Raw genomic sequence first — 57,130 nt, 5'->3', positions numbered from 1 at the left:
AGATTCAATATCCCTTTAAAGGATACACCCGGTGTCATTTTGTATTTCAATTATTGTAAACATAATAATTGTAAACAAGAGTAAAAACTGCTATTCTATTCTATTACTTAATCTATGGTCCATCTATCACATCATATCAGGTATTTCTGATTCTGATTGAACACTTTAAATGTGTCTTTAATTGCTTTCAAAAGTAACTTCTGATGTTCTTTGAATTATTGAGCATCTTGACATTTTCAAAACAAAAAGTTCATCATCGTTTTCAAATTGTACAAGTATGCCCACCTTACAATTACAGAGATTGCCTTTTAATGTTTCTATACATTATTTTAGTTATTGTAGATGAAAAAACAACATATTAATAGGAAAATACTGTAGGTGTACCGGGCTGTTTCATAAAGTAACAATTCCATAAATTGAGAGAGATTAACCTGAATGGTAGTGGTTGTTAATGCTTTCTGACATATGTTTTTCCACTGTGAACATTTTTGTTAATATACTGTTATTGAATAATTATTTAATGTTAAACCTGCTCTGTATTTTTAAAGTTTATTACATGTATCCATCTGGAAACTTTACTGCCAGACTTTTAACAGTTTTCTTGTTTGTTTATTACAGTGTATACATGCGTCGCCCTTCCTGTAACATTAAGACGCAAAAGTACAGCTTTACAATAAGGTACATTGATTTACATTAGTTAAAGCAGTAATAAGCATTAGTAGATAGTGTAGCATAGGGGTTAGCGTTAGTATTAAATAATGTATAAATTAGCATGAGCACCCAATTAATACATAATAGTGAATATAGAATTAGTTAAATGTTATTGAACTTTTAGTTAATGCTTGATACCACATTAACTAATGTAAATTAATGGTTAATTCTGCAACCTTGCTGCAAAGTGTTACCAGTGCAAGACAAAATAAAATATTTCGATTATTTGGGAGGTCTCGGCACTTTTGCAAAATCCAAATATTTCTTCTTCTTAAATGTTGAAATATTGAAATATTATTCATTGTTCAATGTTATTTTTTTATCAGCCAATAGGACTGTTTGTGACGGTGTTTATTAATAATAATGAACGAAGGGCAAGAGTAAATTTTAATTTCTAGTCATCTTGTCCAATTTATATCAACACCGAATGAAATATTTTCCATCCATTTTTCATCATGCGACCCCAGGTGAAACAAAGCATGTAATTTGAATATCTTAACAAACGACGGAACAGTCAGACGGTGTCACCGTGTGACTCACGGTTTCACCGTGTGACACACGGTTTTGCCTGTTTACACACGCGCACACGCCACACATCCAATTTATCACGGCAGTTGCAAATGCATTACAAGATTCTACAGAATCTCACTCCGGCCAAAACCCAAAAGTTGCCAGCCCTGGAGCAGTGCTTTCAACGTCAGGAATTTCACCAGAGTTCATGTTCACTGAGTGCCATTGAGACACTTCCTGGAACCGTTGTGGTGGTTATCTCCGTCAATCTGCTCAGATTTAGACACTGATGCTAATCTAATCCTGTTTTCACCCGCCTGCTCGTCATATACACACACGCACGCGCACACGCGCACACACGCACACACGCACGCACACAAGGCTGGCAGTATTTTGTGTCCTATTGGAAAAACAAAGGATTAACCTCATTCACACTTATGGCTACTGGAAGAGTGTAAACACCCCTTCCACCACACACACACGCGCGCGCACACACACACACACACACACACACACACACACACACACACACACACACACACACACACACACACACACACACACACACACACACACAAATGATCCCATAGCAGGATCAGACCCACGTCAACCGGAGCTGAGGTAAACAAGCAGACGTTTCTAATGAACGAGGGGCTTCGGGCGGTCAGTGGGTCCGCCGGATGGGTTGCTGACCGGCCGGGGTCACCGGCCATTCAGGAGTTGTAGTGTCCTCAATTGCTTCCTTGGACGGTCAGGTCTGATTGGTCAATTAGGGCAATGAGCGGTTATTTCTGAAAGGGGACCGTTTCTGATCAACAGACCGTCGCCATGGACGCTGTTTCCAACCGTAGAATCCAACGGACTCTTTTTTTTTTGTGGAAGCAACACAATCACATTTGAGTCAATAAAAAGCATGCTTTGTTGTTATATTTTGTGTAAAAACCAGTGTGAACCAAGGGGGATGGGATGGTGTACAGCGAGACGATCATTATCGCGAATAAACCCCATGAGGTTGTTTACAGACCCCTCGGTTTGAGTGTCCCACTGTAGGGCTGTATCTCGCGATACTGACCGGCTCGCCGTACATCTTCCCTAACGCGCTCTCCGTCCACCATGACACCATGCTGAGACGCCACGCGAAACACTTCCTGGAAAACGCAGTTCACCAGTAGTTCATTGGTTATCTTCATTGTCCAATTATTTATTTTAATTAATAAATAAATCCAGCTCCATGTATTGAACATTTTAATGTATAAATAAAATAAATTCATTAAAATAGTAATTACTACCTCATTACCAGTGAATAAATTAATAGAGTCCTTAATTATGACAGAAAAGGCTGATGTTAAGCAGGAAGCAAGGAATAAGGGTGTGGACGGCACAATAAGATTTGTCACAGAACAACTACAACTACAAATTAGAGATGTTATCAGACAAGAACATTCATTTATTAAAATTCTGTACAGCTCTAAAATTCTGAATGCATAACATTCTCTTTTTTTCACAAATGTATTTGTTATACATTAACATTAAGACACGTTAACATGTAATTGCAGAAAATGGAGTTAAATTTAATGTTTCATTCAATGTACCGCTGTTCACATTATTTTTAGAAGACTGCAAGCAGGCGCACAGGTGGCACTCCCTGAAATATCTCCTCTCAAAACAAGACCAGCAATCCAATCAAAGAGCAGAGCTCAGCCAATAGGAACATGGGCTCGGTGGCAACAGCAGCGTCAGGCCAAGCTGCCATTGGCCGAGTGCCCCATACAGGAAAGCCTGTAATTGGCTGATTGAGAGCCGAGGCTTCATTGCCTCCATGGCAACATTGCTTCCTTATTGCTTAGGGAAGGTGAGAGGGAGAAAGGCGAGACGACTCAGACACTACCTCTGCATAATTCATCCTTTGTCCCTGAGTGCTTGTAGAATGTGCCTGTAGCTGTAATGACGTGTGTGTGAGTGTGTGTGTGTGTGTGTCCTGGTTCGGCTGGGGTTGAAAATGAATGGTTCACAGGGGAAGGGTGAATGGGTTGAACGCCGTGCAATAGTTTCACATTAGAGTGCAAGACCAGTGCTCTGCCTCTCATCATATATAAAGCAGCCAAAACGAGGCTGACCGTTCCCACATTCTGCTATTCATAGAAACTCAGCTTTAGCAAATCACCTTTGAGAATCGTTGACCTCCACGGATCGATACGGTGCGACGGCCGCAGGATGCATACGTAAAGGAGCGTCGCTTGTAGCCGGGGCTGCTGCGCTCTGCTGCCTCCGCCTGGGCCCACTCCACAGGACTGTTTACAACGCACCGAAGTCAAACATATGATCAACAACAACAACAAACAAACAAACATGCTGGATTTGTTTTATTTTTTCCCTTCCGAGAATAAGGATGATCTAAGCGGGCGGGAAGGAGGGGAAGAGGGAAGGCGGTGGGAGGGAGGGGGGGGTTAGAGGAGAGCAAAACAGTCGAGATTAGGGTCTAGCATGGATAAAGGGAGGTCTGTGTGTGTGTGAGAGAGAGGGAGATAGGAAAAGGTGGGGTGGGGGTGATGAGGATGATACGAGACTCCTCCCCTTCCCCCTCCCCTCCTCCTCTCAGGAGCCGGAGGAGAGTGAGGGAGGAGGAGGGAGGAGGAGAGTGAGGGAGGAGGGGGGGAGGGAGGAGGACTGTTGGCAGGCACGCGGTCCAGCAGGCAGGCTGGCTGTTCGTCGGGTGGTAAACACGGTGACGGGATGGCAACAGGCAACGGCGCGCAGCACGTGCTGTCAGTTTCCATAGCAACCTGCCCTTGGATACAGCAAAGCATGCTGGTTGGCCCCTTCTCACTGTTGTTTTCACCGAGGGCTGATGAAACCTCGTGGACGAGCGAGGGTGTGGTACTAGGGGGGAGAGAGAGAGAGAGAGAGAGAGAGAGAGAAAGATCCGTTCCACGTTTTCCCGCCCTGGTAGAAAGTGTTGCTAGGCACATTAGTTGGTAAACAATCACGCACACGCACGAAGACACACACACACACACACTTTCTCGGTTACTGAACACACTCCAAAAATAGTGAATCTGTCCCCTTTTCCACATTCTATGGAAACGGGGGCGGGGGGGGGGGTGCTTTGTGTCTTAAACTGATGAAGATACTTTTAGATTTGACGGAATAAACGTCACAGGATCATCCTGGATCATCTGCGAAAGCGTTGAACACAAGAGACACTGGGACACGTGAACCACAGGATTATTTTTATTTGAAACATTTGAACGAGACGTTTGCCAGAGCGCTGTCCTCCCGTCAGGAGGACAAGTTACCCTCCAAACAAACACAATGAAACAGACAGAAACAGTGCTCAGGACTCTGAGGTCCAGAGCAAGGCAAGGAACAGAACAAAGAGGTGTGTGTGTGTGTGTGTGTGTGTCTGAGTGTGCGCGCACGCGCTTGTGTGTGTGTGTGTGTGTGTGTGTGTGTGTGTGTGTGTGTGTGTGTGTGTGTGTGTGTGTGTGTGTGTGTGTGTGTGTGTGCATGACATGCGTGACCTCACACAATCAGATCAATACAGCAATGTGCTTACTCTGCACCTCGGTGAAATTCAGTACCAGTGCACCAATCAACACAGGGTCCACACTGGTGTCCATCACAGCCAACAGGAGAGGTGGGGGGGGAGGAGATAGCGCCGCCGCGAGCTAAAGCGACATCGCTGATTGATTACAGGAGCCCTGCGAGCCAGCCGGCTTTGTCTCAGCACCGAACAAAGAGGAGGCTGGAGTCACAAGTGTTGTGCGTGTGAACCTGCCTATGACGGAATGCATGTGTGTGTGTGTGTGTGTGTGTGTGTGTGTGTGTGTGTGTGTGTGTGTGTGTGTGTGTGTGTGTGTGTGTGTGTGTGTGTGTGTGTGTGTTCATGGTAGGGACTCGTCGAGGTCCGGCTGCAGCCCTTCCTCGATCTTCTCCATCCTCTGAGCCATGGACACCACCAGGGTCTTCATCTGGGGGAGACGGGGGAGAGGAACGGGGGAGAGAGGAGATGAGAAGGCGCGATTGGGGGGAAAAAGGGAGGCGGGCGAGGGAGAGATCAGACAGCAGAACATTTGGAGGAGAGTCATAAATGCGTGGAGGGTAGTGGAGACGGGGAGGGGCGGGAGGGGGCGGTGGTGGAGGAGGAGGAGGAGGAGGAGGTGGGCAGGGGTGGGACGCGGGGAGACAGTTGTTAAATGTACCCAAACAAGTGTCCCGAGACATGGAGAGACAAGAATACATTAACGCTGGCGGTCACGACTACAGCTTCCAGAACATCGGAGCTGTGGCCGGACAAAACTGGCTCGCGGCGCGGCAACCGGGATCTTCTGTACCAATAGCCGTCCAGTCGCTGAGGAATGTTACTAGGGAATATGCGTCTAATATTCCATAAACAAGAGTTTAACCCTGGCATTGTGGCCAGCTGCTCATTGGTGATGCAGCACAGGTACGAGGGGATTAATGCAGTGAAAATGATCATGCAACATCTCAGTATTTAGTTTACTGTGTTTTACTTCCAATAAAATACACGTTCAATAACAATAACATACTGTATTGGTGGCTAATATAGGTGGAAACAATAAGTCAAATCATTGATTAGCCAGTCGACAGAAAAGCAATATAAAGAAGGTTATTGACTAAAGTTATTAACATTTTCATGATTGAGTATTCATCAGTCTTTGATCAAGTAAAATATGTTCCACTCATAGTTTCTCTACTTGTGTCTACTTGCTCTGGTAACTAGTGTTGGGTGTTCAGTTCACCGTTATGACATTACACTCAACGATTCATGGAAATAAAGAGATAAGAGATTGGAAAGAAGATGAAAATCATTAGTTGCACCTAAGGCAATCTCATACATAGTATATGTATATATTAATCTCTACTCTTATAAATAATATTGTTGGCATTTGAGGAGGATTTTAGACAAAACAAATCTTAAGTATAGTACTAGCTTAGCCCAGGGCCATTCAATCACTCTGAATCCAGGAACCCCTTTGCTTGACATACACACACATGGCTTAGCTATATTAATATGGGACAAAGGCTGGTGATGTCAGCCGCTGGTGATGTCAGCCCCTGAGCCCCCATCCCCACCCCCCGACAAAATAAGAAAACCCTGAAAAGCTGTTAGATTGTAAATTTAACAACTGATGAACTGGGGTGAACAAATAAGTCCAGACATGAAGACACCAACAGCCCATAACTCATAACGCTTCTTTCTATTTTAACTCCTGCCTGAGATACCAGCCACAGAGAGATGAGGACAGGCATACTGTCATGAATGAAAACAACGCCGAAGGGTTCGTTCCAAAATAATCCTAATCTTTAATAGGCCAAAAACAAACATGCCACGTGGTGACATGTTAATCCCACAGACCTCATGATCATAACATGTTTTTCAAAAAAAAAAAAAAAAAGATTCCTCAACATGCCCCCAATAGGATCTATTGTCCTTTGTGTTGGGGTCCCTACCGCCCCGTTGACACGATCACCACCTACTGGTCAATTAATGGAATAACAGCTATTTTCAAAATACTAAACAAAGGCTTCATTGGAATGAATCACGTTGGGAGATGACCTCATGGATGGGAATTAGTCGTTTTCTTTGGAAATGGGTAATACAGTGACGTAAGAGTACCAAATAAAATATTAAAAAGGTAAATATACTTTAAAAAGAAATAACCTTGTGTGATGTCAATATTAACATTACAGCAACAGGAAAATATTAAATCAAGAATGAAACCCTTATTGAGGACATTGCAGCGTGGGAGGTTGGCGCCTGGTTCAAAGCTCTGCAGGCGCAGCACGCTAGGCTGATGTCATCGCCTACCCAAACCCACTGGGCATTGGATGCCAAACAACACGTCTACTTGGAGGATGTGGAATAACAATTGTGCCAGACTTCTGAGGTATTCTGATAAGAACACGTGTAACACTCCCTATCAGTTCATCTGCTTTTCTGGGGAAGAGCCACGAGTTGAATGAGTTTGCCTTACTTTAATTAAAAACAATTTAATTCATTTCAACTCACTCCATCCTCTATAACAAAGGGTTTGCTGATTCCCTTACCACTTCTGCATGGCCAGGCTCATACAATATATTGCTCACCTTTAGCCAGCTACCTCGGTACTATTAGGTAATAAAACAGGTTTTACATTTACTTGGAATTTGCATTCACAGCTCCTTCCATAAAGTTTGAAAGTAAAACAAAATGTGCAACAGTGATTCCTTGGTAAGCGGATGTTACGTGCCACAAATTTTTCAATATTCCATGATGCAGATAAATGCTCAGACAAGTACGGGCGGGGAAAAGAGCAAACAAAGCGGACAGACCTCCAACAGTTGTTGCTCAATGTCGCTTCTGTCCTCGACCGTGAGGGGCAGCTTCGGTTGGCTCTCTGCTGCCACCTCCTGGTTTGCCGAGCCCAGCACATAGCTGAAAGAGAAACAAACTAGGTGTATGGACTTTGAATTGGCACTGTGTTAATAATTATATACTGTAAATATATATATATTTTTTTTATATATATAATAATAATAATAATAATAATAATAATAATAATAAAAAGTATTTTGGAATTGTCAAGACACCCAAAGAGCTTTACATAGTGAGTGTATGTGTTGGTGAATATAACACCACATCCATTACCAGTGTGTAGTACCCGCCTGGGAAATGCACAGCAGCCAGTGCGCGCCATAAAGCACAACACGCACTGGATTTCTAATTAAAGACCAGGGGATGATAAGGAGGACCGTGTTGGTTAAAGAGCCTGGATGGCCAATTTGGCTTGGACTCAGGGGTTAACAGCCCTACTCGAACAACGAGTAACATGGGATGTTAAGTGACCACATGGAGTCAGGACTCCCTCGGATTAACCTCTCATCCGAAAGACGGCGCAACCCGACAGGACAGATTGCCCGTCTCCATCCTGGTGCATTGGAAATAGTAAGGCCAAAGGGCACCCCCTGCTGGCCCTCCAGCACCTCTACCATCACCATCTGGTCTGCCATTCAAGGATGGAGCAAACCCGGCGGCCCTGCTTAGCTTCCAAAGAAACCAGCAGTGTAAGGCAGGTAGCCATGGTCATCTCTATGCGTTGTGTATGGAACAGAAAGTGGACAACAGGCGTGTCCTGGTGCTCGTCAAGTTCTTTGTAAACGCTGGTCCTCTGTCCTCCCACCAGCATTAGCACCAATACTTGCAGTCAAGCAAGCGTTTTCAACTTCTTTCATTGTTTTTCTTCAATGTTACTTCTCAATAGACACATTTTAGACAATATAGACTAGTCTACTCAAGCGGAAGTTTAAAAGAGTCACTTAAGATTGATGCAATATCCATTTTGCCAAAACTCAAACTGCAAGTATTCCACATTCAAATGAGTTAATAAAAGTAGTATCTAATGATAAGATATGGCAGCCTAGATGTCTCAGGTAATCCATATTACGTTTATTATTTTAAGTAGCCCCCTTTCTATGTTCTCCGATCATTCAGATAAAAATGGCACTAGTCTGTTACTTTTCAAACTTTCAAAACAAGACGCATCACAGTGAACTACTTACCTCTCCAGTTGTTGCACCCGGAAACAGAAGGTCAACCTCTTATAATCCAGAGCTTTAGGTGTCGACAGATACACCATGCCCAGTACAGATGTGCACCCCTTACAGCAGAGGTCAAGGACCAGACTACACCAGAGGGACAACAGCATCAGAACGAACGGTGACCTTATTCTACACACAAACAAATCAATGCAAAATAATGCAAGCTGCCCTTTCTACGGTACCGTCACGTCTTACTTACCAGCGATGCTTTGGTTTTGGTTCATATAAGCGTTGTTCTTTCCCAACTATAACGTTCTCAGTCACGCCTGGAATGGAAAAGGGTAGAAATAAGTCTCGCAGCGTTGAGTCCGCATGCACGGCGTGATGCAAAGAAAAACAACAACGAATGACTCACGTTTTAAATGGATTTGACTCTCGTCATTATCACTGCCAGCCCATGACAGCGAGTCTCCGATGGGCAAATTGCAATTCCCACAGAAAAAGACAACGGGGCCATCGTCCTTATCTTCTCCTGAGTTACAGGTGTCTTCGTCGCCCTGGAAGATTCGAGTGGATTCATCAATTTGCCCGTCGAATGCGTGGTGTCGGAGCGTTGAGTCCCCTTTTCTTGAACTTTTGGAGGCCATGTTCGTGTTATGGAAAGCTATTTTTGAAATTCACGCGGGTGGACGCTAGGGTAAGGAAGTGATGTAAAAACCGTCACTACGACGAACTGAATGTATAATTAAAACGAGTAATTGCATATAATGATTAATCTATTTTCATACATGAATACACGTGTCTCTTTTGTATTTTGTTTCTCCAGGTGAGGATAATGCATTTTGTGTATGAATCTTAACACATGCCGCGGTCTGTCCTCTGATTGGCTGCTTCGACCGGAAGTTGTATAATTGTATTCGATGTCGCGCGGGATAGGGGCATAACCCTAGTAAACAAAACCACCGCAGGGTTCCTTTCGTCTTGCCATCAGCATGTGTGAAAAAATGAAGAAGGTAGTATGTTCTCTTATGTACTAATATGTTTTTGTGCTTGTCAGTGAATTCAATTCAATATTTTGCGTTTTTTTCCGCTGACAGGTTCAGACATGGCTCAGTACCGTTTTGGGTGAGCAGCCAGTTCCACAGTTTGAGGTGAATACTAGGACGGTGGATATCCTTCACCAGCTGGCAGTGGCTAGTGAGGTGCGATGCAAGGACACGAGTCTCCTTATAGATGATTTCAAACAGAAAGGCTCAGAGTATCATGCAGATAGTAAGTAACAAGCTCAAACCTTTGATTGACAAGTATTCCTTTGATTGACAAGTTGGGGTAGCCTGCTGACATTGCATTGCTCTTTTTTTTGTCGTCGAAAATAAATCACAGTTTTCCATTCTACCCTACTTGTAGGCGTTCATCTGCAAGAAGTTCTTCTGCAAGGCGTTGGCCTGTCCTGTGCGTGCTTATCAAGGCCTGCGGCGGACTATATGTCTGCTCTTGTGGATAATGCCATGGTGCTCGGAGTTAGAGACACGTCACTGGGCAGGCATGTACCGATGGAACTATTTGTGACACAGAACCTGATGTGAACCCCTCTGAATGGTGAACGTTATGTCCCCATGTAGCTTCATTCCGGCGGTGAATCACCTGACAAATGACGTATTGGAGGCTGAGAAATCCGACGAAAGACTTGACCGGGAGCTGAAGGCCCTCCGGAAGAAGTTGGGAGCCACTCTGGTTCTGCGGAAGAGCTTACAAGAGTAAGAGCGCTGTGATACAGTGATGTTGACATGGCCCGCAGTGGAACTGTTGAAGGACTATTCACTGCCACTAAGCCTCATAATAGCATAGGGCTATTCTTCTTTTTGTTGACTCCTCTAGATACTCGGTTGTGCAGCAACTATCCAGCCACTCAAAATTTGATTGCATGCGTTGACTTACTTATTTTTAAGTGGCCTTGGGAAAAATAAGCTAAATGATTATTATAAATGTAACTGCCATATCACATATCACGTAAGGCTGTCTTGAAGTGCACAAGACATTGATAACGTGCATATGGATTGTTAATGTTGGTTTGGTCTTCTCAGGGATATCAACAAAAATGTGATGGACCAGGCAGTGAGGGGCGCTCAAGCCGAGGAGAGGCTACTCAATATGGATTTTGTTAAAACAAAGTCCAGAGAGCTCAGCAACCGGAGGAAGATAGCAGAGGTCTGCTTGCACCACTTGTACTAACTTACTATGGCTAACATTGAAGATGTTTCATTTAATGTATTTATGTTTTTAAATACTATATTAAAAATCCAGCCATATGATGCCAATTTAAATATTTTATAATAATGCAATAATTAATAATTGTCAAATTAGCCAATCCCAAACTGTTAATCCCTACAGTTTACACGTGGTGGTGGTAGTTCATCCAGAAAAGCCCACCTTGTTAGTTATTTTCTTTGGTATGTTTTTGGTCCCCATAGGATCAGATTTCCTCCAGGAACATGAAGAAGAGGTTTTCTCACCAGGCATTGATGGAAATATTTGAGGTCAGTGTGCAACTGTAAATTGAAGTCAAGAAATGACGGCACGGGGAGGGGGCATTTTGAGTAGAAGGTTTGAATTTAGAATAAATGGTGGTGTTTGCTTTCTTGTTCTCTCCAGGAGGTAAACACTCTGAGACAGGAAATAATCCCTTTGACAAAGAAACTGGAGCCCTACCTGGACTTAAGCCCAGTAAGTTTTTTTCTATTTTGGCCCTTTCCTCCACCACAGCTGTTATAATTGGAAAGTGTTTTTGTGAGCACTAAAGATGAGAAAATGACTTTAAGATGTCTAGATGTCCACACACACACACACACACACACACACACACACACACACACACACACATTATATATATATATATATATATATATATATATATATATACAAATAAGTTGTTTCTCTCTTTGCCAGAGTCCATCTCTTGCTCAAGTGAAAGTGGAAGAGGCAAAAAGGGAATTGGTGAGTTTTTAATACAAAAATATAGTTGTATATTAGTGGATGTCTTTTGTTTTCAATCAAAACGGTTTCCTTAACTAAAATGTTCTCCTAATTTCAGGCTGCCATTGATGCTAAGCTTGAGGTCAACATGGACTTCATGCAAAAATAAATCTCTGACGTTATATTAACTGAAGTGTTTTATGTGATACAAATAATCCTGTTTATTATCGTGCCTTAACTTAATTGAATCGTCTTTACCAGTGAGTTAAACTAAAGACACTTATGTGACACTATGTTAAACTACTGCCAACTTATGTTTTACATAATACATATTGGGGAGAGGGATCAAAAAAGAATAGTCAAAAAAACATCTGACTTTCACTGCAGAAAGTGCCGTTTATCTCACGTGGTGTGGTTATTGGTTTGAGCTAGGTTTGTAGTTTGTCTGAATACATGCTTTGTACAAGAATCAGTTGCCTGTACAACTTTTAATTTGCTTATGAGAATGAGTCAATCGTATGCCTTTGTACCACAGCTTTCTATTTTGTGATGCCATTTAGATAGTGTACGTTTGCCATCATGATACAATCTCATAAATAAATGATGTTCAAAATTTTTGGCTCTTTCGTTTAAAAACAACAATCGTTCACCAAAGACTGCTGTCATAACAAAAACAGTTCTAAACAACTTATTTTGTTTTAATTAATATATATCGGGCTAGCGTCATCTATTAACCAAACCAAGGCCAAATTAGGACCATCGACTTACATGGGAAAGATGAGAAAACGACTAATCTGTTGAATTGACGAGGACGACCTAGACGCATACATTCACTTGCGCTGCCTTATTTTCTTCACCAGGGGGTAAGAAAACAAAATTCCAAGGGCTGTGGAGGGATAACGCACAGAAAAGAGTTCAGGAGCCACTCCCAAAGTGCCTCAAGCCGCTACAGACGATGAGGCAAACAGAGGGGCCCTCTCCTCAACTTTGTATGCAAAATATCACCTCGAACTCCTTACTCTTGCCACTCTACACAGCGGATCAGATAATGGATGTTGACTTCGCCGACAGCCTGGACCAGAGCGCTGTCCCGTAGATTGACAGGTTGGGTTGCCAAGGAGGGTAACTATGGCGAGGCTCATGGGCACTAGCATAATGGGACCGGCCTACATGATCCAAAAGGCCCCTTTTGATTCAAGAGAAGGCTTTAACTCTAAGATAGCATTTACGAAATAGACGCATGGATTCTGAGTGGTTAACTTTCTTTTGTATCAACTTCAATGTAATTCATTTGATAATGAATCAGCCTAGGCGGAAAATGAAGAGAGTATAGGATTCGAAAAGACATCAGCTGATTCCTGAACTGAATCAGTTGAACCTGTACAGTAAGTACGACTTACTGTCGAGAATCGACAGTAAGCTACGCCATCGCCTCTATCATCACTAAAAATAAAATGGACCGCAAAACTGGGCCAGCTCTGGCAAGACCAACATGTGCCTCGTCGTGGTAAACACTCCACCAATGGGTTATCAAGATGGCATTCAGCCCGGCCGTCCCCTTTCTCCCGGTTTATATTAAACTAGAGTTGACCGCCACGCCCACACCACCACTCTATGGAAGTGGAAGCGCGTCTGTTTCCGCGCGTCTCACCGTCCTGCCGTTTAAAAGCCCCTCACACGGGCTTCATCAGCAGCCGCGCGCGGTTCTGTCGTCTCGTCGCCTCCCTTTTAACCTGTCCTGACAACTTGTTGCGCAGCTTTTATTTTCAGTCCTCCACTCTGCCTTGCCTTCTCGAGTGAACTTGGACAGCAAGAGGGAAAGTGTGTGTGTGTGTGTGTGTGTTATGATTTAGACAGGACGTCTTTGTAAATCGGTGTTTTCTTTCTCATCAGAGAGGCCGATTTTTTTCCTTGATGTCGACTTGTTGACTCGTTGTTTGGCCAGCATGGTGTTTTGGCGCGGCACGGTTTGGCACTCGAAGCTGTTCTCTCTCCAGCTCGCCTCTCCTTAAGGCTGGTGTTGCCCATCGCACAGTATATCAGCCCGTGAATTGTAACATGATCTCAGAGAGTGGGAATGCAAACCATGAAGTGGATACGGATCCATGGACTCGAATGGTCTAGTCTCATCTTGCTCCTGTGGACCACACGCATGGAGGGCCTGGCCGACTTCTCAAGTAAGACAACGCGATGCATGTTCACAACAACCACAACCGTTCCGATTTAGAAAACAATGATACAATCAACAACGACGGTAATAGTAGCCTAGTCGAATGATGATGGTGCTGATTGATGCTCAGACGATGGTCCAATTATTAATATGCAAACATTCAAGCGTATAATAACGATGGGAAAAGTTGGTAACTCTTGTGTGCATATTTGAAGAGTAAGTGTGAGACCTATCTGGATCTTCAAAAGTATTTTTCTTTACCAGACTACCTGTCGAGAATCATCACCAGCCAACACGCACTCGCGTGCGACGGACAGCCGCTGCGCCTGCACTGCCCGCGTCACTCCACCATCTCCGTGCATTCCGCCTTCTATGGACGCGACGACGCGCGGCTATGCGGCAGCGCAGAAGCGCCGGGTCGAGCGGCAAACAGCAGCTGCTCCGCTTTAACTGCGCTACAGGTGCGTTGAAAACTGAGCGGTCCACTGTGCACATTCATTGTCTAATATTAGTTTGGTGCAGGTGCACTATTTTCTCCCTTTTTTCTGTCGCACGCACACACACACACACACACACACACACACACACACACACACACACACACACACACACACACACACACACACACACACACACACACACAAACCACCTGTGAAAACAAATTAAGCATCTTTATGGTTCTGCATAGGAATTCTGTGAGGAAAGGGTTTGTGGTTCCTAGAAAGTTTGACAATCGACAATCAACCACCACCACAGCGGCACCAATGAGTCAGGACTTTGTTTCCTCTGCAGAAGCTGATGTCCGCGTGTCAGAGCCAAAGGCAGTGCTCGCTCCACGTTACCCCGCCACTGTTTGGGAGGGAGCTGTGCCCTGGCACCAGAAAATACCTCACGGCGGTGTACAAGTGTAAACCCAGTGAGTCCCCCACCTGCTGCCCCTGGCCCAGCCCGCCACCACACACACTAACGGAATGTGTGGGTGTGTGGGCTAGTCTTCATGTGGTCTTACTGGGCAAATGGCATTGATCCCTTATCACATTACTGGCATTCCCCCCCCCCCCCTCCTCCCTCCCTCCCCTTTGTGTACTCTGTTCCCGCATGACCCACAAAGTTGAACTAACATTGTGTGTGTGTGTGTGTGTGTGTGTGTGTGTGTGTGTGTGTGTGTGTGTGTGTGTGTGTGTGTGTGTGTGTGTGTGTACGGTGTGTGTGTGTGTACGTGTGTGTGTGTGTGTGTGGGTGTGTGTGTGTGTGTGTACATGTGTGTGTGTGTGTGTGTGTACGGTGTGTGTGTACGGTGTGTGTGTGTGTACGTGTGTGTGTGTGTGTGTGTGTGTGTGTGTGTACGTGTGTGTGTATGGTGTGTGTGTGTGTGTACGTGTGTGTGTGTGTGTGTGTGTACGGTGTGTGTGTGTGTACGTGTGTGTGTATGGTGTGTGTGTGTGTACGTGTGTGTGTGTGTGTATGTGTACGGTGTGTGTGTGTGTACGTGTGTGTGTGTGTGTGCGTACGTGTGTGTGTGTGTACGTGTGTGTGTGTGTGTGTGTACGTGTGTGTGTGCGTACGTGTGTGTGTGTGCGTACGTGTGTGTGTGTGTGTGTACGGTGTGTGTGTGTGTGTGTGTACGGTGTGTGTGTATGGTGTGTGTGTGTGTGTGTGTGTGCGCGGTGTGTGTGTGTGTGTGTGTCCCCGACTCAGCGGAGCACAAGAGCCTGGGGGTGTGTGAGGGAGAGAGGCTGAGGCTGCGCTGCAAGGCCTCCAGGGTGCTCACCATCTACGCAGCTGTCTACGGCCGCGCTCCGGGCCGGGCCGCGGACGCCTGCCCCCCACAGCTGACCGCCAACACCAGCAGCAGCCCCCCCCCTCCTCCGTTTGGTGAGTGGGACGGACGGGGCCGTCGTAGGCGGGATTCTTGGTTTGTACGCGGCCCGGCAATCAAGTAGGAGTCGAGAGTGTTAATAGGAGATGATTCCGGGTGCTGCCTAGCTCAACCGGTAGGGAAGCGTATGGGGAGCTTGTGGTACTGTAATAATATGATTGCTTATGCTCGTGCTTATGCTCAATTGTTCGTAGTAATAATAATAGAATAATGAATACTATGTGTTGTGTTAAAGGTACTGTAGGAAGTACGATTTGAGAGTTGTAAAGTAGCGTAAAATAGCAGGAGGGACCAAGGATGATCAAGCAGTCCTGGAGAGAAGAACTCCAGGACTGACTTGATTTAGCCATGGTTATGTTATGCTTTAAACCTATTCCAAATAATTCATAAACAAAAGTGATGGCTGCATGGGGAAGTCATGTGCCGCTTTAGGTGTACCAATATAATAATGTTTTCTTTTCTCCCTGAAATTAAGACTTAGATAAAATAAAAAATCCCTCACGTATCAGCTCAGTCAATCATCCCCCAGCTGCAGTCGTTCCCTTCTCATGGACTGTGTCTCTTCTCTCTCTCTTCTCAGAGTGTTTGAACCACCAAGCTGTGCACACAGTGTCCCGGTCCTGCTACGGCAAACAGAGATGCACCGTAACCGTTGACAACCACACATTCAGGGACCCCTGTATGCCCGGAACCAGGAAGTACCTTACCGTCCTCTACGCTTGCGGTAAATAAAGTTAAAATAAACCATCCACCTTTCGTCACATAATAGAAATGAAAGGCCTGGGGATAGAAAATTGAGTAGATGAAAAAATGTATCTGTACAGCACAATCTCTTGGCGTTATCCCATTGGCACGAATATTGTGTCTCCTACGCAAGTTTCCTTTATACTGGTCAGAGCAATCAGTCGTATCACCCCCCCCCCCCCCCCCCCCACCACCACCCCCCCTCCCAAATCACACAGAGAAAACAGTAAGTGGAGAACCATCAACCCTGAGCTCAGCTTTGTTGAGGCCGGCATCCGGTGGAGCTTCCTGTAATTGGGCTGAAATGCCAGTGAGGTCATACACAGACAATGTTCGCAAAGGACTTGACTCCAGGCTGACAATACACAATTATTCAATAGAGCAGTATACATGTAACCTGGTGTGCCACAATGAGTGACTGGGGGAAGTCCACTGACCAGACTGCATAATTCTGCGTGTGAGTCTATGCTTGGTGAAGCCCAGAGGTTTCGAGGTGTATGAGAGCAGCCTAGTCTTAACGGTACCCTAACCCAGACCCTTTCTATTCCCCACATCCAGTACCAGAGACCCTGCTCAGAGCTGCAGACCCTGACTTGGCCTCCTTGCTACCTCCACTGGATCTGGAAAATGGTAAATGTGTTATGCATGTTTAATGACACGTTCAATACATACAGCCTATACAATGAATACCATGACATGAAGGTGATCATTTTCCCTTTTCACCTTGTTAGCTCTAAACTTCTCGAAACTCGAAACTTTGCAGTTTCAACTTTCCACCAAGCAATGTTGAGGATACAAATGTTTTGACATTTCAACAGAAAAACAGAAAAAACCCTGTTTCCGCTTATACAGTAAAGAGCATACAATGGACTGAATCTGTTATTTCAGTTGCTTGCTTGACCCAATTGAATCCAGAAGGAATCACATCAGATTTTACACTGATTACTTGTTGTCGCTGTTAATGCGCCATGTCAACGCTCTATATTCCAGCTTGTTATTTATGATATTTATATTACTAGTTAATCCTTCATTCTTCTCCCCTCCAAAGGTCCACCTGTGGATGTGGTAGCCCCTTTCCCAGAAGGCACCGGTCTGCCCGTGTACCCGGGAGCGATGATGAGCAACTCGCTCGTTACCTACGCCTACGTCAAAGGTAAGCGCCTGCAGGATCAGAACATGCACGATGCGCGCACACACACACACACACACACACACACACACAAGTTTGTAGTTTCTGCTTGGCTTCAACATCTGCCTCCTGCCTCCTGTCTCCAGAGCACCCCGAGATGGCGGCCCTGCTCTTCACCTGCAGCGTGTGCGTGGGCCTGCTGCTCACCCTATTGGCCGTATCCGTCCAGGTCAGCTGCAGGCCAGGGCCAATCAGATGCCTTGCCAGGGCCCGGAGCCACACCCACCACCGCAGAGTGGAGCAGGAGGAGGACAAGGCTGGTGATGTTGACGGCGTAGACGAGGAGGAGGAGGAAGACGGAACATCCAGTTCCTTGATCTCGACCAAAGACAGGAAGTCCTTCAAGGACTGGGAGGAAGTGACGTATGTGTGCGAGGCGGCAGAGCGGGCGGAGAGGATGGAGAGGAGGGAGATGGTCATGCAGGAGATCTGGATGAACGCGTACATGAACGGAGCCCCAGACCTCTAGTGGTTACCATGTTCAGCCGACGCAGCAGCAGCATCAACCTGTAGTTCGTCTCATGGTTCAGGTTTGGTTATATGGAGGATGTTTGCGTCTCATACTCGTGTTATTTCCTGGTAAATACCAGGAAAGGACTCCTGATGGTTCCTGATTCCTATCTGGAAAACACACTTCTTGGAGGCTCAACAACCGGGAGGAATCGGTCAGCCAGATGTTTCCAGAATGGTTCCACACTCACTGAGGTGGGACTGACTCGCTCACACCTTGAACTCCAGAAGAAAGCGGTGGCTGACGTGGAACACACGAGGGTGACCCTAACCTCGCTCTGTAGCGACATCCTGTCTCAGGACGGCTCGGTGGCGGTCGGACGGTTCACCGCTCGGACAAAGAGAGGAAAGGTGTTGCATCCTTCTTCCCGCGATTTGATGGGTGAAAGGTTCGTAGGACATTCTAATGCGTTGCCTAATGTAATCAGAACACCAGCAGTATGTACATATTAAACAGCGCCACACAATGCTTTTTGTTGGGTTTTTCTTGGACAAGGAAAGGAATATTTTGTGCATTTTGTTTTCATTGCAGTTCATTTATTTCAGTGAAGTTTAAATAAAACAAGTCACACATTTCTATGAAGAACAAAAACATTTCTATGAAGTAAAAAGAAAAAAAGAGAATTCACTCAGAAGGCTACAAACCCAACACAAACAGGTCTGTTTAACGTTGCAATCTGCCCTATACGTAAGTCGTCACGCCATCCAACAGAACTTGACCCACTTAACCATCAGGTCGATTCTACAGAAACGGGTTGTCCAGGTTATCCTCTGTAACAACACGATAACATTATGGCTGCACCGCTCTGTTGTTGGTGGAACTAAGCAGTGAAGACATTGATTAAAACTAGGCATACTGTAGGTAGCTCTGACGAGTGGTTAAGGCTGGTCCAGAGAAGTCTGAGGTCCCAAACTTCGGAGGTCTCGTTACTATCTCGGTCCCCATTTGATGTTGTTGAGGCCTTGAAACTGTCTCTTCAGGGCCTGTCTGTCCGACCAATCAGAGTCGAGGTAGCTGTCATCGTCTGCATCCTCCAGTTTCTGAAACACCACCAACCGAGCTGACATTTTAGAATATAACCCCCTACCGTCTTTTAAAAAAAGGGTAAATCTCCTGACCTTCTTCCCTTCCTGATGTTAATGAATATTGGCCCTACCTTCAACTCCTCCTGTCTTCTGTAGTAGTGCATCATCATCTCCTTCTGCTGGTCATCTGTGACGACAGGCTCTCTCGCTGGCGCCCCCTGGCCTCTCTGAAAGGAACAGCGACAGAATACCGTTAACGTCAAATGTATTTGACGGTCATATAAATCAAGTTTCACGCATTATAGTATTCTGTCCTAGCAGTTGTGTCCTAACAATGGCTATAGGCAGATAGCGAACGGCAAAGAATCAAGCTGGTTTGTCTTCTTAAGATGGAGATTTATTGAAGAGTCCAAGCATTTTTCTTTTATGTAAAACTATGAAATACAAACAAAAATATAATTACTAATTAGCCAAATATTCACATTTTCATATTTATATTATTTATATTATATATTTAAATTATATCTTATTAAATTATTGCCTTCATATTGAAGTGTTAATTACTATCTACTGACAACAGCCAAAGGAAACTTACGGACGTATTCCTCCAAGGATCCGATATTCAGAACAGCCTTACAGTACTTCTCCGTTTGAAACGTGGAAACTAAACTCATCCACTTAACACAATAATGTCACCAAAACACTGCCCATTTTCGCCACTAGGCGTCGCACTTGCACCACCAATGGTGCAGAGCAGAAGTCTCAGAACAATTAAATACACATTGACATTTCTCAACCAGAACACACAGTCTTAACTTAACACATACAAAATGAGTAGTTCCCACCTTTTGGATTTTGACGACAATCTTGGTCTTCTCATTTTTGCCGACGTAGTCCTGTAGCTTCTTCTCCCGGTTCAGCTCCTTGGCCGCCCACCACAGCTGGCACTCCTGCTCCGGGACCACCTGCAGAGAGGCCTGCGGGCCGCGGAGACGGACACAGGGAGGAGGAGGCAGAACGCAAACATGTTACAGCATGTTGTCGCCCCTAAAGACGTTGACACACTTATGAAAAGGAAACAAACTAAAAAGGCAGAATGAGATTTAAAAGTTATGATATTCTGTGGAAATCCCACACTAGTTCAGCTGTGATATTGGTATTTGATAAACCGCTCAGTTCTTGTCGGCCTGTTGGGTAAAGGACAAAAGCCGGACCACGTGGCACGTGGACGGACAGAAGTCCACCCCTCACCTGCGTTCCCGAGAGGTCTTCGTTGTTCTCCAGCTCCATCCTGATTGGGTCGTGAGGAGGAAGCCCCATGGGGTAGACGATCATGACCGCGCCCCGCAGCTGGTCCAGGGCTTCCTTCACCATCTCCGCGGTAACGCAAACACCGGCCTGTGCTTGTTTCTAGTGGCGACGGCAGAGTGAGGGAGACAGTGAGAACAAAGAATGTGTGTGTGTGTGTGTGTGTGTGTGTGTGTGTGTGTGTGTGTTCAGGGTGATTTACAGAAGCCAATTCCATTCCTTCCGAGGTTCATCGAACCCCGTGAGGCGAGAGAGACTATCTCATCTCATCTCATGAGGGTTAAAGAAAGAAAATGACGTTTTATTGTCATTCTTACTTTTGAGACTAACGCCCGGGCCTCTTCCACCGTTTTCTTCAGCACTTCCTTCATCCTGTCGCTTGGCGCTGCAGAAGAGGACGAGAGGGGGCGATCTCAGGTCACACAACACAGATAACGTCTAAAAGCCGAGTCTTGTTGACATTGACGGGGCCATGTTGATCTGGGTGGGGAACAACAAAGTGTTTGAGGCTGACCGTGGCCGTTCCTCCTCCCGATCTCGTCCTTCCTGAACACCGCCCCTCCGCTGGGAATGCACTTCTCTTCCCATTCATCCTTCAGCTTCAGCTCCAGCACCTGGTCCTCCGTCAGGCCCTGCATGTTGGGCGGGAGTGTGACCCCGTGCTCCGCCAGCTCCGGCATCTCTGCAAGAGCAGAAATCAACATCAAGACGTCAGACAACTCTCACCGAAAATGAAGCAGTGAGGATGCTATTATCGCGATAACTCAAGTCACTGCTAAACGTGTGGAAGGTGCGAGATCGCGGGTCGTACTACGACAGTGTCGTCCCTTGTGTTGTTGTCAGCATGTGTAGCGTTGTGTAGTGAGATGTGTGAGTGAGATGTGTAGTGAGATGTATGAGTCCTCACCGGAGCAGATCCGCTCCACTTTGAGCCTCCCGTTGTAGACGGCCGCGACCCGCCGCACGAGGCTCTCCACGGAGGCGTCCGCCGCGGCGTCCAGCACGAACTGGCTCTCGTCGCCGCGCTTCAGGTGGAGCCGCACCATCACGAGACCCCGCTCACCTGACGGTGGGGACACAGCAGGTTTTTATTGTTTCTTTCCGTTTCCAGCAGCAGCAACAACAACAACAATAATGCGACAACACCGCGTCGGTTACGGGAGGTCTGCTGGAGCTGTGGTAACATAACCTGTAACCATAGCAACGTTAAACACGGGCCGCTCGAGCCCTCCCTGAAGGGTCCTCGCGCTGGCCCTCGTCTCGGGTTGCCAGATTGTTTACATTTCCACTCACGAATATACAACCTGCACCGAAAACATAGTGTACATACTTGCACTGTGATGAAACTTCCATATAAAGGCAATAAAGTATGTAATATCCAAGTCAGCCAGGGCATATGGTCATGGTACTATCCACTGTGGTCTACTGTAAACGTTCTAGAGGTTTTCTTCGTGTACAAATGTAAGTGACTTTACTAATCTAAGCGGTAACTCTGCCCTCTACAGGGTTAGATGTAAAATGTATTTCTGATAAACTGATAATCACAAACGTATAACATATTTGAGAGACAGACTGTCTTGCTTGGAATAAACTCATATGAAACAATTACAATCTACGTTGGAAAAAAAGAGCAAAACTTGCAGGTCAACTGACATTTATTATTGCATACATACAACACAAAGTGCTTTATACATAAATGTGCCGTCAGCTTTTCACTTAAATATGGACTCTTGGATATTTGATACATAAACTGCAGCTTACTTTTTCCATTAATACATACAGAGTATGGTCAACAACACAGATTTGTAATTTACTACTTGAATCAGAAGCATAAAAAGGGGACACCAAACTAACGAAAGGACCAATTTGTTTTCTATAAAATCTCATCTGAACATGACTGGACACAATAAGCACTACTAAGCTATCATGAACGCTTCAGTCTCTACTGCAAACATGTGGTACGACTGGATTGAATAAAGGTGTTTTCGGGATAACATGTAGTCCAATATAGAGCCATGAGCAGTAGGCCCGCATCCACTTCAGCTGTTTTCAGTTCAGACAGATATTTCTTTTGCAAAGCCAATAAATATCTATTTATATTTATATCAAGAACATTGGGTTGCAATACAAAGATATACATTAGTAAAGTGTTACTCCCATCACATTCTCTGCATGACCTTTCGACTCTTGGAGCATTTATGAATGCAGGGGGTACAGCCAAATATAATATGGACATAGTGGGGACGATCTAAAACAACCACAACCGCTTGGTTATTCATGTTCATATGCACCAATACCATAGATACCAGTAAAAACTCCAGAGAGAGTGAGCGAGATTGACCACCATCAACACAAACATGACAACTTAACCTGTGGGGTCAATTGGTCGGCCAAGAGCATTTGCTGAAAATACCACGAAAACAGACTTTTAACAATCCAACGCAAGTCTTTTAAAGCAGACGACTGCACCAAACGGTTGTCCACAAGGTACCCATGGCAACACTGTGGCGTGTGTCGGCCAACACTGTTCCCTTCAGTTAAACTTTATTTAACTTATTTTTCAGTGAAGGTTTGGTCAACATCTCCACATTCCAATGGGACACATTCTCAGCAGGGTGCTTTAAAGAATAAAATAAAGTTAAAAAATAAAACTGAATGTGTTGACTGTACATTTCATATTCCCTAATGCCACGATACAAACCATTGTAGGTGACACAGTGATCCTCTATGGTTCAAGCCACTGCCAGGGGAATACAGTGACCGACTGTTTGGAGGTCAAATCTGTATGCACACACACATTCACAGACACGTCACACACACACACACACACAATGAGACATTACACACCTCAAACACAGCACGTTACTTCTCAACACATCATCAATAGATCATCTAGAGAGCTTTTTTTTTTTTTACAAACAGAAAAAATATGCATCTTTTTTTTTACAACAAAACAAATTAAAGAAAAATGCCCTTTTTGTAGCATACTGCATGGAATTGTTATGCACCTCACTTGTATCCGGTAGGATATGCCAAAAGACCCAGAGAAGGTCATCCAAGACCTCAGGGATCTCGCTTTCCCATCTACACTCAGTTATGGCTATGGAGCTTTGGATCAATTCAGAGTAATCTACGCCTAACCACTAGACAAGAGGCGGAAGCAGCTTCCGATCCCTTGCGTCAAACCCTCTACCCTTTTCAATACACAGGGCTCAAACCCTGCCGCCACCACCACCACCACCACGTTGAAAACGACCATGAGAATGTACGGAAACGGAACGTCAGTGCAAGTCAGTCACACGTTTTTGCATTCAAAATGATAACAGGTTGTCACAGATATAGAAACGCGCGTCGCGTGAGTAATATCAGCCCAGGGAGAACAAACGTACATAATAATTACCATGTATACATTTGTATTTAATATACCGTAAAAAAAATCAAATCAAAATCAAATTTAGCAAAGCGTACACAGCCCAGAGACCAACAGAGAACCGACAGCGAAAACCCTGATAGATAATATCACAGAGCATTCGTTCTGCGATAGCAAGCAGCTGCAGGAGCCAGTTCGTCGACTGTCACTAACCAGTGCAACTTAAAAGTACATTCATGTTTAAAAAAAAAAGAATAAAATGTTGCAAGTATCGCTACTGCACTGATGCAGTTTCTGGCCGCTCTGCTCAACACGTTGAATATACCGGAGCTGCGTTACCTCTGATCAGTGACACTATACACGCTTAGCCATTTGGAGACACACGCAGCTACTTGCCAATGCAAAGCCATTTACGTCATTTTTTTAACTGAGTGAGCTAGCGAAAAACACAAGCGTTCTACTTTAAAGGGCACTTCCATGAGGTCCGATATGACACAGCCGTGACCCTTGCCGGAGCTCTTGGGGTGGTGGATATGAACCAGTGTGTTTGTGACTATTTAGATAATTCTATATATTTGCGTGACGACCTCACAATAAGCTGGTTGTGGGACCCATATTGCACCGCAAATTACATAACACACAAATATCTGACAAATACGCACATTTAGTACCTTATACAACTATATAGACCCGGGAACGTATTCAATGCCCTAAATAAAAATAGACCGTCTTATGAGCCATTCATAAGATCATTTTTGATGTAAAAGGAAAAATAACTATGGTGATAACTTTGTATGGGCTAACAGACGTTGTGGCCTGTACATTTCCTGTGTTGCCGTTCATTCATAAACACCCAAGAAATATTTTCCTATTCTTTTATCCGGATTCAGAGGTCTGGTCTATACTCTTATCTTAAACACCATCTCTTTTATACATACCTCACTCACACACACAGACACGTAAACATTATAGCTATACATCGCTCCATGTGGCTGACGCTAGGAATCCTGGAAGAAGTCGAGGGAGAAGAGGGGGGCTCCGTGGGGCTGCTTGGGGGGCTCGCCCGGGGCCGTCCTGCCGCGGCCGGGCGGAGGTAGCGCTGGGCAGGACAGGGTGGAGGAAGACGCCCAGGAAGGGTTCGGGTCAAACCCGGAGCAGGCGGGTGGCGGGAGGCCCGGGGCCGCGGCCCCGTGGGGGAAGTCAGAGTCGTCGTCGTCGTCGAAGGTGACCCACCTGGGCTGGGGGGGCTTGTCTAGCCCCGCCGCGGGGGGGGGTGGCTGCCGGCGCGGCGGCGGCAGCGTCGCCGAGCGCGAGAAGGAGGAGGGCGGGGCCAGAGGCAAGGTGGGGCCCGGGGTGAACGGGGGGGCCGGCGTGGAGGGCGGCGCGAGCGGGGCGCCCAGCAGGGACATGGTCCTTTGCAGGGGTACGGGCGCCGTCGGCGGCGGAGCCGCGGCAGGGAGGGGGATGAGAGAGATGAGATGAGAGAGGGCGCTGGGGGGCTGGGGTCTGAGGTCAGGTGGGAGTGGCTGCACGGGGGGCTGCTGCTGCTGCTGCTGCACCGTCAGCGGGCCCCTGAAGGGGTTGGTGCTGCTGGGCCGGGCGGGGGCCGCCTCGCCCGGGGGGGGCAGGGGAGAGGCGCGCAGCGACTCCTGCGAGCGGTCTGCGCGACGGGACGGGCGGGGGCGGGAGTAGCGCGGCGTTACAGAAGGAGAAGGAAGAGGAGCAGGAGGAGGAGCAGGAGGAGGAGGAGGTGGAGGAGGGCTGGAGGCCCTGCAGAGAGGAGAGCGGGGCGGCCTGGACGGAGAAGGAGGAGGGCAGGGTGCCGGAGGAGAACAGGTGGCCTGGAGCAGAGGGGGGAGAGCGCAGGGAGGAGCCCCTGGGGAGGGAGCGGGTGTTGCTCCAGGAGGAGGTGGAGGAGGAGAGGAGGTTCGATGCGAGTGTGTCGAAGGGGTCAGGCTTCCATTGTGCTTGTCCTTGGATGCCGTTGAGTCCATTGGCCTGCGGAGGGAGAGAGAGGACGGTGACGCAACTGGCGACCGCGCACACGGGAGTCTGGTGTGAACCAAGTTAACACACTCACAGTATCAGACAACCAGCTTAGAACGAGCGTGTTCTCCAAGAAATGAATGACTGTGAGCGACTGTGTACGAATCATAAAGAATTCCTCTTAGAACGGAAATTGAAAAAATAAAATAAGAATGCAACATGAAGCAAACATACCTAGAGACTGCATTATTATTATTATTATTATTATATCTATCATCATTATTATTATTATATCAACACATTATGAACATTATTCAATGGGCGCTGATCCCGATTCCCAAGTCATTGCATACCTGCACACTCATCACTTTTTCTACTGAAGAGAGCAGATATGAAAGGACTCTGGGAGGGGGGGGGGGGGGGGTGTGTGTGTGTGTGTGTGTGTGTGTGTGTGTGTGTGTGTGTGTGTGTGTGTGTGTGTGTGTGTGTGTGTGTGTGTGTGTGTGTGTGTGTGTGTGTGGGGGGTGGGGGGGGGGGGGGGGGGGGGGGGGGGGGCGGACAATAAGCGGACAATAAGCAGAGCTACATGTTTTACAGATTCACCTACGGGCCGCATTGTGGACTGACTAAATGAGGTTCACCCATACACTAATCTAACGGCGAGAAGACAACAATAACACGGTGCATGGTTACCGGGCGGATTAAGGGAACGTCAATGATGCACAAAGACGAAGATGAGCACGAGGCTAATACGTAACAAAACAAGATGGAGGCGGAGGTAGTCAGTAACTGGTGTATGGTGGAGGGGGGAGGGGGGAGGGGGGGGTCCAGGTCACAGATGGCAGCGCTGAGCTGTGATTCTATGGCAGGTTGAAGAGTGAGAGAGGTGCTTGTAGTAAATAGATATATACCTGTCACCCTGAGGGCTTCTCCGGCTTGTGTGAGAGAGACAAATGCGTAAGAGCACAGCAGAGAGAACAACACACAGCGCTACACGCATCGAAGCAGCAAGGGACACACTTTTTTAGTCGATTCATCGATAAGTCGATGGGCGGACAATGAAATCTGATCAAATTTGTATAATCCATTCATCATTTATCAGTACAAATACCAAACATTTGCTGCTTGATGCTTCAGAATTTGTGATGGCATTTGCTTTTGAAAGTTTGAGACTGTGAAAACTGAAAATAACTACTCAACTAACATTTGTTGCAGACAAACTCTAACTCTATTTCCCCTTCATAAACACCACAAATAAATGCTATGCTTCCGCTCCATCTGAACTGCGACGTCATAAACAACACACAGAAGGTACCACGAGTATCCACGACCATGCATACTGCAGCATCTCATGGACCCTTTTCACAGATTGCCAACAGTAGGGTAACACAACTACCCGTTGCTGTCATTTCAACATGGTTTAAAGGTCCCCATGACACGCCACCAGGTGTGGTGTGATTAGCCGTCACAAGCCGTTTTGGAAATCTGCCCCTTTTGACGTCAGAAGTGGGCGTGTCCACCTAGATGTGCGCTGGACGGATCAGTCTACCAGCCCGCCCAGTGGACCGTAGCGAACGTTGCCCATCTCTCCGTCACACATCTAGGTGGACACGCCCGCCTGTGATGTCACAAGGGGCAGACACACCTGGTGGCACGCCGTGGGACCGTTAACGGGTTCCATCGACTTGACAAGTCGTGTCTATACCGGTGCACTGCCAGACCCTAAAAATCACACTGACCCGTAGTGACGGTCGTGAGCTACAGCGCTGCTGCTCCTACTGTGAAAAGGGTCTACCCTGCAGCACTACGTGTCTGGATGGGGAGGAAGCGAGCGGACCGACCTGTCCCGGCGGAGTGGCAGCGTCCGCCTTTGCGGCGGCGTCGGGGGGGAGGCCGTGAGAGGAGCGAGATCGCGGGGGGGGCTTGGGGGACGCCAGACCCTGGGGGGTCCCGGCCGGGCCGGCAGCGGCGGCTTGAGGCTGCATGGGGGCCGTGAAGGTGGGCATCATGGGTGGGGGGAGTTGGGACCGCACTGAGGGCGGGGCCTGAGGCGGAGGCTGAGGCATCATGGGGGCCTGCATGGCCGACGGGACTTGGGGTCTCGCTGGCGTGGGCCCCGGTGGAGGGGGGCCGGCCGCGGCGGGGAGGGAGGGCGGTGGCCCTGAGGGAGGGGGTCCTGGAGGGAGGAACCACGGAGGGTTAGAAAGCGACGAGGAACGTGAGTATGGATACGTGCATCATGAGTGTGTGTGTGTGTCTGTGCGTGCGCGCGTGTGCACTCGTGTGTGCACTCACCGAGGGGCAGGTCGGTGGGCTTGGTCAGGGGGCCCGGGCGCGGGGCCCCGGGGGGGTTATCCGGGACGGGGCGCGGGGCCCCCGGGTGGACCTCTGGAATGGGTCTGGGGGCTCCTGGGTGAGCGGGGGGGGTCTGGCGGCCCTGGGCGGGCACACTGATCACACCGGCTCGGGCGGGAATGTTCTGGAGAGAGGGGGATCATACACAGGGTGAGGCCAGGATGACCCCCGTCCCGCCCTGGTTACTGCAGACGGGTCTGGTCGGCCTTATTGGGGGAACTGAGGCTGTGGACAACACAGGTCAACTCAAGCTCAGTCACTGTTATTGCTACAGTTACACTGCCCTACAAAGGCAAAATGTAACATCATGTTTGGTCAAAAATGAGTTAATGTCATTTTTGGGGTATTTGAGACCTCCTTTATCATGTGAATAAATACTGTGAGTCAATTTGATTGTTTTAACGAGAAAATAAAGGGCTATGACAACCGTAACTTCCAAAACCATAGGAGAAACCACAGCTGAACGCCGTAACAGTCGTTACGGTTCTTAGCCTTTGTTCCGGCACGCTGAAGTTGAGTTAAGGTGTTCTGACTTTGTTTAGCCAGGCATCAAGAGAGATGTTACGGTGTACCGCCGTGATGTTACTGTACTCTGGCTTTATCATACTGTCCAAGTTTACCGCTCTTTAATTGTCACCAAGGCACGTAAACATACATACCCAGAAACTTTAACGTCATTTTTCTCAGTTTCACACTCTGGCGAGTTAAGGTCTTTTGCCTTTGTAGGGCAGTGCAGCTTCACAAGGGCTTTACAGGAGAACATACGACCCTGGTGTGACGTGTTTACGACACAAGCTGACCCTGAACCCCAGTGTGCCCTGGAGGCTCTGAACTCACCGGTCTGGGCCCGCCTCCGGACCCGGGAGCACCCGCTGCTCCGCTCCGCCCTGAAACCACCACAAGAAGGGAGTCACCGTGGGGGGCCGCACACAGGGACAAGTGCCCCGCGTCATGCTCAGTGGGGGGGGGGGGGCCCGCAGCGGGGGGGGGGGGGGGCCGGGGCCGCAGGCTTGATGTGCAGCAGAAAGTCGTTCCCATGCTCGTGTCATGCACCCCAGTCTCCCCCAGTCCAGTCCAGTCCAGTCCCGAGTTTTCGGTTTCCCCAATGCTATTCAAGTCGGCGATAAACCCGCCGTTCATAGGCTGAACGGCGATCCGACCTTTGTGCACACCCGTGGTTTGTCCCATGTGGTACGACCGGTAGCGTTAAGTCGAGTTTCCAGCCCACTCACCTGCTGCGTCGGGCCCAGAGATAGCGGGGCTCTTTGGTCCTTGGCAGCACAAGGTAAATCAGAACCACAACACCCGTTATGCACAAGCCACACACTAGGCCGGGGAATGCAGCTGTAGCCGTGCCGTTCTGAACGCTGGCACTGCACTAGACCCAGGATTTGTTATGTGCAAGCTGTTGATTGTGATGTGGTCAAAAAAACCTTAGAGATAACGAATATAGTGTTCTTAAATCTGCACATTAATTTGGAGCCAATGAATAACTTGTTGCGGTTCCCTCTTGTTCTTCAGAACTATACACGGAAGTTGGTGACGCAACGTTACATCCTCCTTTATCTTGCGGTTAACCACACCGCCGGGGGGAAATCCCCACTAGTCATTTTACACAAGAAAAAAGGCTGGGTCTTCTTGAGAACTCGGAGGCTGGTCTACTTCATCTCACCGATGCATGGCCTCATTTCACCGTCAAACGCACGTGGGCGTGAACTACAGAAGACACCCAAAGCTTCTTAATGGCCGACTAACTAACTAACTAACTAACTAACTAGAAGGAAACCTACTTCATTCAATCATAACGACATCAACTATAATCACGACGCATACAATACAAGTACTATATCTAAGTAGTTGATGCATTCATATCTAGGTCACTATAGTAACTATATGTGCACTATGTCTAGCGGCTAGCTAGGGAGCTACAAACACAACACACTGTACAGTTACCTTCACTGCCTCTCCTCCTAAAGAGCAGCGGGCTCGGACATTCCCCGCAGTCTTCAGAGGCAAAGAGGGGACACACACACAGTGCTCAAGGCCCACAGCGGTGTGTGTGTGTGTGTGTGTGTGTGTGTGTGTGTGTGTGTGTGTGTGTGTGTGTGTGTGGCATGTACTTAATTGTGTAGCACCTGCAGTAGCTAGCTATCACTGCTGTATACGGGGAATGGGGTTAGCCTGGTGATTGTTAGTACTTGTTAGTACTTGTTAGTACTTTACACTTGGTTCTATGAACATCTTTACTGTACCGACAGCGATATATTGTTTCACTTCTTATGACAAATGTACTTATTGTAAGTCGCTTTGGATAAAAGCGTCTGCTAAATGCCCTAAATTGTAAATATGTGTGTGTGTGTGTGTCCAGAGATCAGTAAACAAGCCCTCAGTGTCTAGACCAAATGGGGAAACGACTCACTAAATTTGAGCAGTGGACAGATGGCCACTGTTAAATGGGAAGTAAGATTGACCGAAAGCACAGTGTGACGCACTTAATAACACAGAAGTGAGCTGCCCCTACTGCAACCACGTAGCACAGTGTCTACTCTAACAGTAAGCTCCCGCCAACTACTGTTGTCTCAGGTGGTTACACACTATCAGCATTAACTAGCTATGTGTCTGGAACACATTGGTGAACAGAAATCAGATGCTGACACAGAAAAATCAGTGTTTCCCACACATAGACCAATGTGTGGCGCAGCGCCACAGATTCAACCACGAGCGCCACAGATTGATTCCGCTTTTCTTATTTATTTTGAACTCGTTGCTTCGGACGAGCGCTAAATTGCTGCGGCTGTCACACCCCCGTCAACAACTCCACCATCCCGTAATCGCGCCCCCCCCCCCCACCGTCAACAACTCCGCCACCCTGTAATCGTGCCCCCACCCCCACCGTCAACAACTCCGCCAGCCCGTAATCTTGCCCCCCACCCCCAGTGGGGCACCACACATTGCTACCTGGTCTGTGGGAAACACTGAACAGTTCCACTACAATAATGCAACGTAACTAATCTACATTTTCTCCCGGCAGTCACTTTACCTGCAGAGCCCTTCCTAAACAGCATAGGACTCATCATGCCTCCTTTTGAAATGACGGGGAGAGAGTAGAAACAGTATGGACAAAGAGACACATGTTGAAGCCTGCCTGTGCACCACACACACACACACCCACACCCACACACACAGCTGGCCTGGTTTGCTGCTCTAATGATCTCCACCCTTGTGTGCTGGTGTTAGTGTTAGCGGTAGTGCTGGTGTTAGCGGCGGGGTGGGTGGGGTACCTGAAGGGGGCGGTGGTCTCTGGGGGGGGTGAGTGAGTGAGTGAGTGAGTGAGTGAGTGAGTGAGTGAGTGAGTGAGTGAGTGAGTGAGTGAGTGAGTGAGTGAGTGAGTGAGTGAGTGAGTGAGTGAGTGAGTGAGAGAGAGAGAGAGAGAGTGTGTGTGTGTGTTTGCATGTACTTAATTATGTTGTGCATGCATGTTGTGTAGCATGTACTTAATTGTGTAGCATCTGCAGTAGCTGGCTATCACTGCTGTATACGGGGAATGGGGTTAGCCTGGTGATTGTTAGTACTTGTTAGTACTTTACACTTGGTTCTATGAACATCTTTACTGTACCGACAGCGATATAATGTTGCACTTCTTATGACAAATGTACTTATTGTAAGTCGCTTTGGATAAAAGCGTCTGCTAAATGCCCTAAATGTAAATGTGTGTGTGTGTGTGTGTGTGTGTGTGTGTGTGTGTGTGTGTGTGTGTGTGTGTGTGTGTGTGTGTGTGTGTGTGTGTGTGTGTGTGTGTGTGTGTGTGTGTGTGTTTACAGAGATCAGTAAACAAGCCATCTCAGCCAGTGTCTAGACCACATGAGGAAACGTGCAGCGTTAGTGCTGGTGTTAGCAGTAGCGTTAGTGTTAGTGCTGTTGTTAGTGTTAGCGGTGGGGTGGGCGGGGTGGGTGGGGTACCTGAAGGGGGTGGTGGTCTCTGGGGGGGTGCGGGTCTGGCTGGAGGGGCGTTGGGTCGTGGGGGTGGGGGCCGCTTGGGCTCCAGTGGCTGGAAGTCCCCCGTTGGGCCTGGGGGGGGCATTACAATGGTTACAACTATTGTGTATACATACACACATACATACATATACTATGCATATATCACCGATATTTTATGAGTTTCATTGAATTCATTGAATCTTGTGTTTAGCACATAGAGCATTTGTATGCATATATACTTTATGTAACCATAACATATGAGCAATAATTAAATAGTCCTATTCACGACAACACACACACACAACAAAACTCTCACTCTGATTATGGTTAACTAGCACCACAAACCAAACACAGCTAGAAAACCGCTACTGTTAGGGCGAAGGGAGGGTTAGCTGCGTGGTTCTGTGTATACTTAGCAGTGACTCACACACTGCAAGTATGAAGAACCCACACACACACCACAGCCCACCGGCACACGTTACCTGGTGTCTCTCTCCTGCAAGGGGACGGACTAAAGCCTCCTTCAGGACACCACAGAGGAACACAGGGAGACTTTAGAATGACATCTCTCTCGCGCACACACACACACACACACACACACACACACACACACACACACACACACACACACACACACACACACACACACACACACACACACACACACACACACACACACACACACACACACACACACCAAGGTGGAGGGCCCCCCCCAGATAGGTGAAGCCCTAAAGACTATAGACAGCACTTGAGTCTTTGCTGTAAAACACCATCCAGGGTTGATGGTTGGTCTCACACACACACACACACACACACACACACACACACACACACACCTTGTGTGGGTCGGGAGGGTTGTGCGGACCGGCCAGGCCTGCTGGGGGGCTCCCCTTGGGTGGGGGAGGGGCAGGGACTGCCCCGGGGGGAGGGGGCCGGGGAGCAGCCCGGACCGGACCCCGCGCCGGGCTGGAGGTGCTGGGGGAGGATCTCCTCCACCTCCTCGTCCACGTCGCCTGCGGCAGAGAGAGGGAGAGAGAGAGAGAGAGAGAGAGAGAGAGAGAGAGAGAGAGAGAGAGAGAGAGAGAGAGAGAGAGAGAGAGAGAGAGAGAGAGAGAGAGAGAGAGAGAGAGAGAGAGAGAGAGAGAGAGAGAGAGAGACATTAAGCGGGAACGCCCGTTGCAGCGCGGCGTTGCTTCACCGTGGCACCGCGGAACCATCAACGTCCTGCTGGCTGAGATATTCGCTCAACCGCGTTCGTGGGACACGGATCGTCCAGAAACAGAACACTCAAATGACCCAATGGCATTACTTTGAGTGGAACGGCAACACGAAATGCTTAACAAGTGAACGGAAACTGCAAGAACAGTTCAGCATCAAAGAGGTCAGCATCAGAATCACCGAGATGCGTTTGAGCAAACAACGACCCAAAGTGTTCAAACACAGGACAGGAGTTCCGACCCCCGGGGGAACCGTTCTTATGGTTTCTACGCCCCGCCCCCCCCCAGCTCAGGGCCCGCGGCTCACCCTCCATGTCGTAGTCGTCGTCGCCCATGTCCGTGTCCTCTGCCAGCAGGGTGGAGCTGGCCGAGGTAGGCATGGCCCCGCAGATGCGGTCCACGCTCATCTCCTCCTCCAGACTCCTGATCCAGCCCGGGCTCTTCAGGCGGATGTCTATCACCTTGCCCAGCACCTGCGCAGCCCCGGGGGGCGACACGATGGGATTGCGTTCACAAAAGACAAAAAAAAATCCTGTCCAACGTCCGTGACGGGACCCTTTTCCCCCCCCGAGGTGTCAGCGTAGGACAAACACTGGTGCATTATATATATATATACTATGTATTGTATGTTATATCACCAGGTGTGAGCGTGATTACTACAAGCCGTTTTTGAAAATCGGCCTCTTACGACATCACAGGTGGGCGTGTCCACCTAGATGGGCAACGTCTGCTACAGTCCACTGAGTGGGGTGGTAGACCGATCTATCCAGCTCACATCTAGGTGGACACGCCCACCTGTGATGTCAGAAGAGGCCGATTTTCAAAAACGGCTTGTGGCGGCAAATCACGCCCACACCTGGTGGTGTAATATGTCACGTTATTATACCACTACCACTCACTATGAAGTGTTCTTCACTTGTGTCTCGCCCTGGTACGAGAGGAGCTAATTCATAATTGATTTGATGTTATTAGTGACACCAGTGTCTGAGGCCTCTCTGAATAGGGTCCATTCACGGTATAATCAAGTGTGGAAACCCGGTCGAGTGTCTAAAGCCATTGTAACCAGAGGGTTCAACGTCGGCAGCTGGATGTGCTCGTGGCCCTGGTGTGATGTCGTACCGTGGACGCGCTGAGGGACAGCGCAGCCAGAGCAGAGTAACCCTCCAGGAAGGTCACCCACATCTTCTCCTCCACAAACCTGCAAAGAAAAACACAGACAAAGCAGGAATGTAAACGGGACTGTTTGGTGGGAGTGAGGGAAATGTGCCATGAGAATGTCTGATTTGAGTTGACTGCGTTTGCCTCGGTCAGAGACTGTTTAGATTTATGAACACTCCCAGTTCATTTCTGACCATCAGGGCATCTCCTCCCTGTTGCTCGGGGGAATTCATCTTGCTGATCAATTACAGCTGCATAAAAAAGGCAAAACTTATCACTGGTGGAGGATCAAGGGACGGAGCAGTGTGGAGGGGGGGGTTTAACGTCATTATCAACAAAAAGCAGAGAATATAAACGGTTATCCGACACATCCTGGCTGCTGCACCTAGGGCTAATCAGGATTATTTTATATCAAATCAGTGATCAAAGTGTGTTTAACGGCACCGGCCCAGCTGCACCCTGTGTGTCTCTGAACCCCCCCCCCCCCACCCCTCCCCTGGGGGCCCCGCCCACCTGATGAGGATGACCTCGCCGAAGGAGGTGAACCTGTCCAGCAGCTCGTCGATGAGCGCGTCGTCGAAGAAGTCGTCGGGCCCCGAGGCGCAGAGGGCCACCAGCACGGTGCCATCTGGGGGCCCCTGCAGCGCGATCACCTCCTTGTACACCTGGTGGCGCGCCTCGGGGTCCACCTCCAGGATCTCCACGTCCATCACCGCCATCACAGGCCTGCACGCACGCACGCACATGCACACACAATATTATAAGAAGGCCACGGTTAAAATAGTCTCCATTTAACTAGCCAGCCTCTTTCATTGAAACTGAAGGACACACACACACACACACACACACACACACACACACACACACACACACACACACACACACACACACACACACACACACACACACACACACACACACACACACACACACACACACACACACACACACACACACTTACAAAGAGGGGAAAAAAGATCCAAACATTTTGGGAAGAATTACAGATAGTGACAGGTTCATCACACTACAAGCCTTTGCGAGGCCTACATGATAAATGAAGTTATTAAACACTGAACACTTACGGATAAACAAAACATCTTTGCCTCCAGATTCTAATGCTACCTATGGTGGCTGACACAGCAGAATTTTGCCAATCTTTCGGTTTCCTTCTTTAGTAATCCCCCCAACCGCAGTCCTCTAACCACATTTTTGTGAATATGGCCTAAGCTTCCAAAGCGAAATTAATGATATAAGTTGACATTGGTAACCTAGTTGGCCTATATACACACACACACACACACACTGTGGAAATGAACCTCTCGGCTCACTCCATTTAGGGATGTGGTCAACTGGTTTCAAGAGTCCAAAAAGAGAAGTTTTATTCACTTCCCAAAAACAAACGGAACAATAAATAAACAAAATAAATCAATGGTTCTAATATTACAAATTAACATTTGAAAAGAATAAAACAAAAGCTGTTGGCAATTTTCTAGCTGAAATACAGCACCATTTAGCCTAACAAGAGGGCGGAAGTAGTGGCCTCACATCAAGCCACCTCTTCCTTAACCTCCCGAACAAACAATGTGACACCCCTTAAATAGGTCACCTAATCAGTCACAGGTGGACCAATCAAGGCCCATTAGGCCATACCATGTGTCAGGGGGGACCATTTCAAACATAGCAATCGAACTGTCCTGTCGCTGGAAGTGAGAAAGGTTTCACTTTCTCACAACACACACTCCACGTCCATCACCGCCATCACAGGCCTGCACACGCACACACACAATGACATCCCCATGTCTGCCCATATATGGCTGTATAACAGAGCGAGGGGTGCATACTTGGACTGCTGTTGATACATGTTTTTGTCTACCTCTTATTGCTATTTATTGCATTCATTAAGTAAATAATTATGTCAGACTGGAAACTGTGAACTTAATTGCCCATCTTGGGATAAATAAAGTTTTTCTAATCTAATCTAATACATGACATCACCATGTCTGCCCATATTTGGCGGCAGAGCCTCGTCGAGACGACACCAACGCAGATCTTCATCGTCATTACGGCTCCTGATCAAGGTTCGACCTGTGTCAGACGCTCCCTGTGGGCTTGAACAACGGCCTGCTGCACCTCACCGTAGCACCGCCCACGTCCGCTGTGCACTTACCACTTCAACACCGAAGTCACCGAAGACACAAGAAACGCCACGCCACTGCACCGTGTATTCACGTGTAAACACGCCTTCCTTTTGCATTGTCAAAGAAAACGAGAAAACTGCCGCTGCCGGGGGGGGGGGGCCAGTGAGCCGGTTACCTGTGGTCGGAGGTCTTGAGCTCGGCCCTGCCGTAGTACTTGAGCTCGCCGGGGTTCCAGCTGGCGTCGGACTCGTCCTCGCTGGCGGCCGCCGCTCCCACCACGTTCATCTCCTCCGCTGCGGGGGGGGGGGGTCACAGTCAGCTGCTGTTAGAGCGCGCCGCGGGGCGCCGCGCGGTGGCTGACGCTGGCGTCGGTGTGTGACAGTGTGTGTGAGGGTTAGGGTTGAGGGTGATTGTGAGGCAATATTGTAAAGCGCTTTGGGTGGCCACTGGTTACAAAGAAGCGCTATATAAATGCAGTCCATTTACCATTTACCAAGGTCAATGGAAATAAGGATCGATTCATTCAAATATGCTTTGCGTGGAGCGTTAAGACCGGTAACACTTTATTATAAGGGTATATTCAGTAATTGTTAATTCACAACAGTTAATGCCGTAATAAGTATTATCTAACCGCTAACAGTTAACTAATAGTCTAGTTATCATTAACCGATGGTGTTGATGTGGTTAACTAATGCTGCTCATGTCGAATAAAGAAATGGTGTTCATGTCGACTACCGTATTCACATCATTGACCAGCCCAGTCACACAATCCTTATGCTAATGTTATATAACAATGCTTAATCCTGTGTTTACTAATGTTCGTGAATGTACCCTTATTGTGAACTGGAGCTAACGTCCCAACGGCCCATGAAGGGAGGGAAGTCCTGACACAGTGGTTCCTCAAACGTTTGCAGTGAAACGTCACCGCAGGGCCGACCAAGGGAAGTCCCTTTGTCAGCGATTCTCTCACCTGTTTTGTCAAAGTTCCACTTCCTCCTGTTCCAGAGCACGCGGTCCGTCCAGGCGGGCGTGCGACACTTCTCGCTGGTGTCGTAATCCTCCGAGAACAGGTCGTACTTGTAGGTGGGGGCGAAGTCCAGGTCTCCCTCGATGAACCCGCGGAAGACCTGCACAAACACGGGACGCCGTGGTGATGGCGGCGGCGGAGGAGGACGGCAGCCAGGCCGACAGCGCGGATACTGTGAACGTGTGTTTGATGTGTGCCTCCGTCATAGGCTACAATACGTGAGCCGTCAGAGAAGTGGAAGATTCAAGATTCAAGAAGCTTTATTTATCCCGAGAAGAGAAGCGTTAATAGGCGTCTGTGCAGGGTTCCATTGTGTGTGTGCAGCGGGGACGATAAGCGTTTCATAATGAGTGTGGCTCCGCTGGTACTTGGAGAGCCTTGATCATCCGTCCCCAGGTGACGCGTCAACACAAAGTTTGACACAATGTTTGACTGAAATATCAGTGCTAATCTCTTTAGTTGGATCTTATCTTGTACTCTCTGAACGATTCAAAGTGCACTTACTTTACACATGTATATCCTCGCCTAGATGTTTCATGTTTCCATCTTATTCGGTGTGGTTGTCAGCCACAACGGCTGAATTTATAATTTGCACATTTTTGCGAACAAATCCCGCCTCCACAACAAAGTGAACACTCTGAACTTTGACCTCACCATGCCGGCGTTCTTCTGGTCCAGCAGCTGGTCGCCGGCGGTCAGCGCCTCCCAGTTCTGCTGCTTGATGAGCTCCTTCACCTCCTCGTTGGGCAGGTTGATGCGGTAGTTGAAGTCCCCGCACCAGAACACGTAGTCGTGGGAGTACAGCAGGCGACCCTGCGGAGCACCGGGGAGTTAAGACCTGGAATAATCGACTGGGAACGTCCGGAGTTCATGTAAACGATCAGACCGTCTTGCGGGGCCGGTTCTACACTGAATTGCGCCCTAGGCGAGCACCTCTCAGAGCGCGCCCCCCCCTCCTGGTACGGAATTGTGGGCTTGCGTAATTGTTGACAGGGGGGGGCGCCCTAGGATGTTCATTTAATAGACATGTTTCATTTAGCTTCTTCTTCTAATTCTATGATTAGTGGGAATTAAGGCCGCCACTAGTGGGCGCCCCCAACACATTTTGGCAATCGCCGGGCCTGCCGTCTTGATTGCCATTTCGATCCATGTTGGAACAAATTTGAATTTGAATTTATTTTGTGGCATCTACTCTGTGTAGGGCCGTAGCGCGCTCATGGTTTGTGCAGAGTGCAATCCACAGAAATGTTTAGCGAGTAAAAATACTTTTCCCACACTGTAGCTTTGACGAGACATTACGTTGGATCAACCATTAAACAGGTGAGTTAGACTAGGGTTACCATAGTGAGTTAGTTTAGGGTTACCATAGGAAATGAGAGTCTGCGCGTGATCTCATTGTAGTCGTCGTTCCTCTCCTTGACCTGTGATTGGCCAGCTGCAAAGTGGGAGCAGAGGAAGCAAATACTGGTGGTGTGGAACAGCAGGCGGATGGCAACGCCCCCTTTATTGCCAGTGGCACCTCCCATTCCAGTTTTGACTGTATCCACGGCGACATCCCTGAGTCACACATAAAGCAAAGAGAAAACCTATTGTTTTTTTCAACTACATTCAATTCCAGCTTTCACAATAACAATGCTGTGTCCAAGTATATAAAAGAAAGAGAAAAGTGAAAAGAAATCAACAAATGTTTTGTATGTGTAAAATCTTTTTTTTTTTTAAAGATGTTACCAATGGTGCCTGTTATAAAAAAGGACCCAAACACTGAAAGTATTTCTTCCCATGCCAGATATCAGCCGTGCCGCGGGCTTGTATGTGGTGTCGTGTCTACGGAGAGAGACCGGGCGTGGCCGGGTACCGTACCTGATGAACGGGGCGTGTTGCGGGCGGATGAACACAAACAGACACACGCCCACCAGCTGCTCCGAGGCCAGCAGGACGTACTTGTGGTCCCGGGAGATGTTCTTCTGCAGCTCGGCGGCCCACAGCTTCTGGTTGGTGGTGCTGAGGGGTAGAAGTGGTGAGGATGAAAGCAGGTGCTTCCAGGTATTTGCTCGAAAGAGAGTGTGTTTTTGTCTACGCTGATGAGCTGATGGTTCCTAGGCAACCTGAGCGGTGTATATTTGTTTGCATTTCAACCGTTAAACTGAGTAGAATTGTAACAATCATGCAAAACGTTGATCAAAACTAGACAACTATTCTCGCCATCCAAAAATAATGAAATGTCCAATGTCGCCATCCAAGTGTCGACAAAGAATGCTTTTGTTATTATTATCTCCCTCCACCCACCTGGCACTGACTATGTTGCCAGCGTTCAGCTCCACCATTTCCTCAAAGCCAATGGCAAAGATATCTATCGGGGTAGGCTTGCCATCTGTGAGGTCAAAAGAACAACATGCATATAAAATATTATTGACGTCAAAAGGGGTTTAGAAGTTACATTTATTCAATTCAAATTTCACAATCCACCAACCGTGTACCTTGAAACTCAGGAAGTCCCGCCTTCTTTGGCGCGTCCAGCAGCCAATCGTTGAGGGTCTGGTTGCGGAAGGCAATGCTGCGGAACTGCTTGCCCCCATTGACGTTCCAGGTACCGACGCACACGCGGATCTGCTTGGGCCGCGTGTACTTGCGGTAGTTCTGACACATGCCCAGCAGCACTCTGGGAGACGCTGCACCAAAGGAGAGACTCAGTGAGTGTGTGTGTGCATGCGTGCGTGCGTGTGCGCGTGCGCGTGTGTGTGTGTTCTGATGCATATGGAAATTGGAACATTGAAGTGGACGGAAACAGCCAATCATGATCCACGGCACACAAAACAAACTGAGTTGGAGAGGGTACGACTACGGATGGAGATGGGTGGGTGGGTGGAGGCGCCGTACAGTTGTTAATGGGAGCCTAGCTGTAAGGGGAGAATTACATGGCGTCTATTTATACCAAGCACTTGAACGACAGTCTGGCGTACTGGGAAATGTGAACACAGGGATAAAAACAATGCGACCCAGCGTGCTGACACTACATGTCTTGACAGATTGCCCCGGTGCTTATTTGAGATTTTTATCATCGTCATACATTTGATAATATGATAATGATATGATAATCTAAAGAGGAAAAGATTCTGATCGGTAGAGACGCTGACAAAGCAAATCATTAACCTCAATTGACCTAAAACACCCAAGAATTCATTTTATTTTGTATGTATGTCAGCACTCACTAGTGTACATTAACCGGACAGTCCTGTCCTCCAAACCAGGTTTACACAGGAGTTGTTTTTTTTTAATAAAAATGACGACACAATGGCAACGTAAGCTAAAATAAACACCACGGTGGGCACATACACCACTGGAGAGGGAGAGGGTACACAGACAGGGTGGTGGGACGAGATGGAGGACAGACTGACGTCCGTTAACCAGCCATTTACCTGATTGTAACACAGGCTCAGTGACTGATATCAGGAGCGATAGCAGCAGAGAGGGGAGAGAAGGGAGGGGTTAGCAGCGCTCCCCAGAGATAATACAAGTAGAGCAGGCAGCCAGTCAGCCAGTAAGTCAACAAAGGGCTAATCTAGCCAGCCCATGTGAGTGGGGCCGGTGGGAGATTAGACGTGTGGCCGGGTCGGTCACGCAGGGCACAGAGCGGAGGACTCAGGGCGTGCCCTTCAGCCACCGGCCAGGGCCAACCTGCCGGCTATATGGTGTCAGCTGGTCCTCAAATAATTAATAATTAATACGATATTGAATTAACAATATTGTAGACGATAGCGTTATTCTTTTAGCTATTGGTAAAAAAACGTTAAGAAAGAAATATTTGCAATAAAATAATGAAATAAAAAGAGATAATATATGTACATATATACACACACAAATGTTATTGGCAGTCGTCATTCATGCCAGCGAACCCACTTGCAGGGACCTCTGTGACGTCACGGCAACACAGACTTCCTGGTCTCAGGCATTACCGTAAAGGCTGGAGGTGGTGAGCAGCGCCCGGGCCTTGTCGGCCAGGTCGCTGTTCAGGGTGGAGCCCAGCCTCAGCACGTCGATGGCTTCCTGCTTGGAGCTGTCGAAGAAGTTGTTCTGGATGGTGCGCGTCACCGAGCGCGCGCCGTCCTTCAGCTTCCCCACCTGGCAGCGGACCACGAAGAGAGAGGTCACAGAGGTCAGTGCTCACGTCAAGAGGAACCCTTTCATGTTTAGTGGAGGAGGCCGTTACCCCAAAGGAACTCGCAGTGAGCTTTTTTTATTTCACTTTTGTTTTTAGACACGTGTCATTAATGGGCAGGCAGGGGTAAGGCAGGTAGGGGTTAAAGCCCAACGGCTCTGGGTTCAAACCCCAATCCCGTTGGAATTCGAACCCTGAACCTTTCAGCTGGAGTTGAAACGCCCTCACCAGTAGACCATCCTGCCCCCATGTTATTATGATGTTATAAATTTATGTTGCACAAAATAAAGTTTCACCCAGAAAAAGAAAGGAGGCGAGCTTCACACGAGTTCAATCATTTGAAATGAAAACAACTTCTGTGTTTAAGAGCGAGATCAAGTAAATTTGATGAATGTGATATTGAGGGGTGATGCATTGCATTCTGATGTACGATTCCTTTTATTTCATCAAAGTAGGCCAAATAGTTGATTTTCTATTATCAATATGTCAAATTTTCCTTTAACAAGAAAGGAGCTACTACTCTAAAATAACTGAATTATCGATTAAACACATTAAAACATTAAAATCTGTTCTGATATGATTGGGAGGACGTTGAATATAAATATCCTTAATTTTCCTTTACGCACGTGACCGTACCCAAGTAGCCATCCTGCAGCAGCACCATAGACCACCCAAGCCCGAGGTCACCGCTCTGCCCTTATAAGGGTTTCCCCATCCAGCGGTCTCGCCAGACTACGTGAAGCTCCACACGGGCTCAAAACTATTGCCGGAAACGAGGTCAAATGCCAACGCGGCCTAATTTCCTTGGGAAATATATAAAATGGTATATCGATTATCAACAGGTAAAAAAAATGATTTAGTTTTGGCTAGCATCTCCCAGCTTAGCATGTGATGTCTGATATCAACCGGCGATGGAGGCGGACGTTAGCGAGCGACGGTGACGCGATCGGGCGACGCCGGGGCTCGGGTGGTCTATTCCGGACGCGCACGGAGACCGAGCCCGTGGCCCCGGGTGCGCCGAGCGGGTAAACACGGCACCAGAGAGAAGGACCTTTTGTCACCACAACAAGACGGACTGGCGCTTGACTTACCACGCGGGGGCAGAGAGGTCCAGAAGAGAGCAGAGAGAAAAGGGCACACAAGAGTTTAGAAACACAGAGGGAGGACACACCGTTCTGCACTGCAAGAGGTAACACTTCACGCGCGTCTCACAGGGCATGACATGCAGCCGTTTGTTGTTGAATAAGCACTCGCCAGGCCCGTAGGATGTGGGCGTGACAGTTCAGACACTAACCGCTTCACTACTTTTTGCTTCCTAAATATAGAAGACATAACATCAGGTATGATTATAGTACTCAAGTAACGCTGTCAGGGGAATGAAAAGCAAATGTCAGCGGAATAAATCGAAATTGACTTAGATGGTAAGTCAAACGTAAACTCTGAATTAAAAGGCATTAAAACCGCTGTATATGCTTGGCACTTATAACGACAAGATCTAAATTGAAAGATCTTATATCTCAACCCCGACGAAAAAATGATTGATCTATAGTAGTGTTTTATAGTACTGAGCTGAAATCATCCAATAGGCCTTTTACGGTGCTACAGTCATTCAGCCAGACCACCATGCTTAAGAAGGCACACTGGAAGCCCTCGGTCTGTACCTTGGCCTTCCCGTCCAAGGCACCCGTGCCGGCGTAGATCTTGCTGACCGAGTCTCCGTTGACGGTCCACATGGTGCGGAAGACCTCCTGGAATCGGGCCACTAGCTGGGGCTTCTCAGTCAGGCCCATCTCTTCCAGCTGCTTGGGTAACATCTGCCGGCCCGACCACAGGGGGGTAAAAGAGTGTTTAAGTACGCACCGAAACCTTAGCTGTCAGCGGGACGTCCGCCCAGAATCAGGCCGCAGCGCCACCGATAAAGACAAAAGAAGATCTGACGTGGTCTAGTTGATATTTGATAAGTCTTTATGGGAGAATTTTCGTTTTAAGTCGCTTAAATACCGACGTTTAATTGGTTAGAATTAACAGAGTGTGATACGCTGGCGTTCCCTGTGTTTGTGTGTGTGGCTCTTTGCTGGGGTGTCATGCTGCAGAAGGCTGCAGTGGGGGTCTGACCTCCAGGGCAAAGTAGGCCTGGACGCTGTTGGTCCTGTCCAAACAATCCAGGCAGTTGGTCCGCAGGGTCCCACTCTGAGTCCTGGGGGCAGAGCGTGGAACATCAGGGACCAGCATTATGTTCACAGATATAGTATGCAAGTACGAATATATGAATGCATTTGTGAAGGAAGGAATGAATGAATGAATGAATGAATGAATGAATGAATACACTTTTCCCACACAAAATTGAAAAAATTGTGGATGAGCAAAGACACAGCATAACCCAAATAACCTTCCCAAAGTAGCCAGGAAACCCACATCTAGAAAGCTGTAGGGTCTGGCAACGTGTAATGGAAATGGCCCAACTCGAGGGGCAGCCCTAAGCATGCATTTGAAAATATCACTGCACGCAATTGGATAACACTACGACCAATCAGAAGAACACAAGGGGTGACGTATCCAGACCAGCGGGGCTAACCAATAGATAAGACTTTTGCCGTATACGATCGGTAACGCCTACATCAGATACGCCAATGTGATTGGTTAATGTTCTGGGTTTGGGCAATCGGGGAGTGAGTGCATTGCTCGTTCCCAGAGCGACTCGCTGAGCAAACTCAAAATGTGCTCTCGCAATGGGCTCACCTGGCGATGCCAGTCTCTCCAGAGTAGTAGAAGAAGCCGCAGTCGTCGACGAAGCGGCTGACCTGGGGCTTGAGCACGCTGTGCAGCTTCTCCGCCTTGCCGCCCTTCACCATCTGGTGGTAGTCGAAGTTCACCATCTTCACCGCACCGCCGTGCTCCGACGCCTTCAGGTGACTCTGAACGCCAGCAGGGACAGCAAGGAACGAGAGGTGTGAGAATGCAAAGAGCTACACGCATGCTCAGGCACACGCAATGCACACACGTGCATCGCCTTAACTGTGGTATATGAAATACACACTTGTTTATCATAATTGATTATTTAGTAATTTAGATGAGACTTTAATCCAAAGCTTGCATAGAACACATTCATATCTGATCTATTAAGACGGCGGGTTCCACTGACCTGGAACGCTTTGCTGAGCATGTGCTCTCCCTCCTTGCTGCCCAGCAGGTTAATGATCACCTGTTTGCCATACAGCCTCCGCAGAGCACTGAAGTGTCTGGAAAACACAAAGGGGCACGTCTGTGATGTACACATTCCACGCACACATTAGCATAGCATTAGCATACACCGGTGGGGGCACGCACGACCTCTGCGGTCCAGCCGGGCCACCATGGAGCGCCTCATAACCATCGGGGGATGAGACTTGGTGTGCATTTTAAATCACCAGCAAGATGGACATATACAGCCATAGTTATGGCTGTATAATACATTTAAATGGGGCAGCGGGTACAATTTGAGAGTTGTACACACACACACACACACACACACACACACACACACAGAACAAGACACAGAGAGAACAAGACACACACACACACACACACACACACACACACACACACACACACACACACACACACACACACACACACACACACACACACACACACACACACACACACACACACACACACACACACAGAGAGTGACTCATAGCACATTTCACACAGCAACACCATTTCTCACAGCTCTTGAATCTTACCATCAGCATCTTTAACATGAAACGACACGCTCATTTATCAAGCCTCTTTGCTGTTGTCATGGTGAACATTACTTGCAGTATCTTGTGAAACATATCCTCGAACGTTTCACAATAACCTGATACGTTCATAAACCCCTTGGCCCTGAATGCCTAGACTGAGCATGGTGATAACATTGGTACTGCGTACCGGTACTAATAATAATCTCCCAGCGGTTCATTAAAACATATTCACCAATCCCTAAATGACGCATCTGCGTCTATTGATTGGGTGTCACAGTGGGTGGAGCACGGGCACAATGTCCTGAAGAACCACTGCATCTTGATAACGGACTGAGCTGTCCGTGTGTTAAGGGCCTCCTGCATTAAGCAAACACTGGCCTCCTCAAAGGAAAACCAGAGAGAGTGACTCAGACCATGTCAAACACAAGGGCACGTCTAGCCCGGCACGAAATGAATCACCACCCAGAGGCCTACTATATAGCAGCGCCGCAATCTGATCTGTGCCATGTTGAGATGAGTCTTATCCTCCCTTTCAACACATTGGAGAGGAAATCCTTCCTTAAATGCTTGGTTCTCGGATTGAATATTATGCTGTTCAAAGCGGTGGCGTGAAGGCATGACGTTTGTGCTGCGTCAAATAAACACTGGGACAACGCAGGCCATACAGGCTGAGATCAGACCAGTAGCAGACACTAACTTTGGTTCAATTCATTTCCTGGCATTTCTCTAGCTGGTGGCTGCTGCAGGGAAGGCGAGTCAAAACAGCTCTGGACCGCCTGACGCGGCGCACATTGCTCAATGATTACCTTTTGGTATTAGCGGTATTAGCTCAGGAGGTAGAGCGGGTTGGCTGGTAGGCCTGCACGATAAATCGTTATAAAAATCGCAATCTCGATTCACCCCTGTGCACAATTTAAGTTTTAAATTATTTAGATTCTCTTTTTTTTTATGAGTCGACTGACACACGCTACTATCTTCTGTGAGTTTAAAAGCACTCCCAAGCGCTCTGTCCCTTCTAGGTTCAGCCAATGACAAAGCGCCTTTTAGTTGCGTGTTTCACTCGTAGAGCAGTGAGCGCGGTAGTTAGTGCGACTGCGACAGGAGATAAACAGTGAACACAAAAGGCATGTTGACGATGAGAACCCAGGTACGTGTGGCGAGAATGAGCCAACCTCTCAGACAGAAACGGAACACGTTCCAAAAAAAGGCTTGCATTCGGTGGTGGAAGTATTTTGGATTTAAACAAGACGACGAGGGTCAGTCTAATGTGATTTGCAAGGCATGCTTTGCTATCGTTGCCGCACCGCAAAGTAACACCACAAATCTTTACCAGCACCTCAAACGTCACCACAAAGTGCAATATGATGAAGCCGTACAAGGCAAGAAGTCGTCCAACAACGCAGACATCTATTACTGACACCTTGCACAATGCGACCCCATACCCACGTAACTCCAGTAGGAGTAAGGATAACAGACGCAATTGCTTACCATCTAGCAAAAGATATGGTTCCAATAAACACCGTAGAACGTGACGGATTTCGAAAGATGATCCATACATTGGACAAACGCTACTCAATACCCTCCCGCAACTATTTTTCATTCGTTGCACTGCCAGCTATGTATAAGAAAGTGCGGGCTGTAGTCGAGGCAGAAGTGCAGGAAGCTGATTATTTTGCAGCAACGACTGATTTATGTATTTATTTGTATATACATTTTGTGAGAAAAAAAAATCGTGGCAGAGAATCGTGATATCAATTCTAAACTAAAACATCGGGATTCATATTTTTCCCTGAATCGTGCAGGCCTATTGGCTGGTAACCGCAAGGTTGCTGGTTCGATCCCCGGCTCCTCCTAGCTGAGTGTCGAGGTGTCCCTGAGCGAGACGCCCTCACCCTAATTGCTCCTGACGAGCTAGCTGTCGCCCTGCGTGGCTGACTCCGCCCGTCAGTGTGTGAATGTGTGCATGAACGGGTGAATGTCAGTCAACACTGTAAAGCGTTTTGGATAAAAGCGCTACATGAATGAGGACCATTCACCATTTACCTTTCAAATGCTGGCGCGTTCGCCTCGAATCCCCTGGAGAGCTTGACGCGATGGGAGCCCACCTGCAAGGGAGGAGGCAAACACGGGCCGGGTGAGGGGACACACAGCACACACACTTCCCTCAGAAATGACATCACCTCTTGCAGCAGGCCGGGGGTTTGTGCGTTCTGTCGAGCCACACATTGCTGCAGAGGGCCAGACATTCTGGCGGATAAAGGCGGATTTGAAGAGCAGCTTTAGGAGATATAGCTTTGTTGTGGAAAAATCATACCAGAAGAGGACGGTAAAACAACCAATGAAAGCACGGGGAAGAGGAGGTGATTGGTCCTGAACAAGATCACAAAACGTGTGCATGGATAAGAATAAACCCGTCATTCCCATCATTCAAGAATCCCGGTACTCCTCCGTCTCTCACTCTATCCCGTCGGCCTTCCACCCTCATGCATCATCTCAATCATTTTCATTCCCACTTCTTGAGTGTTTTGGGTGGTGCCTACAGTCATTTCATTGCTGCCTTTATCGGGAGACTTCCCTCTTCTTCACGGTTTCCGAATCACATCGTCCAGTTTGTGGTGCCTGTGACTGGGCCGGTGACTACACAGTTGGCACAATGCTGCGGCCATTTTGTCACGACTTCCCCTTGTCAGCGCTGTTTTCCCCAACACAGTTGTGTCGAGCCCTTGCCTCGCACCCCCCCCGGCGCGGTCAGAACTGTGTTAAGAATAACAGCGTTAGCGACCCATGAATATTTAATAACTTGATTATCTCGGAGCCGATGGAGCTGCTCAGATTACTACAGTAGAAGACCTTCCTCTCCCCCGACTCTCATGGATAGCTTTACACGGGGGATGCATGGTTGACTAGGCGGAGAGTCTTTCTAAGTATTCTCTCGGCTAAGATGGAATTTGGCACTAATTGACAAGCAGAGTTAGCTAGCGCTAGGCGTTTCGTGCAACTCGACCCAAGCAGAACTTCTTAGTCCAGACTGCTTTCCAATTTAAATCCATCTTTTAAAAAATAAAAGCGCACCCACCCCTCAACCAAAGGGACAGCTAAACCAAGCGGGAGAGGAAGACGCGAAGCATCTACTTGTAAAACGGGGGCAGTAAAACACTGAAAAACAGCCCCAAAACACATGCACGGCCAAACCAAAACTATATATGGCTCAACTCTGGCAGTGTCAGTCTACCATGTCTTCCGCCTCTTGTCTATATTGCTGGAACATCAGCAGTGTTAAAAGGTTTGGTGAATGGCTTAGGGGATGGTTTTCAGTACAGGTTCTCACCTGATAAAATATGTCTGGGAGCTGGAGGAAATAAAGAAAAAAAGGCCCTTTACCAATAACTAACCTCCCTAACGCACAGCGTTTTCTAGACCTGTGCAATGTCAGGAAAGGCAAGGTTTGTTTGGGAGTAGGAAGATGACAGGTAGCTTCAAACTCCGGGCATTGCACAGAACTTTTCTACTGCATGAGAGAGCCATCACCAGCAGAGCAAAACAAATGAGCAAAACATAAATAGAGAAGCAATCGATAGGGGTTGTTGTACCAGGTGGGGGTTTTCATCCATTCCATTAGGTCGTCGATTCTCATTCAGTTGCAACAAAACGCCCTTAATTGACTTTTTCTGAACACACAGCATGAATAGATGTGGTTAAAACTCCACAGGCCTCCCGATGTACACATGGAAGCTCTTGCACTCCACCCCCCGCCCCACAAGCACACACACACACACACACACACACACACACACACACACACACACACACACACACACACACACACACACACACACACACACACACACACACACACACACACACACACACACACACACACGGTTAACAGACACAAATACCAAGCATTCTCCTGGAATTCTTACAGTCTTGGCTTGATATAACATTTTGATTAATTGATTAATAATTCATTTCTAATGATTTGAAACATTTCTGAACTGCATGATCTATAGGCAGAAATTGTATGGTATTTCCACCTCATAAACGCCTAAAATTACTAGATAACTAAATTATTACTTGATTGCTGGACTGATCAAACTGATTAATAAGATAACATTTTCACACTAATCACTACAGATTGACTCTTCATTTGAGACTAATAGAAGCAGGACTGCGACACCATACAAAACAATACTGTGTCTAGTTTTCTTAAGGAAAAACGCAGGCTTTAGCTCTGTTTTCCCTGCTAGTTCTGCCATGTTCACTTGTACGGGAACTTTCAGTTCCCTTACATCCTACAATTGTTCCAGACTTGTCCAAGACATTGGGCAGAAAAATATAAACAATCAGTGGGCTACACAATGTGAGTTTAAAGGAATAATTCATCCTAGCAATTTGACATTCTTTGTGCACATTTTTAAACAACATGTTGAACATGAAGATTATCACTATTGAAGATTTAGTCCAAAATGTGTCAGCCCTCATTCTCGGTCTACGAGATAGCTATGATTGTTCTCTAACTACAGCGTCTCTCTCTGTACCCCCTCAACGTCCGTTCATCTGCGTGACTTCACACGTGGCGGGTGTAATCCTGGGGACCAATGGAGGGGGAGCGCCGAGTGTCCAATTTTTGGGATGAGCTGTTCTCTGAAAAAGCTGCAAGCAGCATTAACGGAGGCCAAGCCATGGGCCCGTTCCCCAACAGGCCCGTTGTGAACGGGGACTAGTTGAACTGGAATCCCACAATGCAGTGTCCACAGATAGACCAGCGGTGCAGCTCTCTGCTCTCTACCGTGCCTCCTTCCCACCGAATATCAGTTCGGTTTTATAAACCGGCTCAAACTGATAAGATGATATTTCACCTGCATCAGCTGCTTTCAACCTAACTGCCAGAAGCAGAATAGATAGCAGCCATCGTTGATAACACCCACGGATAGCAGCTGTCACCTGTTATGTTAGTCGGACTGAGCAGTGCAATGGATTATGGGCAATGTAGGCAATGGCAGCTTGAGAAATCATGTCTCCGTCTACTTTCCCGCTTAATGTATTGCTTAATGTATTGCAAATGCAACACTCCTCACTTTTGTGTCGTTAATATCAAACCAACAATCATTTCCCACGATGTGAAAGAATCATTTACATCCATCGTCTCTCTGAAGATGCTTGGCTAAGGCTGCCTGTGTCTTCCCATGATGATGCCCAATTAAATCACATACTTCACTGTCAAGAAGTGTCAGACAACAACGAAAATCATGTATGATTCCAGAAGGCGACATCATAAACCTGGTTGGGTTATTCGAGATTTAGCTCTCTTTTCCCAATTACCTGTATTCCTGGCTGTTCCCAGAATAACGGAATGGACCCGCGGATCTGTATGAAGGATGAGACCTTGTCGTCCAGGAAGATCACCTGTTTACAGCAAACAGAAGGAGGGCATTATCTTAATTGCACGGTGATTGAGGGATTGGTTTAACTGCAGGGTGCTGAGCTTGCAATGCCAAATGCAAACAAAAATACACACTAACTCCATGAACAACAGTATGTCATTTAATCCTTAGGGCTGAGCGAACCTGAGAAAAGTGCTTTTGGGTGAAAACACAAGACTGAAGAGCTCCAGCCCTCAGACCTCCAGCAGGGCCTGGGTGGAGTCGTGAAATAACCATCAACAACAAGCTATTACAAACTAATGCCGAGCGCAGGAGGGCGTGCACACCCCGACACTACGGTATGTCATCCACTCCCATGGCAGCCATTTCACACCGAGAGCTTTGCCCCCCCCCCCCCTCTGCCACTGACCTGCTCCGTCTCCACGAAGTTGGCCACCTGTCCATCGTCGTTGGTTCCGCGGACGTTGAAGCGGGTGCCAGCGCGCTCCGAGCTGAGGCGGGAGATGATGCAGGCCTTGGCCTGTTTGTGGCCAGCGTAGATGGTCCGCACCTCCACGCCGCCACACATCAGCCGCAGCAGCCAGTCCTCGCAGTGGACGCCGTAGTGCTTCAGGTGCAGGTGAAGAGACTGGTTCCTATTGGTTGAAAATCGATCAAAGGGGGGGGGGGGGGGGGGGGCGTTACAGGAGCAACACGAATACACTGCATACCAACGTTGTTAATGTGATCATATCTATAATATGCACACACACACACACACGCACATGCACAAACACACCTGCGTGCACACACACACACACACACACACACACACACACACACACACACACACACACACACACACACACACACACACACACACACACACACACACACACACACACACACACACACACACAGGTCGTGGAAGTACAGTAAGTGACACAGGGAATAGGGAGAGAGGAGGAGAAGAGAAGCAGAGAGAAGAGGAAGAGGTAGCGTGCTGAAGTGAGTATGGCTTAAAGGATCCCCAACAGCTGCTACACAATCCAACTCTACCCCCAGCCCGGCCCCACCCCTCCTCAGCTCACTCTGGGCCCCGTTCCAACATGAATGACACCTGGGAAACTGTTTCTCCATCCTGGATGTGAGCATGTAAGCGTGTATGTGTTTGTGTAACACGTGCTACCGTGATGATATTGTTGTGATGTTTGAATAACATAAACTTGTGAACAATAGGAACGAAAAACTAAACATACATTGAACCCTGACTGCTTGGCAATGCAGCACTTAAAATGAGTATTGACACTGCTTGCTTAGACTAAAGGTAATAAACGTAACGCCCTGCACAGAACAGAGTCTATTGAACGTTGTGAGAGGCCCTCTGACGTACCAGAAGAAGCGGTTGTCCGTGGTGTCCTCCAGGATTCTGCGGTGAGCGTTGAGGCTGAGGTCCATGCTGACTCCGGTGGCAGACCAGGCAAAGTAGAAGTGTCCCGAGCTCAGCACCTTGCGCACGTCCGCGATGCGGTCCTCGTCCGCGGGGTCGTTCTTCAGCGAAATGAAGTCTGTCTGTGTGACCCTGAAGATCTCAGAGTCCTGCACTTTGCCCACAGAGCTGCATCCCGTGACCACCACCAGACTGTGGAGCATAGAGTCACCTGGAGGAGGAGGGGGGCACTCAAGTTCAACGTTTTGGTTGTCGCTGGATGGATCTTTGTTGGGCTCGCCCTGTAGTAGCTAAGGTTCAACCATCTGTTCTAAGGATATCTACTGCAGATAGGGGCAGAGGAATGAACACCGGGGGTTGTTATCAAACCCTGGAGATGAAGGAGGAGTGTGGTCTGGGAAGAATAAAAATATAAGAGATGAATTGCATTATCTCCATTCTATAGAAGGGAGAGGGCAAACAAATCTGCACAATCCCCTCAAATGAGGTTTAATCTGTTCAGTGATTTTTCTGTTGTTGTGATTACAGAGCTTTGGAGGTCATGTAAAGGGCAGAAGAAAGCAGCAGAAAGATGATGTTACACCTGCGTGTATAGACAATGCAGAAACTTACCCAGGTTTAGACGGAGAACCCCAAGAATCCCGTAGGCATCAACCATCTTGGTATAAGTGTTTTTGATAGCTTCCTTCTCTGCAGCCGCTATACATGAAATATAAGCAATGCTGTTGTAAGTGTGGGTTTTCCTTGCTATCGAGTGACATGCATAACCAAAGGGATATGTTGGGTATATTTTTGTAAAGTATGAAATCAAATTGCCATTCTTACACAGGACAGCGACAGCTCCAGACTCAAACATGAGGCACTCATCCTTGTTCCTTGTTTCCACTATGACACTATATGGGGGTGGGTCCAATTTATGGTAAATGCGGTACCCCTTGCTGAAGGCCATTGTTGATCCAAGATAAAATGACCTATGTTGGTTCTGATAACACAAATAAAACGAATTCATGACAGCACATTAGAGAACAGCAGGCAACCACATCATGTTTCAAAGACATCTTCTGAATGTTGCAGTTTGCTCCATTAACATGCATTGTAAACAGCATCAATTTCTGAACAGAAATCATGAAACAGCTTTTCCAAATATGACTGCTCACCAGTTGATGAGGAAGCAGCAGCATAGCTAAATTAAACGGCCTTTACATTAAACCGGACGATTCTGAGATAATGTCAATGTCATTATATTTACTATAGTTTATAAACGATAAGTAGTTACCATAATGCATAGCCTGCATTGCAGCTTATTAATGATAATAACCTAAAATTGTGTCAGTGTGTTCAAGCATTTCTGCAATGATGATCCGAATCCAACCCAAAAACGTTGAATCATCATCAGGTATACATACCACACATCTATAGATTTTCAAACATCAGATTTCTCTTCAAACGAATTGAGTTAATATGCAGGTAATACAGCAGGCCACAGAACAGAGATGCCAGCTACCTCTCCTCAATCCTCAGTCACGACCTGAATCACCAACAACAGTATGCAAAGCTAACGTCACCTACTAGCTCGTTCAACGCAAGAAATTGTGTTCAGTCGCCATCTAAATAAGACGGTAAGATAAAACAGCAAATGAACACAGCGTGAGGTCTTCCCTGCCTCGTAGTAAGATCAATCGCACGCCAGAATGATGTATTAGCTAGACATCGCTAGCCTTCTGTAATTATGTGGACGGTGATGCTAGCCAGTAGAAACTCGTCGACTCCGAATGGTTTACCTGCCATTCATCTTATACAACCATCAGCGTAGTTTCTTACAAATATACCATTATTTTATTTCCAACGCAATGTTGAAATTGCTTAATTCTATCAGTTGAAAGACGCTAGATTTCACCTTACCGTTTCCCCCTACCGGGTTTTCCACAGATTGCTGTTAGCTGTCACAACAAAATCCCTCCAGTCGTGTCGTCGATGGTACATTCCGACGGTACCACAGTCCACATTACCGTAATACTAGTAAAGCTCTGGAAATAAAGGTTCAGTCAAGATAAAACATCTACTTACCTTTATTATATATCTTTATATATATATATATATATATATATATATATATATACCGGGTTATATACCGGGTTTTGACACACACACACACACACACATATATGTGTGTCAAAAAAATAAAATAAAAAAAAAGAATATATATATATATATATATGTGTGTGTGTGTGTGTGTGTGTGTGTGTGTGTGTGTGTGTGTGTGTGTGTGTGTGTGTGTGTGTGTGTGTGTGTGTGTGTGTGTGTGTCAAAACCCGGTATACAAATACATACACATACACATATATATATATATATATATATATATATATATATATATATATATATATACCGGGTTTTGTGGAGTGGAGGCTTCTCCAGTGAGGAGAGGGAGGAAGATCCTCCTTAACATTGTTGAGAATAAAAAGTGTAGATTGCCCAGACTACTGTAATGAATTAATGCCCTTAAATATGACTACTTTAATGCCTTTGTACGTGTAATGTTTGTTTCCCTGGGTAAAGGGATATTAGCACCCCCTATCGCCTATTGGATATTACTTCGGGGAGGACGTTCCTCCCTCAGCCTCCATTGACACCCATTCAATTCTTGGGAACTACTGGCGGTGAATAACATGCTGGCCGGTGAATAACATGGGGGTCAATAGACCTCTGAAGAATAAGTCCCACCTCCAAGGCTCCGGTTCCCTCGGTCAAATGTCTATGGGAAATAACATTGGGTTTATGAATGATCGTACATATCAAACTCTGTAGGTGGCGGAGAAGTAAAAGCTGTGTCACGTTTTGAACTACAGACATTTTCCATCTAGTTTCGACTGGCTTTTTGGCTTGTTGGTGCCGTTAAAGAATTAAACGATTATTAATGCTACTTTAATGGCACCAAAAATCCAAAAACGTATGTTATGTACGATCATTCAAAAACCCCATGTTATTGCCCATAGACATTTGACCGAGGGAACCGGAGCCTTGGAGGTGGGACTTATTCTTCAGAGGTCTATGGGAGAGAGGAGGAAAGTCCTCCTCTGAGTGGGTGGGACTAGCTAAGGGATCTGAATCGCGTCAACGTCTATTCACGAATAGGCTGGAGCCCTGGCTGCGCTATGAACCAATAAGCAGGAGACCTGGCTGTGGAGCAGCCCGGAGGGAGGGTTTATCCCCTCAAGTCTCTAGGCTACGAGAACCAACAAACCCGCTCGTATGCCTCGTTTCCACCGAGCGGTGCTCTACTGTTCGTTGCGGTACAGTGCGGCTCTGTTCACTTATATTGGCGTTTGCACCGAGCGGTGCGGTGCGGTTTGGTTCGCTTATATTGTCGTTTCCACCGCTAAAACTCTTTTCAACATAGTCGAATTAAGACCCCTAGATAATGCGATTCATAGTCGAGTTAAGCGTGCATGTACAGAGTCGAATTGGATTATGCGTTGAATAGCGTTCTGCGCATGCTCGAGATCTTTTCTCGGGGCTGTGAGCCGGAAGTAGAAGGAGACGATAGTCATGTTGTTGTTGTTGCCGTCGGAAAACGAGAAACAGCGATTTATTTAAAGACCGGGTAAACCAAATTCAGTATTTTTCTTCTTATCATATTAATTAGGCCTTAAATGTGTCCCTCAAAACATGTAAAAAATATTTTTCCCATTCATCATTTCCTTGAGGAGCTAGGCCTCAGAGAATGTTCTGTGTGCAGGTTTAAAATGGGCGGGTCTACATCGAAGACCGCTTTACGTAAAGCGGTCTTCGATGTAGACCCGCCCCCTGCTGCCCTCTAGGTATAAATACATTAACCGCGCACTAGCATTCTGTGGTTTCACCCGTCTATGGTTTTACCGCTCACGAGTCTGGTTTGAATTGTCAGTTTGCAGCTAGCTTGCCCGTTATGCCTCTTCAACCTCGTTGGTGCATCTTCCCTGGATGCCACAGTGGGAAACGTAACGTTAACGGTTCGTTTACTTTATTTAAGTTTCCGACCGAAGACGGTCTCTCTCCGGTGATGGGCGTGGTTTCCTGGCCTGCAGCGCACACGCCCCCACCGTCCTGAGCCAGGGATTACTGCTCATTTTTCATCAACTTTGAAGCATAATTTTATATACTTCGCGATTTTTTTAGTCCTTCAAATTTGGCAGGGTGGTTAATAATATATTTTCCTGTGGTATTATAAACTCAAAACCCATAATTATTCTTGGTTTACCCGGTCTTTAAAAAGGTGGCGCAGAAGATGGAGGAAGCCGGTGAATGTAGTTACCCCCGCCCCTATAAGAATTGTGTCCCGGCCACGGGAGCGCGCATGGCATGCATTCATTAAAGGTGGAAGCACACAGACACTACGCTTCGATTTCACCCAAGGCTGAATTAAAAGTACACGTTTTTCTAAATGTGGGTCATCAACGAGGTTGTAAAGTACATACCTGCAAACTCATAAGGGTTGAAAAAGGTGACAAACTAAACCGTTGTAGGGGGGTCCCAGAAGAAAATAAAGGGAAAAGACAACATTTTCTTATGGTAAAAATGGCACATTTATTAACCCATAAACTGGTCAGTTACGACTGAGCAGTCCACTCCAGGACTTGAACGATGGGGAAAAAAATGCGCG

The 57,130-nt window shown here is 47.3% G+C and overlaps 5 protein-coding genes across 5 annotated transcripts; 2 read left to right on the top strand and 3 right to left on the bottom strand.

Annotated features, from left to right (window-relative positions):
- Positions 1-4,440: 4,440 nt before the first annotated feature.
- Positions 4,441-9,410, bottom strand: mis18a (MIS18 kinetochore protein A; the record flags this gene model as incomplete). The annotated part of the gene is made up of 5 exons (XM_084474644.1): positions 4,441-5,192; positions 7,558-7,660; positions 8,785-8,907; positions 9,023-9,089; positions 9,179-9,410. 5 exons carry the CDS (start codon positions 9,408-9,410, stop codon positions 5,106-5,108), a joined length of 612 nt encoding a protein of 203 aa, XP_084330770.1. The 3' UTR covers positions 4,441-5,105.
- A 268-nt stretch (positions 9,411-9,678) lies between these two features.
- Positions 9,679-12,304, top strand: haus1 (HAUS augmin-like complex, subunit 1). The gene is made up of 9 exons (XM_084474643.1): positions 9,679-9,776; positions 9,861-10,035; positions 10,171-10,306; positions 10,386-10,520; positions 10,848-10,971; positions 11,235-11,300; positions 11,416-11,487; positions 11,710-11,757; positions 11,855-12,304. Exons 1-9 carry the CDS (start codon positions 9,756-9,758, stop codon positions 11,903-11,905), a joined length of 828 nt encoding a protein of 275 aa, XP_084330769.1. The 5' UTR covers positions 9,679-9,755; the 3' UTR covers positions 11,906-12,304.
- A 1,146-nt stretch (positions 12,305-13,450) lies between these two features.
- Positions 13,451-18,665, top strand: eva1c (eva-1 homolog C (C. elegans)). The gene is made up of 8 exons (XM_084474641.1): positions 13,451-13,913; positions 14,171-14,367; positions 14,699-14,822; positions 15,605-15,781; positions 16,366-16,509; positions 17,088-17,159; positions 17,578-17,682; positions 17,805-18,665. The coding sequence occupies exons 1-8, from the start codon at positions 13,814-13,816 to the stop codon at positions 18,185-18,187; spliced, it is 1,302 nt and encodes a 433-aa protein (XP_084330767.1). The 5' UTR covers positions 13,451-13,813; the 3' UTR covers positions 18,188-18,665.
- A 141-nt stretch (positions 18,666-18,806) lies between these two features.
- Positions 18,807-22,005, bottom strand: cfap298 (cilia and flagella associated protein 298). The gene is made up of 8 exons (XM_084474642.1): positions 21,893-22,005; positions 21,470-21,625; positions 21,077-21,244; positions 20,880-20,947; positions 20,506-20,664; positions 20,100-20,231; positions 19,386-19,481; positions 18,807-19,269 (listed from the first exon to the last, which is right to left on the bottom strand). The coding sequence occupies exons 2-8, from the start codon at positions 21,606-21,608 to the stop codon at positions 19,159-19,161; spliced, it is 873 nt and encodes a 290-aa protein (XP_084330768.1). The 5' UTR covers positions 21,609-21,625; positions 21,893-22,005; the 3' UTR covers positions 18,807-19,158.
- A 206-nt stretch (positions 22,006-22,211) lies between these two features.
- synj1 (synaptojanin 1) lies at positions 22,212-54,435 on the bottom strand. The gene is given in 29 exon segments (XM_084474635.1): positions 22,212-25,593; positions 25,595-25,930; positions 27,760-28,094; positions 28,214-28,397; positions 29,111-29,160; positions 32,234-32,341; positions 33,091-33,267; positions 33,779-33,944; positions 34,591-34,669; positions 35,143-35,355; positions 36,943-37,060; positions 37,738-37,894; positions 38,449-38,607; positions 39,159-39,351; positions 39,655-39,795; positions 40,081-40,165; positions 40,272-40,463; positions 41,748-41,913; positions 43,612-43,764; positions 44,066-44,147; positions 44,690-44,865; positions 45,093-45,189; positions 47,719-47,780; positions 50,998-51,081; positions 51,469-51,694; positions 52,432-52,699; positions 53,101-53,187; positions 53,314-53,470; positions 54,391-54,435. Coding segments are annotated over 28 exon segments (4,881 nt in total). The 5' UTR covers positions 53,438-53,470; positions 54,391-54,435; the 3' UTR covers positions 22,212-24,930.
- Positions 54,436-57,130: the final 2,695 nt, after the last annotated feature.

Source organism: Micromesistius poutassou (genome assembly GCF_964030765.1).
Source record: "Micromesistius poutassou genome assembly, chromosome: 10".
Classification (NCBI taxonomy): domain Eukaryota; kingdom Metazoa; phylum Chordata; class Actinopteri; order Gadiformes; family Gadidae; genus Micromesistius; species Micromesistius poutassou.
The sequence above is the reverse complement of the archived record's forward strand: the minus strand, read 5'-3'. Positions and strand labels throughout refer to the sequence as shown.

Coding starts and splice junctions, on each gene's coding strand:
- haus1 (XM_084474643.1), top strand. CDS start 9,756: ATGTGTGAAAAAATGAAGAAG. Junction 10,521..10,847: donor CTGCGGAAGAGCTTACAAGA/GTAAGAGCGCTG, acceptor TGGTCTTCTCAG/GGATATCAACAAAAATGTGA. Junction 11,488..11,709: donor CCTACCTGGACTTAAGCCCA/GTAAGTTTTTTT, acceptor TCTCTTTGCCAG/AGTCCATCTCTTGCTCAAGT.
- eva1c (XM_084474641.1), top strand. CDS start 13,814: ATGCAAACCATGAAGTGGATACGGATCCATGGACTCGAATGGTCTAGT. Junction 13,914..14,170: donor GGGCCTGGCCGACTTCTCAA/GTAAGACAACGC, acceptor TTTCTTTACCAG/ACTACCTGTCGAGAATCATC. Junction 17,683..17,804: donor TACCTACGCCTACGTCAAAG/GTAAGCGCCTGC, acceptor TCCTGTCTCCAG/AGCACCCCGAGATGGCGGCC.
- cfap298 (XM_084474642.1), bottom strand. CDS start 21,608: ATGGTGCGGCTCCACCTGAAGCGCGGCGACGAGAGCCAGTTCGTGCTG. Junction 20,948..21,076: donor CGGGAGGAGGAACGGCCACG/GTCAGCCTCAAA, acceptor CCTCTTCTGCAG/CGCCAAGCGACAGGATGAAG. Junction 20,665..20,879: donor CCCGGGCGTTAGTCTCAAAA/GTAAGAATGACA, acceptor CGTCGCCACTAG/AAACAAGCACAGGCCGGTGT.